The sequence below is a fragment of the Dioscorea cayenensis genome, chromosome 15 (assembly GCF_009730915.1).
Source record: "Dioscorea cayenensis subsp. rotundata cultivar TDr96_F1 chromosome 15, TDr96_F1_v2_PseudoChromosome.rev07_lg8_w22 25.fasta, whole genome shotgun sequence".
NCBI classification, from domain to species: Eukaryota; Viridiplantae; Streptophyta; class Magnoliopsida; order Dioscoreales; family Dioscoreaceae; genus Dioscorea; species Dioscorea cayenensis.
In genome coordinates, this window is record NC_052485.1 from 15,704,396 (window position 1) to 15,776,484 (window position 72,089).

General features: G+C 41.8%; 1 protein-coding gene and 3 non-coding genes across 4 annotated transcripts; 3 read left to right on the forward strand and 1 right to left on the reverse strand.

Moving 5' to 3' along the window:
• The first annotated feature begins 20,709 nt into the window (after window positions 1-20,709).
• LOC120278276 lies at window positions 20,710-20,816 on the forward strand. Its single transcript, XR_005541615.1, has one exon. It is a non-coding gene; the product is annotated as a small nucleolar RNA R71 (small nucleolar RNA).
• A 4,067-nt stretch (window positions 20,817-24,883) lies between these two features.
• Window positions 24,884-24,990, forward strand: LOC120278259. Its single transcript, XR_005541600.1, has one exon. It is a non-coding gene; the product is annotated as a small nucleolar RNA R71 (small nucleolar RNA).
• Window positions 24,991-31,814: 6,824 nt separating this feature from the next.
• Window positions 31,815-32,729, forward strand: LOC120277728. Its single transcript, XM_039284579.1, has one exon. It carries the CDS (start codon window positions 31,815-31,817, stop codon window positions 32,727-32,729), a length of 915 nt encoding a protein of 304 aa, XP_039140513.1.
• On the reverse strand, window positions 32,073-32,179 carry LOC120278337. Its single transcript, XR_005541673.1, has one exon. It is a non-coding gene; the product is annotated as a small nucleolar RNA R71 (small nucleolar RNA).
• Window positions 32,730-72,089: the final 39,360 nt, after the last annotated feature.

A 72,089-nucleotide genomic window follows, 5' to 3' on the forward strand; every position in this document is an offset into this window, starting at 1 on the left:
CACAGGCACCTTTTGATTATCCAGCAGTAGTAGAACTAGAGCGTGACACCGACGCTTGATGCGTCATTCTTTATTTCTTTCTTTTTATCTTATTTTATATTGTTGTTAGACTTGCACTACTTAGAAAAGATTTTGCTTCTGAGTATGTCTTTTATTTTCATTTTGTTGTCTGGAGTTGTATTTATTGCTCTATCTTTTATATACTCGAGTTGTTTTTGTTTTCTTGAGCTTCACTGAACCCCCTTATGTATGAGTGCAGATGGTCTTGTTAGTATGGGAATCGAGAACTAGTCATGGACACGACCAAGGTGTTTTGGAACTTAGCCGTGTGTGCTTCACAACCGTTGGAACATCACTCCCAAGGATTTAGCTCTATCACATGCAATACTAGGAGTCAGGGCAGTATTGTTTCGATTGCTTCTCCCATATATATTCTTGATTGATATACATTATTAGTGAGCTTGCATGTGTACATTGGGGAAAATGTACAACTTAAGTGTGGGGGAGAGTTCACGTTGCACATGTGTTTTATATAAGTTTTGATAGACATACATGCTCATATACCCAATGGACGTTCACCTTAGTTGCAATGATTGTATTCTTGAGTTTAGGAGATTTTTTAACATTGAATGTTCTCATGCTCTATTTTTTGCTTGAATTTCTTGGAATGTTTTCCAGAATGACACTTGTTGCACTACTCGCTCTTTAAACTCTTTTGGAATTTCAAGTTTAATGTTAAAGGGGCTATTTAGTGTTACGTCTTTTGTTAATTCTACTAAAAAAAAAAGAAAAATACTTGTTGTTTGTGCATTAGTGGTGGAAAGAGCGACCACCTATGTTGTATGTAGCTACACTCATAAGTTGGATACTAGTTATGCCCTAATGAGAGAAAGAGCTATCTCATGGGATGAGTGAAAGCTACCACCTCAAAAGTGTGAAAGCCACCTTAGCGGCCGCTTCGGAAAGGGCTACCTTAGAGGATGTGTCAAGCTACTACCATCTTTTTATTTTATTATGTTTTGTAGATAAATAAGTCCTCTATACTTAGGACTTTGAGGAGTATACTTTGGATTAAATTGATTGAGTTTACACACACTTACACGATTTCCGGTTTGTTATCCTTTTTTATTTGAGTTTTTGGCTATAGCATTGATTTTCATATTTGGTGTTGAAATTTCCCTTACCGGAAGAATGCTCTCCTTGCATGTTTTGGTGAACCTAAGGCCGAGCACTTTCAATATTTCTTTCTTCTATGTTTCAATATGTATTTCTTTGCTTGAGGACAAACAAAAGCTTAAGTGTGGGGGAGTTTGATAAGTGCTTGTGTGATAAGAATGCGAAGTGTTCTTTCCTTATGATGAGCATTACTGTTAGTAGGTTTAATCGCTAATACATGTGTATTTGTGTTCTTTTGCGCATGTAGGGTTGTGAAGCTAAGTATTGAGAAAAGAAGCCAAAAGTAGATCATAAGCACATTATTTGGTGGAATCTTAGAAGGAACAAACACAAGACACAAGTGGGACTCCACGATACATTAATTTGTGCCAACCTCCATGAATTCAAGTCATTACAATTAGTTGGAGAGGCACAAAGGCAATCACATTTGCGTATCCAGACTTGTACATTGATAATAAGATCTTCACAATTGAAGCCTTTGATTAAAGAAGAGTTGTGATCTATGGCATAAACATGTGCCCGTTTATGTTGCCTCGATGAAAAGTGTGGAATTGGGAGTGTTTTGGATGAGTATTGTAGCAGGGCACTGTAGCGAAATACTATAGCAAGTACTGTAGCTATTACTATTCACAGCCGGGCGAAAACAGGATTTCCAGAGAATCTACACGGGCGTGTGGAAATCCACCATGCCCGTGTGGAAATTTCACTGGCCCGTGTGGCAGATCCACAAGGGCATGTGGACGCACGATTCTAGCCCTATTTAAGCCGAGATTCAAGCCCGATTTCGGAAATTTTTTTGCCTTATTCTCACAAACTTTTCTCCATCATCTGGGAAGCCGTCGGCAAGGGTTTGGAGAGGCTTTAATCAAGTCTTTGGAGTGGTTTGAGGGATTCAACACCAAGATTCGCTTGGAAGGAGGTTATTGGGGGAGCTTTCATAGGCATAGATACGGTGAGGTGTGCCATGGGCTAGACAAGGGGACCTTTGGAGAAGAATTGCTAATAAGTGCTTGAGAAAATTACTGTTCACGCGCCCGCTTGGAAATTCCTGCAGCCCACGCGGGTGTGATAAATGTCTGAAAGTACATATTTTGCATGTATTTGTTTTATATTATTCTTTATATTTATTTGTTGAATCGATGCCCTTTTGGTTTAAATTGTGTTATGTTTACATTTCAGGCCCATTAGAAGCCTTGGGGGCTTGGCGACGCGATTGGGGATGAATTCGGCAACAAAATGGCATTTCTGTTCCGGAGACTGTAGCACAATACTGTAGCAGCATTACTGTAGCAGTCACTCTAGCTCATCACGGGCTTCTCAGCAGAAAACTGAAATTCCCGAGGGGTCGGCATACGGCCGGTATACTGACCCGTTTACCGATCGGGATCTGGGCATATATAAGGCTTGTTAGGGCATCAATTAAGGGACTTTTTGCCACCACTCTCCACCATCTTCCTCTAGAGCTTCAAGGCTGCGAGAGAAGGCAGATCTGAGTGGAAAATCGAAGGGAGAAGAAGGTTACACTCAAGGAAAACAATCTAGGAGCTCGCCGGCGCGGATCCGACGAGTTCTCATCACCACCTTCTAGTCTTCATCTTAGGGGAGTTTGTTATGAACTTTTCTTCTCTTATCTTCTACACTTGGTCCTTTGTTGATGACGAACTAGACTCCCAAGGTCACCGGGCATCCGGTGAACCTTGGGATGAACTTGCTTGTATAGATGCTTTGATTTACATTTATAGCATTTGTGTGGTTTGTGATCCTTGCTTGGTGTTCTTTGATGTGTTGTTTTGCATGAGAACTTTGTGATTCAACTTCTAGGTTGTATTTGGTGCGTGACCATCGCCCTTATACTAGCCACACCTTGCTTGGAAGGGATACATATATGAATACACCATGACCATTAGGTATTTCATACCCCTCCAACCATTAGGGCTGCACCTAGGTTGAGTTTCTGCCCTAATTTGAGATTCCCCTAATTGTAATGCGATCATAGGAGGATTTTGTCGGATGAGATTTCGAGCCAATACTCTTATTGGATTAGGGATTACCGCCGTGACCATCGGGGTGATCTATTTTTGGATGTCTCTTGGTCCAACCACCGTTGCCTTTGTAATTCTTGCATCCATCTAGCTTTAGTAGTCCCGAGGGGATCCTAGCTCGAAGACCTCGCACTTTCATTGTTACTTGCTTCCTTAGTATGCTTGTGTGGTGACCCTTAGTCCATGTGTTTATAGTTTCTTTTCTTTTGTTATTTTCCTCATCTTGTTTTAATCCTATATTTGGTAGACTAGACAGTGCCGTCTAGGGGAGAGTAATAGCAGTTCTTAGGACCCTAGGGAATACGACCCCTGTGTCACGCACAGGGCATTACTTGACGACCCGTGCGCTTGTGGACTTCATCAAGTTTTTGGCGCCGTTGCCGGGGAACGCTTTCGTGTTTTCTGTGATAGCTTATTTTTGTTAGTTTTATCTATTTACACAGGGCCATGGACTTTGAAAGAAAACTGCTTGGCGCTAAAATGTATGCACTTGAGAGAGAAATGGAAGAATTAGATGCCAAGAGATCATACCAAAGTTATCCAGCCCAGGATTTTCAAGGAACATTATTGGGTGCTAAAATGTATGCACTTGAGAGAGAGATGGAAGAATTCGATGCGAAGAGGGCATACCAAAATGATACGGCCCTGGATTTTCAAGAAAAACTCTTGGCCGCGAAACTCTATGCACTTGAGCAACGAATACGCACGTACACCGCGAATACCTATGCACTTGAAGAAAGGTTGGAAAAATTTTTGGCCATCAGAACAACAACCTATCCACAACAATTAAGTCCATATCAACCCCAAGTTTTTCAATTTCAGCCATAACAATAACCAAAAACAAATTTAAACACTGAAGATATTCTAGCAAGGTTTATGATTGGCACAAAGCTACGTTTTACGCATAATGAAAAGAAACTTGATGAGCTTGTAACAGTACTAAGGAGTGTTCAAGCGTCGATCCAAGCACTTGAGAACCAAGTCGGGCAACTTGTTAGGGCAAATTCCGAGCCTTCTTCAAGTAGCCCATTGAGCAATATCGAAAATAGGCCAAGTGAAACCTTGAAGGTTGTTAATTTTAGTGGTGAGAAACAAGTAGTGTTGGTGGCTAAAGAAAGCCTGAGTGTCATGGAAGATCGGGTAAAGCAAGACAATGTGGATAGCTTCATGGACGTGGAAACATGTGAGGAAGTGGAAGAAGCTCAATCGGCCACAATTGAAGAACCACATGCCTCAATATTGATCTTTCCATCAATTTACCCATTTTGGTCAAGTGCAAAAACAAAATTCTGGGAATTGTATTTGAAGATGTGGGAAGGAAGCTAAGATCATCATTAAACCCACCAATGCCCGGCTTGGACAATTCCCAACCAAAGATTTTTCCTTGGCGGCCCAAGCAAATGTTATGGGCAATTGATGTTCATCACACTATGGTTGAGAAAAATATTGTGGATAGGATGATAAAGCCAACAATTGATCCACCTATGCAAACCTTGACAAGTTCTCAACCAAACTTGTTCCCTTGGAGACCCAAACAACATTTATGGGTAGTTCAAGGTATTTTAAATTGGGTTGAGGAAGCAAATACGGGTAGGAGATTGAAACCTTCCACGGACCTGCCAATGCCGAGCTTAAACAACTCCCAGCCCAAGCTTTTTCCGTGGAGGCCAAAAGCTTACTCATGCTTGACCTCCACATTTGCATCATCCGGGAGGGTAAGTTTCATATTTCTTGGTAGTTCTTATGCAACCTCAAGCCGGGATGAACACACTATTTTCAAGCCTCCCTAGGTAAGAAAGAGGTACGTCGAGCTAATGACGTTAAACAAGCGCTTCTTGGGAGGCAACCCAAGATCCTTACATTTCTTGTAGTCTTTTTCTCATTTGTGTTGTTTTGCTTAACTTGTGTTTTTAGTGTGGTTTGGCTATAGTTGTGTTTTCATCATTTTTCTTAGTTCATTAGCCTTTGTATTATTTTGTTTTCCATGTGATCTTTGAGTAATTCTTGTTCTTGATGCATTCTTGTTGATGTTTTAAGTGTTTATTTGATGTTTCCGGCTTTGATTTTCAAGGTTTGATCCATAAGCGAAGTGTGCGAAATGTGCAAAGTGTGGAGAAACGTTGTTGTGTGTCAGGAAAATCCCGAGGACCATCCTTGCGGCCGCAAGGATGCCCCTCGGGATTCATCCAGAGAGTCTTGAGGACCATCCTTGCGGCCACAAGGATGTCCCTCAAGACTACCCGAGTGAGGGCATTATATGTGGGGTTTTGAGACTACTACTATTCATTCTTCTTCCCCATTCTTCTAACCGTTTCTCCCTTATTTCTCCACCATTTTTCATCATTTTTTTTGCTCTAGTTTGCTCTTCTCGTCCTCTTTTCCATTTTAGTAACAAAAATTTAGAGTTTGAGCAAGTGTTTGGCCGGATCCAACCATTAATCCACCCATCTTACTCTAGGGCAAGGGTTTGACCTCTCACTCAACTCTTGAGTTCTTCTTGTTCTTGTGGATGAAATCTCTTCGATTTTTGTTGGTTTCTGAATTCTTAATGATTATCAATGTGTTTTTCTTGATTTGTAAAATTTTTGGCTACTTTTACAAGCAAAGTTCTTGCAAAATTTTTCCAAAATCACTGTAGCACTGGCCATTTTCTTGATTTTCTTCATTCTTTTGATGCCCACTTTGCTTGTAACTTGGTTAGATGGGTTAGATGATCTCCACTTGCATCACATGGACATTATTTTTTGTTTTGTTTTCTTTTACTTCTATGTTTTGATTGCTTTTTGTGTTGCTAGTTGTTTATCGTGTTTGTTTTGATGGGTGTGTGATTAGATGCCTCAAGGTGATGTTCTTTTCTACCTTGTAGGGTGGAATTAGGGCATCAAGCACACTTTCTTCCTCTATCATCTACCAGGATCTTTGGTGGTCACCTCGATCTCATGGACTTCAAGACTCACGCTTTGAGACTCGGCGAAGTTCACGAAACCCTCTAACTATGTCTTTATTGTCTATCTTGTTGCATTCTACTGATTAGGCACATTGAGGGCAATGTGCATCTTTAAGTGGGGGGTGGAGTTCTGTGAACTTTGAAAATGTTTGCATTTGCATGCCTGATTACCTATGGTAGCTATGATTTTATTGTTAAGGACTTCCTAGCTTAGTAGAATGATAGTTGTGAGTTGTACTTTATTTGGCTTGAATGTAGTTCTGTATCATCTCTACTGCACCTATATACATGTTCATGAGCACTTCTACCTTTTACACTCCAACCTACCCATTATTTTGACTTGGGCATTAATTTGTTAAATTCTATCTTCAATGCACTTTTAAGAGCTTTTGTGTTCCTTTATTGTTTCTCTACCTTAAAGTGCACTATTGTACCAAGTCTTTACAAGGGACATGAGATACAGTTTGTACATGTGATAAAAATTGAGTCTATGGCAGTATTCCTCTGCTAGTATAGCATGAATGCGTCTATGTAGACTGTTTTCGAGTATGTTGGGTGGCTCTTGTGCCAAATCAGCATGTGCATCCTTCAGAAAGATTGTTAATTGTGCGTCTACGTTAGTCGGACTCGAAAAAGTGTGTATGCTTGTATATATGTGTGAAAGAAATAAAGTATCTCTTTTGTTCCCTTGAAGCTTGTCTGCATAGTCATTTTGAAAGTTAGAGTTTTATCTAGGAACCAAAGGACTCTTAATTGAGTATTGAGGGTGCCTTTAGCATCTTAATGCCATTATCATTATGTGTGGGGCGAATAGGCATCCTCGGGTAATCCAGGGTGTAGAGGTCAAGGTGGGGGTTATCACAGACTCACAGGAGCACTTTAGATGAGATAGAACTATTATTACTTCACTATTCATTGATTAGCTCACTCCTTGATTTCGGTCCAGTCATGCTTGTGGAGTCCTTTACTTTGAGCTTGAGGTCGCACTTTTAGCCGTTTATCTTCTTTCCCTTAGTTCTTCATGTTTGTTTGCTTGGGGACAAGCAAACGCTTAGGTGTGGGGATGTATGATAAATGTCTAAAAGTACGTATTTTGCATGTATTTGTTTTGTATTATTCTTTATATTTATTTGTTGAATCGATGCCCTTTTGGTTTAAATTGTGCTATTTTTACATTTCAGGCGCATTAGAAGCCCTGGGGGCTCGGCGACGCGATTGGGGATGAATTCGGCAACAAAATGGCATTTCCGGTCCGGATCACTGTAGCACAACAATGTATCGATGTTACTGTAGCAGTTCACTGTAGCAGTCACTCTAGCTCATCACGGGCTTCTCAGCAGAAAACTGAAATTCCCGAGGGGTCGGCATACGGCCAGTATACTGACCCGTTTACCTATCGGGATCTGGGCATATATAAGGCTTGTTAGGGCATCAATTAAGGGACTTTTGGCCACCACTCTCCATCATCTTCCTCTAGAGCTTCAAGGCTACGAGAGAAGGCAGATCTGAGGGGCAAATCGAAGGGAGAAGAAGGTTACACTCAAGGAAAACAATCTAGGAGCTTGCCGGCGCGGATCCGACAAGTTCTCATCACCACCTTCTAGTCTTCATCTTAGGGGAGTTTGTTATGAACTTTTCTTTGTATCTCTTATCTCCTACACTTGGTCCTTTGTTGATGACGAACTAGACTCCCAAGGTCACCGGGCATCCGGTGAACCTTTGGATGAACTTGCTTGTATAGATGCTTTGATTTACATTTATAGCATTTGTGTGGTTTGTGATCCTTGCTTGGTGTTCTTTGATGTGTTGTTTTGCATGAGAACTTTGTGATTCAACTTCTAGGTTGTATTTGGTGCGTGACCATCGCCCTCATACTAGACACACCTTGCTTGGAAGGGATACATATATGAATACACCATGACCATTAGGTATTTCATACCCCTCCAACCATTAGGGCTGCACCTAGGTTGAGTTTCGGCCCTAATTTGAGATTCCCCTAATTGTAATGTGATCATAGGAGGATTTCGTCGGATGAGATTTCGAGCCAATACTCTTATTGGATTAGGGATTACCGCCATGACCATCGAGGTGATCTATTTTTGGATGTCTCTTGGTCCAACCACCGTTGCCTTTGTAATTCTTGCATCCATCTAGCTTTAGTAGTCCCGAGGGGATCCTAGCTCGGAGACCTCGCACTTTCATTGTTACTTGCTTCCTTAGTATGCTTGTGTGGTAACCCTTAGTCCATGTGTTTATAGTTTCTTTTCTTTTGTTATTTTCCTTATCTTGTTTTAATCCTATATTTGGTAGACTAGACAGTGCCGTCTAGGGGAGAGTAATAGCAGTTCTTGGGACCCCAGGGAATATGACCCCTATGTTACGCACATGCTATTACTTGATGACCCGTGCGCTTGCGGACTTCATCAGGGTGCGTGGAAAATCCACATGGGCTCGTCTGGGCACGTGACAGACGTGGTCTAAGACCTATAAATAGCCGTTTTGCCCTATTCTTTCTCATGTTTTGTGCGGCTCTTGAGGTGTAAAACAGCTTGGGTTTGGAGAGGAGGTTTTTGCCGATTTAGATGGTGTTGTTCACCAACTTTGATAGTTTCCTTCACCGTCATAGCATTTGGGCAGCCACCGGCGACCTAGCTTCGGAAAGGAATCCTTCAAGTTGTTGAACTACCCATCAAGGCCAATCATCATGAATTCAAGGGGGTTTTCTCGATGGTTTTTGTTGCTTTTCATTGTATTAATCATTGTTTTGTAACTTGCCCCATGGAGGGCTAAACCCTAGTAGGTATTTGGGCATGTGAACCCTAGGATCTATTCTTTTGTATTGATTTGCTTTATGTTTCTAGTTAATCTGAGTTGATTTGAGTTTTAATCTTGTGTTCCCATTGCTTGCATGTTTAATTGATCCTTGTGGTTGATTGTATATGCATGATTTGTTACTTTGATGAGAGAGAGGTCTCCATTAGAGTTAGAACTTCAAGGTTAAAGAGGGTTGAGAGGATGAGTCATGAGATAGTGGAGCGTCCCCTTTCCCTTCCGATTGAGTGTTTCCTATCTCCGTATTCCCTAGACTCTATGCAACCATATTTGGTGTGAGGCGTGAGATTGAGAGAGATTTCTCCACCGGGACCTTGTAGGGGGTTAGGGATCCTTCGCTGGGAATTAGGGTTGGATCTATCTTTAGGAATCGGTTTCACTCTTAGGTGTCCCTAGAGCGTATTGCGGTCATATAGGGTGTGAGGTGCTGAGATTGAGCAATTTCTCCACCGGGACCTTGTAGGAGACTAGTACCGGTGGCTTGGAGGCAAAGACCGATTGTTTTTAGATTGCCTCGACTCATTAGACTCAGCTTAGAAGCATTTAGCGAATCTTGAACTTCATGTTAGATCTTAGGGAGAGCATTGCCCGGGTACCTCATCTCTATTGATTGAGATTCTCCCTCCATTTCACCCTTGCATATTCATCTCCAGTAATCATTTCTTCGCACATTAGATCACCACACCTTTCCATTTATCATTAGGCTAGAAAGCAGAGAAGAAGTTAGTACTAGTAGCCCTTTCTAGAAAGCATATTCGTCTCCAGTTTTGTTCCCTGTGGATTCGACTACCAGACTCACCGGGTATTTTATTACTTTGACACCCGTGCACTTGTGGTTTACACTCATATTCGGACGTGTCACTTGGTTACTCCACAAGACCATCAACATGACTATCGAGTGGGTTTTCTTATGGAACACTTCTTTTTACTTTCGATTTTATTGTTGATTGTATTATGCTCCATGGAGAGCTAAACCCCCTAGTGGGTACTTGATAAGTTCTTGTGTGATAAGAATGCGAAGTATTCTATCCTTATGATGAGCATTACTTTTTTCAGGTTTTAGCGCTAATATGTGTGCATTTATGTTACTTTCATACGTATAGGTTTGTGAAACTGAATGTTAAAGAAAAACGCCATTGTAGGTCGTGAATACACTATTTGAAGTAAATCTTGAGAGGGTTCAAACGCAACGTCGTAAGTCGTGTTCAAGATGCAAGAATGTTTGCCAACCTCCTTGTATTTAAGTTAGCACAATGATTTGGAGGGGCACAAAGACAGTCACATTCGAGTATCCCGGCTTGTGCATTGATAGCAAGATCTTCACTAATTAAGCCATTTATTGAAGAAGAAAGGTGATCTACGATGTAAACGTGTGCCCGTTTACATTACCTCGATGAAAACATGGATTTGGGAGTGTTTCAGGTCTCTACTATAGCAGTTCTATTCACAACCGGCCGAAAAAGTGATGTTCAGAGAATACACATGGGCGTGTGGACATTATCCACACCCATGTGGAATTTCCACAGGCCCGTGTGGAGAATCCACAGGGGCTTGTGGATGCCCGATTCCAGCCTTATTTAAGGCCGATTTCAGAAGTCTTTTATCCATCTTTTCCCCAACACGAGAGAGGGCGGCGGCTAGGGTTTTGAGAGGTATTCGCAAGGGATTTGGAGAGGTTCTATGGCTTCGACATTACACTCCATTTGGAAGAAGGTTAGTGGGAGAGCTTTCGTCGGCATCGATCCGGTGAGGTGTATCCTAGGCTGGACAAAGGGACTTTTAGAAGAGTCAAGGCTTTTCCACAAGACCATCATCATGAATATCGAGGTAGTTTTCTATGGATTACTTAATTTTGCATTCGATTTCATTGTTGATTGTAACTAGCTCCTTGGAAAGTTAAACCCCCTAGTGGGTACTTGGATTTGTGAACTCTAGGATGTATTTGTATCATTAAACCTTTTATTATGTTTTCATTAATTGATGATTTAATTGAGTTCCAATCTTGAATGTTTGATTGAATGAATACTCCCTTAGAGTGACACTAGGGCTGAGAGTTCTTATGGGTAACCCTTGTGAGTGACTGACGCACCACAAGAGTTAGACAAAACTAGATTGGAGAGGGTTGAGAGGCTGAGTGAAGAGGTAGCAGAGCGTCCCCTTTCCACTCCGGTGTGATTTATCCTACCTCCATTTCCTCGAGTTTTTTGCCTCTATAGTAGAGTGAACGGGCTAAGAGATGACCTTCCACTGGGGCTTAGTTGTAGAGACAACAGAGTGAAGAGTTGAAGTGATTTTAGCACCTAGGGCTTAATTTTAACTAGGGACCTTCCACTTGGACCAAAAGATTAGGTCTACATCTAGGAAGAGGATTTATCACTTGGAATCCCTAGAACTTATTGCGATTCTATACGAGTGTGAGGTGTTAAGATTGTTCGATTTCTCCTCCGGGACATGTATAAAGTCAGGCATGGTTGACCTTAGATGTGGAACCATGTATTGAAGATCTAGACGACTCATTAATGCATTATTTAGGAAACATAATAGAGGGTTTTGCACTTGAACCGATCATCCTAGGCGGAATAATATTCGAGTATCCCATTTATATCGATTGCCTTACCTCCCATTTACTTGGGATTCTCTTTCTTGTCTCTTTTATTCATGTTTACATTACATCTTGTTAACAAAAACCATTATTCATCTTTCACTTGGTTAAGAAATAGTTTAAGTATTTTTATTCCTTACTCCCTGTGGATACGATATCCACTCACCTGGGATTTTATTACTCGACAAACCCGTGCACTTGCGGGGCATACGCAAGTGGCGTTGTTAGTACTTGTATTTTGTAAACACTAGGATGTTATTATTTCATTGATCTTTTATTATGATTTCCTTAATTGATGTTTCAATTTAGTTTCAATCTTGAGTGCTTATGCAATGATTTCTTTCGTAGACTAACACTAGGGTTGAGAGTTCATCTTGGTAACCATTGTGAATGAGTGACACACTATGAGGGTGAGTCGAGAGATATAGCCTAGCGTTCCCTTTCCCCTCCGGTGTGATTTATCCTACCTCCATTTCCTTGAGTTCTTGGCGGTCCCAATAGAGTGAAGTTCTCGAGAATGAACTCCGCTGGGGCTTAGTTGCGTGAGCAACAGAGTGAAGCTTTGAAGGGACTCTAGTGTTTGGGGTTAGATGTGACTAGGGGCATTTTGCCTGGACCAAAGGGTTAGGTCTATACATAGGAAGAGGGTTTATCACTTGAATTTCCTAGAGCTCCATGCAACTTTACATAGTGTGAGGTGTTGAGAGTGAGCGATTTCTCCGCCGGTACAAAGTGTAGAGATAGTCACGGTTGACCTTAGATTTGCGACTATGTGCTTAAGGTTGATTAGGAAGTATAATAGTTGGTCTTGTACTTGAAACATTAATCCTAGCGGAGCATTGCCCGAGTACCCCACTTCTATCGATTACATTACCTCTCACTTACTTCTGCCTTTCAATCTTGTTTCTTTTTATCTTTGATTTCATTACATTTTATCAACACTATCATTGTTCAGTTTCACATGGTTAAGTAGCCATTTAAGTATTTTTACTCCCTACTCCCTATGGAAACGATACCCCACTCACCTGGGGGTTATTACTCGACAAAGCCATGCACTTATAGGTCGCACACAAGGGGCCTTGTCAGGGTCTTTCACTAGGACCAAAGGGTCAGATCTACACATAGGAATAGGGTTTATCACATGGAATCCCTAGAACTCCATGCAACTTTGTATAGTGTGAGGTGTTGAGAATGAGCGATTTCTCCGTCAAGATATAGTGTAGAGTTAGTCACAGTTGACCGTAGGTTTGGGACAGTGTATTTTAGGATTTCCATGACTCATTTAGCATTAGTTAGGAAGCATAATAGTACGTCTTGCACTTGAAATATTAGTCCTAGGGTGAGCATTGTCCGAGTACCCCACTTCTATTGATTATCTTTCCTCTCACTTAGTTGGGCCTCTTGTTCTTCTTACGTAGCAATTTTAGTATTTTTATTCCCTAATCTCTGTTGATATGATACCCCACTCACTTGGGATTTATTACTTTGACAATCCAGTACACTTGTGGGTCACACGCAAGGGGTGTTGTCAAAGAGTATGATCAAGGTTGAGAGAATGTCGCATGGTGACAAGGTCCCCTTCCGTATATCCCGCAAGTGCACGGGTTTGTCGAAGTAATAATACTGGATGAGAGGGTATCGAATCCACAGGGAGTAGGGAATAAAAACACTTAATCTGCTTCTTAGCTATGTGAAAGATCAATAGTGATAAGTGTGACAATGATTCAATTCTCAAAAGTAAAAGCAACAAGTAAGAGAGCATGAGTAAAGAAGGAGGTAAGGCAATCGATAAAGATGGGGTACTCGGATAATGCTCCGCCTAGGATAATTGTTTCAAGTGCAAGAACCCTCTATTATGCTTCCTAATCGATGCAATGGTGAGTCGTGCAAATCCTTAATTATATAGTCCCAAATCTAAGGTCAACTATGCCTAACTCTATACATGTCCCGGAGGAGAGATTAGATAACCTCTCAACCTCGCACTCGAATAGAGTTGCATAGAGCTCTAGGGATTCCAAGTGATAAATCTCTTCCTAATTATAGACCTAACCCTTTGGTCCAGGTGGAAGGTCCCTAACCACGATTAAGCCCTAGATACTAAGATCACCTCAACGCTTCACTCCGTTGCACGCGTAACTAAGCCCCAGCTAAGGATCATCCCTTAGACCACTCACTCTATTATAGCCGTGAAGAACATGTGGAATAGAGGAAGAATCTATCACATCGGAGGGAAAAGGGGACGCTCCTGTACCTCTCGACTCACCCTTTCAACCCTCTCTAACCTAGCTTTGTCTAACGCTTGTGGTGTGTCACTCACTCACAAGGTTACCAACAAGAACTCTTAACCCTAGTGTCACTCTAGGGGAAATGTTCATACAATCAACCATTCAAGGTTGGAACTCACAATAAACATCAATTAATTGAAAGCAAAATAAAGAGATTCAATGACACGAAAACATCCTAGGGTTCACAAATATCCAAGTACCCACTAGGGTTTAGCTCTCCGTGGAGCTAAGTACAATCAAAGGAATAGAATGTAAAAAAAATGAACCCATAGAGAAACCTCCTCGATGGTCGTGTCGATGGTCTTGTGGAAAGTTCTCTACTCGTCGTCCAAGGATTCCCTAGTCCGGTATAGGATACGCCTCGACGGAAGCTCCCCTACCAATCTTCTTCCTAAGGAATGACGATGTCAGAGTCATAGAACCTCTCCAAAACCTTAGCCAATAGCTCTCAAAACCCTAGCCGAAGCCCTCTCTCAAGTTGGGGAAAAGATGAAGAAAAGAATGCTGAAATCGGGGCTGAATCGGCTTTAAATAGGTCTAGAATCGGGTGACCACACGGGCCTGTGAATTTTTCACACGCCCATGAGGAATTTCTACACGGCCGTGTATAATTTCCACATGCCCGTGTGGATTCTCTGAATTCCTGTTTTCTCGGGCGGCTGTGAACAGTGCTGCTACAGTACTTGTTACAATGTCCTGCTACAGTATCCGTCCTGAATAGCTTCCCGAATCCATGCTTTCATCGCGGTTATGCAAACGGGCACACGTTCACGTCGTGGATTACTTGCTTCTTTAATGACAGACAAATTGGTGGAGATCTTGTTCTATGTGCATAAGTCAGAATGCTTGAGTGTGATTTCCCTTGTGCCCCTCCAAATGGTTGTGCTAACTCAATTACGAGGAGGTTGGCACACACTCTAGTATCTCGCACCCGACCTATGTCTTCTCGTTTGAACCTTAGCAAGATTTCCTCCAAAATCGGTGCATGATGATCCACATTGGCTTCTTTCCTTCATACTCGGCCTCACAACCTTAACTGCACAAAAGTAACATAAAAACACACATATTAGTGTAAAACCCGAGAAGAGTAATGCTCAACATAAGGAAAGAATGCTTCGCATTAATATCACACAAGCACTTATCAAACTCCCCCACACTTAAACTTTTGCTTGTCCTCAAGCAAAAATTAAACATTCTGTGCATAGATGAAGGAAATAGTAGAAGTGCTTGGCTTTAGGTTAACCAAAGTGTATAGAGATATCATTCTACTAGTAAAGGAAATTTCAACATTAAATACAAAAAAATCAAAGCTCTAGCTAAAAACTTGAATAAAAAAGGACAACAAACCCGAAATCGTGTACGTGTGTGAACTCACTCAAAACAACCCAAATTATACTCCTCAAAGTTCTAAGTACAAGGGACTTATTTATCTACAAAAGTGACAACAATTTCAAAGATGGTACTAGCTTCACACATCCTCTAAGGTAGCCCTTTCCAAAGCGGCCGCTAAGGTGGCTTTCACACTTTCGAGGTGGTAGCTCATTCTACCGGAGTGGTAGTTTTCACTCATCCTATAAGATAGCTCTTTCTCTCATTAGGGCATAGCTAGTATCCAACTTATGAGAGTAGCTTCATACTTCATATGTGGTAGCTCTTTCCACCCACAAGCACAACTAAACAATAAAACTATTTTGTTCTTTCTTTTCATTTTCAATTTTTTTTTTTAAGAATTTAACACAAGAAACAACTATAACTAGTTCCTTTAACATCAAACATGAGTTTCCAATAGAGTTTAAAGAGTGAGTAGTGCACTGAGTGTAAATCGGGTAAAAATTCCTAGAAATTCAAGCAAGAACTAGAGCATGAAAACATTCAATGTTAAAATTTCTCCTAAACTCAAGAATACAATCATTGTAACTAAGGTGAACCGCCAATGGCTATGTGAGCATGTATATCAATTAAAAACAATAAAAAGGATGTGTGCACTATGAAACTCCGCCCCACACTTAAGTTGTACATTGTTCTCAATGTACATATTCAAGCTCACTCAAAAATATATATATATATATATATATATATATTAATGAAGAATATATATGGGAGAAGCAATCAAAACAATATTCCCCTAACTCCTAGTGTCACGTTTGATGGAGCTAAGTCCTTGGGAGTAATGTTCCAACGGGTTGTGAAGTTCACACGAGCAAGTATTGAAGCATCTTGGCCGTGCCCATGACAAAGTCTCAATTCCGAAGATGACAAGACTATCTGCACGCATACATGAGGGGGTTCAGTGAAGCTCAATAAAAACAAAATCAACCCGAGTATATAAAAGATAAAGCAAGGAATACAATTCGAGATGCAAAATGAAAATAAACTCAGAAGAAGAATCATTTATGAGTGAACAAGTCTAAAAATAAAGTGCATAAAGGTAAAATAAAGTAAAGTCAAGTGTCGGTGTCGCCCTTAGGCTCCACTGCTACTGCTGTTGGTGGTGCTAAATCGGAGAGTATTGGCGGAAGTGGTGAGGGAGATGTCAGAGGAGGTGGTGGGGGAACCAGTGGCCTGCCCATCAGTAGCCGCTGTATCATGTCGAAACGGTCTAATATTTCAGCGTACTGCACTGCCTGGATAGCTCAGAGTTCCATTATCTCGGTCCGAATCTCACCACATTGCTCTCAAGCCCTCTCAATACAGTCATAAGCTCGAGGACCCTATGCTGTGAGTGGTCTGAGAATCTGTTGGGAATCCTCCGCAGTATCTCCTCCGCTCCTGTCGGCCTCTGGGGTAGCTGTAGCAAAAATATAGACCCCTGGCCCACATCTCCATACCAACCCCATCATCCTGATCGTCTCAAACACAAGAGGGGTAGGCACAAATGTCTTCTCAGCACCATGTAAAGCATCCCCCAAACCCATTCCCAAGATGAGCCTGGTGATGTAAGGGCCAGGAAATAATAAACCCAATCTCGCAGACTGACCCTGGTACCTCAGAATATCCTCTAATATGCATCCCAAGGGAATTGGCACATTGCGGGCCATGGAGTATAAAAAGAGCAAATCCTACCTGGTCAGAGCAGCTGTGTTATCGGCTCGACCTGACATAGACCTGCTGATAACCGTGTGTAAATACCTGTAGCTCAACCGGGATAGGCTAGTGCCCTTCGACATCCCCGGTTCATACTCCCCATGTCCACACAGAATCCTATACACATGATGTGGAGTCACTGATACTGGAAAATCCGCAGGTAAACGTCCATACTCCACTGTACCTGTATATGCAACATCGTATAGGCCCATCCAAATCGAAAACTCAGTGACACTCATGGAAAATGGATGTCCGAATGCCCGAAACTATATAGCCTCTATAGTGTCAAATCTCCCATGTATCAGATGAAACTCAAAAGACGCTAAACCTCAAGTGTCAATGCACAGTAAGCTGGCTCACTGATCGTCAGTAGCCTCCTCCAGCTTCCTACAGCTAGCATCTCATCAATCTCATCAGCTAGCTCATCACCATGCTGAATACCCCTTAGCACTTGCAAATCCACAAAACGAGTCTGACCAAAACCAAGTGCTGAAAGTTTCTCAAATCAAGTCTGATGCTCGGGATTTGAGAATTCCATGTGTATTGGCTCGGGTAGGGTGACTCTGAGACACTTAACTTCGTTCTTCCTCACTCGTGGTACCATACCTATAATACAAAAAGAGGAGAACAATCAAAGAAGCTCAAGAGCGGTGTACTGCAGAATTCCACACAGGCCTGTGGAAATTACCCACGCCCGTGTGGATCTCCAAGGAAATAAAAAAAACCGCACGGGTGCACAATAATTCTCAAAAATTCAACTTTAAAAATGCTTCTAGATGCTTTCTAAACATGCACCATGCATTGTTAAATGAAAATTCGTGCTCATGAAGATATTTAATCCATGAAAAACAAGAGTTGGCGAAGAAAAAGGGTTACCGATGAAATAAATGTGAAAACTCTGAAATCGGAACGATATGTGAAGAAGAATCCTCCAAAACAACGGTGATCGGTCGAGAAAATGATCCGAAGTAATTTTCAGGCCACTATAGATTAGAAATGAGATGGTTCACAAGGTTTTTAAGGAAAAAATCGCGTCTCTTGGAATTCTGTGCATCCCCATGGCCGTGTGGAAATTACCCACGCCCGTGTGCCTCATCAAGAGAACTCCATAGGGGCCGATGCACGCCCCTGCGCGCTCAGAGGAGAAACTCGCACTGTCTCTGAATGCACATCCACGGGCGTGGGGAAATTACCCACGCCCGTGCACCCGACCCATAGGGGCAGCCGCACACCCCTGTGGCTTCCCTAGATATCTGAGAAAAATACCAAGTGTTCTACACGCCCGTGCTGAAATTCCGCACGGGCATGGACATTCACATGCCCAACTCACAGGGCCAGCCACAAGCCCCTGTGTTTTCTCAGGATGTAGAGAACTCTTCTGGAGAATTTCGCACGGGCATGTGGAAATTAACCACGCCCGTGTGTGGTTCACAAAGTCGCCCACAGGGGCGAGTCCACGCCCCTGTGTGCTCTCGGGATAATCCGCCCAACTCTGCAGGAATTCACACGCCCGTGCAGAAATTACCAACGGGCGTGTGACAGTCGCATGGTCGTTCACAGGGGCAGCAGCACGCCCTTGTGCCTTCTCTAGATGAGCTTGCAATACAAATCCATGGGCGTGCGGAAATTCCACACACCCGTGCGTCTTCACTAGATGCCTTGTAAAAACCTGCAGGCTCTGCAAAAAGTTTCTGAACATGTTTACACACTCAGAGCCTGCCCTAGTATCCGAGTTTTACTAGCAAAAAACATGGAATAAAGCTCAAATGACATAACTTCTCCAATTCCACATGAAAACACACGATTAATATTCAAAGTTCACAAGGAAATCTCGGCACAAGCATCTAAAAATCAAGACACCAATACTTAACAATTTATTCATGTAAACAAACTAAACTAGAAGATAAGAAACAGTAAACACTTGGGTTCCCTCCCAAGAAGCACTTGTTTAACGTCACTAAGCTTGACGTACCTTGTCTTACCTCATGGGGGTTCAAGAATGAAAGTTGCCCTCTTACCCATGGCTTGAAAGCATGATGTGCAAAGTCTCTTGAGGATAGAAGGTGAATTATCGGGCTTCGGACCACCTAACAATGATTCATCCAACTTCTTCGGTGCACGTACGTCTCCAACAGACTTGGAGTGTTTCTGGTGGAGTCTCCTAGCCCTCTTCATTTTTTGGAGCACCTTCTTCAAGATCCCCGGGGTACATGGTACTTCTTCCGTCGCACATAGCATCATTACTTCTTCATAATCCTCCTCTTTGTCAATTAAACCTTTATACGGATCCGGATTGAACATTTCCTACATGTATTCATCAACAATATCATCAGTAATGTCTAGAAAGTATATAGTGTTATCGAAATCAAGAGAATGCCGCATGGCTTCAGCAAGGCGGTATGTGAGCTTATCATCTCCAACTCTCAATGTGAGCTCTCCGCCGTCAATGTCAATCAATGCCTTGGAAGTCCGCAAGAACGGTCTCCCAAGTATCAAAGGTACATCCGCATCCTCATCGACGTCTAGCACTACAAAGTCAACCGAAAAAAATGTACTTGTCCACCTTGACAAGAACGTCTTCAATGATGCCTCTCGGATGTCGCACTGTTCAGTCCGCTAGTTGCAAAGTCATCTGAGTAGGCCTAGGCTAGCCCAATACTAGCTTTTGAAAGAAAGTGTATGCCATGATGTTGATACTAGCCCCTGAGCCCCCCAATGCCATTTCCTCACCTAGATTGCCAATATTACACGGAATGATGAAGCATCTAAAATCACTGAAGCACTTTCCTCCAATTTTCTCTTGTTAGTCAACAAATCTTTCAAGAACTTCGCATACTTAGGCATTTGGGCCAATGCCTCAACAAAAGGAATATTGATGTGGAGTTACTTGAACAAACTCAGGAACTTCTTGTACTTTTTTATTATTTTGGCTTCTCACTCGGAAGCCTACCTTCAACCTCACGACCACTTCTCAAAGTGATCACCTTCACATGCTCTCTAGGGTTGGTCTCTGTATTGCTCGACAAGCTTCCATGTGGCCTTTCAGAAAGAGACTTCGCAATTTGCCCAACCTGATTTTCAAGGTTATGCAAAGAGGCGGTGTGGTTTCAAAGTGTAGCCTCGACTGATTCAAACCTTGTATTTGCATATTGCACAAATCTAGTCAAGTGCTTCTCTAAGTCATTCATTCGGGTTTCCAAACCTGAGACTCTGTTTTCCACCTGAGGTGTTTGTTGTTGTTGTTGGAGACCCGGTGGCCCCATGTCCTTTTGTGGACCCTGATTACTCCATGAGAAATTGGGATGATTCTTCTAACCCGAATTGTAGGTATTGCTATATGGGTTTCCTTGAGGTCTCATGCCATTACCTACAAAATCAACATTCTCCACTGAAGAAACATCACCGATAAAGATCGAGCAATCGGAGGGAGCATGTCCTCCACCACACCCGGTGCAATTAGTCACGGCCGCCACTATATTTGAAATTAGAAGATCTAACTTCTTACTCAAATTTTCCACTTGAGCCGCCAATGAAGTTACCACATCTACTTCATTGAGACCGGCCACCTTTTTCTTCTCCCTAGCATTCCATTGGTAGTTGTTTAGTCCCATTTCTTCAATTAACTGACGGGCCTCATCTGGGGTCTTGCTACCTAAGGTACCTCCTACTGCCGCATTTAAGAGTTGCCTTGTACTTATATTCAAACTGTTGTAAAAGGTCTGAACAATCATCCACTCCGGAAATCCGTGTTACGGGCACTTTCTCAGGAGTTCCTTGAACCTTTCCCATGTCTCGAATAGAGACTCCAATTCCAACTGAACAAAGGATGAGATCTCATTCCTAAGCTTTGAAGATTTTCCGGGAGGGAAATAACGGGCAAGGAAAGCTTCTACCATCTGCTCCCATGTGGTAATCGATGCTCTAGGTAATGAGTGTAGCCACTACTTCGCTCTCCCCTTTAGGGAAAATAGGGAGGCTCTCAACTTGATGGCATCATCCGTCACTCCGTCTATCTTCAGCATATCACACACCCGAGAAAACTCTCTATATGACTATTTGGATCCTCATCGGCAAAACCATTGAGCTGTGCGGATTGCTGCAACATGTGGATAAATGCTGGCTTCAACTCAAAGTTCTGAGCTGTAATCGGGGGACGCACAATGCTCGATTGTGTCCCCAACACTGAAGGTCTGGCATAATCTGATAATGTCCGCTGTTGCTCGCTCTGTTCTGCCATGTTTTCAAATCCTTCCACTTCCAAATCAGCTAAATTAGACTGTCCTTGTACAGGCTTTTTCTCTTTTCATCTAAGTGTACGTTCAAGCTCAGGATCTCCTTCAATGAATATTAAGGGATTCCCTCAGGTCATAACCTGGAGTTACACCCAAAAAGAAAGAAAAACAAATCAGAACATGGATAGAATAAGAAGATATGTTTATATGAAATAGAATGTATGGTGAAATAGCTAAGAAAACAAAGTGCAAAGTATCTCTAAATGCCTACTCCCCGGTAACGGCGCCAAAAACTTGACAAGGTCCCCCCTTGCGTATATCCCGCAAGTGCACGGGTTTGTCGAAGTAATAATCCCAGATGAGCGGATATCGAATCCACAGGGAGTAGGGAATAAAAACACTTAATCTGCTTCTCAGCTATGTGAAAGATCAGTAGTGATAAGTGTGACAATGATTCAATTCTCAAAAGTAAAAGCAACAAGTAAGAGAGCATGAGTAAAGGAGGAGGTAAGGCAATTGATAAAGATGGGGTACTCGGATAATGCTCCGCCTAGGATAATTGTTTTAAGTGCAAGAACCCTCTATTATACTTCCTAATCGATGCAATGGTGAGTAATGGAAATCTTTAATTACATAGTCCCAAATCTAAGGTCAACTATGCCTAACTTTATACATGTCCCGGATTACATAACCTCTCAACCTTGCACTCAAATAGAGTTGTAGAAAGCTCTAGAAATTCCAAGTGATAAATCTCTTCCTAATTATAGACCTAACCCTTTGGTCCAGGTGGAAGGTCCCTAACCACGATTAAGCCCTAGATACTAAGATCACCTCAACGCTTCACTCCGTTGCACGCGCAACTAAGCCCTAGCGGAGGGTCATCCCTTAGACCATTCACTCTATTATGGCCGCAAAGAACTCGAGGAACGGAGGTAGAATATATCACGTCGGAGGGGAAAGGGGACGCTCTTGTACCTCTCGACTCACCCTCTCAACCCTCTCCAACCTAGCTTTGTCTAACGCTCGTGGTGTGTCACTCACTCACAAGGTTACCAACAAGTACTGTCAACCCTAGTGTCACTCTAGGGGAAATGTTCATACAATCAAGCATTCAAGGTTGGAACTCACAATAAACATCAATTAATTGAAAGCATAATAAAGAGATTCAATGAAACAAACACATCCTAGGGTTCACAAATATCCAAGTACCCACTAGGGTTTAGCTCTCCATGGAGCTAAGTACAATCAAAGAAATAGAATGTAAAAAATATGAACCCATAGAGAAACCTCCTCGATGATCGTGTCGATGGACTTGTGGAAAGTCCCTTACTCGTCGTCCAAGGATTCCCTCATCCGGTATAGGATACGCCTCGACTGAAGCTCCCTACCACTCTTCTTCCTAAGGAATGACGATATCAGAGCCGTAGAACCTCTCCAAAACCTTAGCCAATAGCTCTCAAAACCCTAGCCGAAGCCCTCTCTTAAGTTGGCGAAAAGATGGAGAAAAGAATGCTGAAATCAGGGCTGAATCGGCTTTAAATAGGGCTCGAATCGGGCGACCACACGGGCCTGTAAATTTTTCACACGCCCATGTGGAATTTCCACATGGCCGTGTATAATTTCCACATGCCCGTGTGGATTCTCTGAATTCCTGTTTTCTCGGCCGGCTGTGAACAGTGCTGCTACAGTACTTTGCTACAATATTCTGCTATAGTATCCATCCTGAATAGCTTCCCGAATCCATGCTTTCATCGCGGTTACGCAAACGGGCACACGTTCACGTCGTGGATTACTTGCTTCTTTAATGACGGACAAATTGGTGGAGATCTTGTTCTATGTGTATAAGTCGGAATGCTAGAGTGTGATTTCCCTTGTGCCCCTCCAAATGGTTGTGCTAACTCAAATACGAGGAGGTTGGCACACACTCTATCATCTCGCACCCGACCTATGTCTTCGCGTTTGAACCTTAGCAAGATTTCCTCCAAAATAGGTGCATTATGATCCACATTGGCTTCTTTCCTTCATACTCGGCCTCACAACCATAACTGGACAAAAGTAACATAAAAACACACATATTACTGTAAAAACCCGAGAAGAGTAATGCTCAACATAAGGAAAGAATGCTTCGCATTAATATCACCCAAGCACTTATCACATGGCTTCAGCGAGGAGGTATGTCAACTTCTCATCGCTAACCCTCAATGTCAACTCTCCTCCGTCCATGTCGATAAGTACCTTGGAAGCACACAGGAAAGGCCTCCCAAATATCAAAGGAACATCTGCATCCTCATCGACATCCAATACTACAAAGTCTATGGGAAATATGTACGTGTCCACCTTGAGAAGCACATCTTTACTGATACCCTCGGATGTCTCACCATTTAGTCTGCCAATTGCAATATCGTCCGAGTAGGCCTAGGCTCTCCTAAGCCTAGCTTCCGAAAGAACGAGAATGGCATGATGTTAATACTAGCCTCTGAATGTGCCAATGCCATTTCTTCACCAAAATTGGCAATGTTGCACGGGATGATAAAGCTTCCGAGGTCTTTCTTCTTGTTCGGTATATTCTTTTGCAACACTACCGAACATGAGGCATCTAGGATCACCGATGCACTCTCTTCCAACTTCCTCCTGTTGGTCAAAAGAACTTTCAAGAACTTATCATACCGAAGTATTTGAGACAACGGCTCTACAAAAGGAATGTTGATGTGCAATTGCTTGAATAGACCCAAGAACTTCTTGTATTGCTCATCATTTTGGTCGTTCTTCAATCTTGAAGGGTAAGGGATTCTTGGTTTGTAGGGTGGGGGTGCCATCTCTTTCTCTTTGTTGGCTTTCTCGTAAACGTCCACGACCTAGGGTGCTTAACCATTGATTTTCTCACTTGGAAGCATACCCTCGACCTTATGATCACGTCTCAAAGTGATCACCTTCACATGTTCTCTTGGTTTAGTCTCGGTTTTATTCGGCAAGCTTCCTTATGGTCTCTCCAATAGAGACTTTGTAATTTGCCCCACTTGATTTTCTAGATTATGCAATGTAATGGTATGGTTGTGAAGTGTAGCCTTCACTGATTGGAACCGTGTATCTGATGATTGCACAAATCTAGTCAAGGCTTTCTCTAAGTCGGTCATCTAGGTTTCCAAGCCTGAACTATATTCTCCATGTTCGGGACTTGTTCTTGTTGAAAACCTGGTGGTGCTATGGCCTTTCGCTGCACTTGGTTACTCCATGAGAAATTGGGGCGGTTCCTCCACCTTTGGTTGTAGGTGTTGATATAAGGATTACTTTGTATCCTTCCTGAATTGCAAACAAAGTCTACTTTTTCAGTCAGGACTAAAGTAGCAATTGAAATAGGATAATCAGACGGCTTATGTGAACCCCCACAATCATCATTACTTGTGATCACGACCACGTTCGGTGAAGTCAATGTATCCAATTTCTTGCTCAATGCCTCTGCTTAGGCTGCTAAGGATGTAACCGCATCAATTTCATGGAGTCCGGCCACTTTCTTCTTTTCCCTTGCATTCCATAGGTAGCTATTCATGGTCATTTCCTCTACCAATTGTCGGGCTTCTTCAGGGGTCTTATTCCCCATTGTTCCTCTTGCGACGGCATCTAGAAGTTGTTTTGTACTTGGATTCAACCCGTTGTAAAAATTCTGAATGATCATCCATTCGGGGAAACCATGTTGTGGACACTTCCGCAAGAGGTCCTTGAATCGCTCCCATGTCTCAAATAAGGATTAAAGCTCCATCTGAACAAATGATGATAATTCATTATGAAGCTTTGCCGATTTCCTCGGAGGGAAGTACCTTGCAAGAAAAGCTTCGACCATTTCATTCTATGTCATGATGGATGCTCATGGTAAAGAATATAGCCACTGTTTTGCCCTTCCTTTTTGAGAGAATGGGAAAGCCCTTAATCTTATAGCATCATTCGTAACACTGTTAATCTTCAGCATGTCACAAACTTCCAAGAAGTTTTCAATATGGTGGTTTGGATCCTCATCTGCCAAACCATTGAACTGCACTAATTGTTGTATCATTTGGATGAATGCTAGCTTTAGCTCAAAGTTTAGAGCTGTCATCATGGCCACACAATGCTAGATTGTGTCCGCAATACTAACGGTCTTGCATAACCAAAAAGTGTTCTCTGTTGTTCATTCTGTTTTGCTATGTTTTCGGACCCTTCAACTTCTACTTCAGCTAGATTTGACGGTTCTTGTACAGGTTCTTTACACTTTCTTCTGAGTGTACATTCAAGTTTAGGGTCACCTTCAATTAACATTGAAGGGTTCCCTCGGGTCATAACCTGAGCTGTACCAAAAAAAAAAGCAAACAAATTAGAATGATATTAGAACAAGAAGATGTGAAGTAGAATGAATGATGAATGGCTCAGATAACAAAGTGAAAAGTATCTCTAAACACCTACTCCCCGGCAATAGCGCCAAAAACTTTACAACGCCCTTGCATGTGACCTGCAAGTGCATGAGTTTATCGAAGTAATAAATCACAAGTGAGTGGGGTATCGTATCCGTTGGGAGTACGGAATAAAAATACTAAAATTGCTACTTAACCAAGCAAAGATGAATAATGATTCTGTTGATAAAGTGTAATGTAAGCAGAAACAGAAGAAACAAGAATGAGAGGCCCAAGTAAGTGAGAGGAAAGGCAATCGATAGAAGTGGGGAACTCAGACAATGCTCACCCTAAAACTAATATTTCGAGTGCAAGACCTACTATTCTGCTTCCTAACTAATGCTTAATGAGTCGTGCAAATCCTAAAGCACATGGTCCCAAACCTAAGCTCAACCGTGACTAACTCTACACTATGTCCCAGTGGAGAAATCGCTCAGTCTCAACACCTCAAAGTATGCAAAGTTGCATAGAGTTCTAGGGATTCCAAGTGATAAACCCTATTCCTATGTGTAGATCTAACTCTTTGGTCCAGGAGAAAGACCACTAGTCACAATTAAGCCCCAGATACTAAAGTCACTTCAACGCTTTACTCTGTTGCTCGAGTAACTAAGCCCCTGCGGAGTTCGTCTTTTAGTTCTTTACTCTATTATAACTGCAAAGAACTCTAGGAATTAGAGGAAGGATAAATCACACCGGAGGGGAAAGGGAACGCTCTGCTACCTCTCGATTTACCCTCTCAACTCTCTCTAATCTAGCTCTGTCTAACCCTCATGGTGTGTCACCCATCCACAAAGGTTACCAAGATAAACTCTCAATCCTAGTGTCACTCTAAGGGAGAAATCATTCAACAAGCATTCTAGATTGAAACTCAATTAAAAACATCAATTAAGGAAGGTGTAATAAAAGGTCAAAGAAACAATAACATCCTAGGGTTTACAAAATACATGTACCCACTAGGGGGTTTAGCTCTCCATGGAACAAGATACAATCAATAATAAAATCAAAAGTAAAAACAAGTAATCTATATGAAAACCCCCTCAGTAGTTGTGTCAATGGTCTTGTGGAGTAGCTTCGTCTTCTCTAAAGGTCCCCTTGTCCGGCCCAGGGCACACCTCACCGGATCGGTGTCGACAAAAGCTAGCCCAATAACCTTCTTCCAAGCGAAGCAAGGTGTCGTATCCATAGAACTACTACAAGGACTTGCCAAAGCATCTCAAAATCCTGGCCGACGGCCACTCAAAAGATGGAGAAAAGTTGGAGATAAGGATGAAAGATTCCTCCCAAAATCGGTCTGAGTTCTGGTTTAAATAGTATTGGAATCGGGCATCCACATGCCCCTGTGGATTTTTCACACGGGCATGTGGAATTTCCACACGGGCGTGGGGAATTTCCACGCACCCGTGTGGATTCTTTGGAAACCTAATTTTCGGGCGGCTGTGAATAATAACTGCTACAGTGTATTTCTATAGTGATTTGCAACAGTAACTGCTATAGTGATTTGCTGCATTGTCTTGCTATAATGATTTGCTACAGTGTCTTCGAGTATGGAGGTTGGCACACATCCAACTCATTGTAATGACTTGAATACATGGAGGTTGGCACACATTCACGTATCTTAGAGCCTCACTTGTGTCTTCGAGTTTGTTCCTTCCAAAATTGCAACAAATAGTGCGTTCACGATCTACTTTTGGCTTTTTTTCTTAATACTTAGCTTTACAATCCTACATGCGCAAAAGAACACAAATACACATGTATTAGCGCTTAAACCTGATAAAAGTAATGCTTATCATAAGGAAAGAAAACTTTTCATTCTTAACAAACAAGAACTTTTCAACAGCACAGGTGTTTTGAGCTAGCAGGAGCCACTTTAATTATATTCCATGGTCGAGAGCGAGCCGATTCACCTTGGGCACATAGTGGCAGATTTCCTAAGGTACCAAGGCCAGTATGTGAGATTAGGAGTATTATTCGCAAGCCCTTATATCAATAGACTCATCCTGGGGATGAGCCTATTGGACGCCATCAGAGGTGCCAAAAAGATGATCGCTCTCTCCCCTCTTGGCCTGAACACGATGAGGATGATGGGGTTTGTGCATAGATATCGGCCTCGAGAATATATTCTGACTACTCCTACCTAAGACACCACCGAGGGTGGAGGAGACGTAGAGGTGATGGCGCGTCTCAGTACCATACAACAGTTATTAGAGGGAGACGCGTCCTCACCCTTCATCATGAGACTGAGGACCCCTCCAGTCTATCCAGCATCACCATCACCAGATCTACCAGCATCATTTGACTTAGCACCAACAGCAGCAGAGCCGACCGTCGATTACACCGGCATTTGACTCATCTTTTATCTCTTTTATTTCTCTTATTTTACTTTTGCATTTCATTCTGGACTTGTACACTGACAATGCCACTTGCGTGTGACCCGCAAGTACACCGGTTTATCGAGTAATAAATCCCACGTGAGTGGGGTGTCGTATCCATAGGAAGTAGGGAGTAAAAATACTTAAATTGCTACTTAACCACGTGAAAGTGAACAATGATAATGTCGATAAAATGTAATGAAAACAAAGATAAAAAGAAACAAGAATGAAAGGCAAAGGTAAGTGAGAGGTAAGGCAATCGATAGAAGTGGGGTACTCGGGCAATGCTCCCCCTAGGATTAATGTTTCAAGTCCATGACCAACTATTATACTTCTTAATCAATGCTCAATGAGTTGTGAAAATCCTTAAACACAAGGTACAAAATCTAAGGTCAACCGTGACTAACTCTACGTTATGTTCTAGTGGAGAAATCGCTCAGTCTCAACACCTCACACTGCGTAAAGTTGCATGGAGTTTTAGGGAATCCAAGTGATAAACTCTCTTCCTATGTAGAGACACAACCCTTTGGTCCCAGCCAAAAGCGCCTAGTCACAACTAAGCCCCAGACACTAGAGTCCCTTCAATGCTTCACTCTATTGGTCGTGCAACTAAGCCCCAGCGGAGTTCATCCTCTAGAACTTCACTCTATTGTGACGGCCAAGAATTCAAGGAAATGGAGTTAGGATAAATCATATCGGAGGAGAAGGGGGATGTTCCACTATCTCTTGACTCACCCTCTCAAACTTCTCCAATCAAGCAATGTCTAACCCTCGTAGTGTGTCACTCATCTATAATGGTTACAAAGATGAAATCTCAACCCTAGTGTCAGTCTAGGGGAGAAATCATTCCACAAGCACTCAAGATTGGAACTCAATTGAAACATCAACTAAGGAAAGCATAATAAAAGATCAATGAAACTGTGACATCCTAGGGTTTACAAAATCCAAGTATCCACTAGGGGATTTAGCTCTCCATGGAGCACAATACAATCAATAATGTAATCAAAAGTAAAAACAAGTGTTCCATAAGAAAACCCCCTCGGTAGTCATATCGATGGTCTTGTGGAGTAGCCAAGTCTTCTCCAAAGTTCATGATAACTGCTTGTGTGATAAGAATGCGAAGTATTCTTTCCTTTTGTGTAAAACAGCCCGTGTGTGTGGAAATTCACAGCCATGTTAAAATTCAAACAGCCCATGAGTAAAACAAGCAGGTACTGTTCACAGCCGGCCGAAGAAGGAGTAAAACAGAGAATCAACACGGCTGTGTGAAAATTCCGCACACCCGTGCGAAAAATCCACAGGGGCACCCACATTGGCGTGTGGATTCCTGATTCCAGCCATATTTAAGATCGATTTTAGCCATGATTTTAGTATTCTTTTCTTCATCTTTTCCCAAACATGAAAGAAGGCAGAGGCTAGGGTTTTGAGAGGTATTGGCTAGGGATTTGGAGAGATTCTATGGCTCTGACATCGTGCTCCGTTTGGAATAAGGTTAGTGGGAGGCTTTCATCGTCACCAATCTGGCGAGGTGTATCCTAGGCCGAACAAAGGGACCCTTGGACCATCGCCATGACTATCGAGGTGGTTTTCTATGGATTCTTTGTTTTTACATTTGATATCATTGATTGTAATTAGCACCATGGAGAGCTAAACCCCCTAGTAGGTACTTGGATATTTGTGAATCCTAGGATGTATTCGTTTTATTGAACCTTTTTATTATGCTTTCAATTAATTAATGCTTTATTTGAGTTCCAATCTTGTATGCTTGATTGTGTGAATACTCTATTAAAGTGACACTAGGGTTGAGAGTTCGTGTTGGTAACTCTTGTGAGTTAGTGACGCACCACGAGAGTTAGACAAAGCTAGATTGGAGAGGATTGAGAGGGTGAGTCAAGAGGTAGCAAAGCGTTGATAAACGTCTAAAAGTATGTATTTTGCATGTATTTGTTCTGTATTATTCTTTTATATTTATTTGTTGAATCGATGCCTTTTTTTGTCTAATTGTAGTCTATTTGCATTTCAGGCCCTTTAGATGCCCTGGTAGCTCAGCGACGCGATTGCGGATGAATTCGGCATCAAAACGCCATTTCCGGGGGGGCGGGATTACTGTAGCACAATACTGTAGTGGTGTTACTGTAGCGGTCACTGTAGCTCATCGCGGGCTTCTCGGCAAAAAACTGAAATTCCCGAGGGGTCGGTATACCGCCGGTATACTGACCCGTTTACCGGTCGGGATCTGGGCACTTATAAGGTCTTGAAGGGCATTTTCTTCTTGATTTTTCTTCTTCTTTGGAAAAAAGGCCGGCTAGGGTTTGGAGAATACTTCCACATCACTTGAACCCAAGCTTTAGGAGGGCAAAAAGGGAGGAAATCCGAGCATTTTCTCGGCGGGGAGAGCAAGAACGAGGAGGATCTAGTTCTAGGGCATCATTGCTTGGAGGTTGAAGATAACGGGAAGCCACCCCTTCAAGTGGCGTCTTCGGAAGGCTTTCTCCAGTGATTCTTGCGTCATTCGACCTTCATCATTTGAGGGAGTGTTCCTCATGTTTACTTTAGTTGTTTGTATGGATTATTTGGTTTTCTTGTTGAACATGAACAACTAAACTCCTAGGTCACCGGATGTAGGTGAACCTAGGGGGCGAACTTGTGATGTTTTGGATTGTTTGAGTAGTTTATGCATGTTTGGCTTGTTGTGATCCTTGTTTGGTGTTCTTGCTTGTTTTGGTACATTTGATTGAGTGATGTATCAAATTCTTGGTAGCACTTTGTAGCATGACCATTTCCTTAGTGCTAGACTCCACCAAACTAGGAAGGGTTCATTGTATAAATATGCCGTAACCATCGGGTATTTGTACCCCTCCAATCCTAAGGTTGAAAACTACTTGTGTTTCCACCCTAACTTGTGAAAACCGACATTCTCCTTGCAACCGTGTGGGAAGTTGGGCGGAAGAGATTCCGCGCTCAACAATTGCACTGTGTTAGGGGTCAATTGCCGTGACCATCGGGTTGACCTAGGTCTTGGTTTTCTCGGTCCAACTAACCACATGCTTTATTACTCAATTTCCTACTCACTATAGTAGTCCCCTTGGGAATCCGCATCCATGATCGTTTTCTAACCTTGGGCATCTCCCGTATTTTACTTGTTTGGTACTTCTTAAGATTTCATTTCGCTTTTCGTTTTGCTTTCTTTTCTTCTTATCTCTTATTTTGGAATCAGTGAGCTAAACAACAGGTAAGAAGTGAGTAGGGTAGCTCCTCATGCCCCTTGGGAGTACGACCCATTCGCGCATGGGCAAGTGGTTTATTACTTGATGACCCCATGCGCTTGCGGGTGTACACACTTCGTGTCGATCAAGTTTTTGGCACCGTTGCCGGGGACCAATCACAGAGGAATATTTGGAAAGCTTTACACTTGTTGATTTAGCATTTTCTTTTTCATTTGTTTTTGCACTTTTGTTTTGTTTGTCTTTTGTGTTTCTGGTTGATGATCTTTTGTAATTACCCATCTTTGTGTTCTTACTATTAAATAACATCTTGATTCCTCAATTCGTGTAGGTACACATCTTATGACACGAGCGAGTCAAGCAAACTTGACTGAACCCGATAACGAGATAGAAAGAACTTTGTATCAAAGATTGAGAGAAGCAGCAGAAAGTTCTAGACAACAAGAGGTTCGGGTTGAGTCAAGTGAACCGTCAGTCTTGGAGGAGCCTAGGAAGACCCTATCGGAATATGAAAGGCCACAGTTCACCGGAGAATAATTTAGTGTCCAAGTACCAACCGTTCCAGCTAATAACTTTGAAATCAAGGCGAGTACCATAGGGATGATTCAGAATTCAGTACAGTTTGATGGTCTAGCGGATGAGGATCCCCATGCCCATCTTGCTCGGTTCCTTCAAATCTGCTCCACTTTCAAGATCAATTCAGTGTCAGATGATGCCATCAGACTGAGGTTGTTCCCGTTCAGCTTGAGAGGTGCAGTATACAGATGGCTCACATCCTTAGCTCCGGGGTCCATCACCACTTGGAAGGAAATGGTCGAGAAGTTCCTAGCCCGATATTTTCCTCTAAGCAAGGCTGCAAGATTGAGACAAGAGATATCGTCTTTCAGGCAAGGTGATAGTGAGACACTATTTGAAGCCGATGAACAATTTAAGGACCTTCTTCGTAAGTGTCCTCATCATGGCTTCCCTGCATGGATGAGAGTACAGATGTTGTGTAACGGGCTGAACTATGCTACTAGGAAGCTTATTGATGCAACGACAGGTGGTTCTTTAAGCAACAAGCTTCCTGAAAAGGCCGAGGAATTAATTGAGAATATGTCCAGCAACGAGTGTCATTGGAGCACTAGACAGAAGCCTCCAAGGGCTACAGGGCTGTATGAGGTGAATGAATCCACAGCATTGGCTGCGAAGATTGATGCCTTGACGAAGCATATCACTGAGCAGAATTTGAAGCATGATGCCCTAGCACAAATAGTTAACCAGCTCAGGTTGGGGTCCAGTTCGAGTTCCAAGGCCGTTTTGTCATGTGACACTTGTGGGGTTGGGCATGCAACATCACAATGTCCTATTTTTGTTGCCCCATCACCTCCTGTAGAAACAGTTGATTATGTTGGGGGTGGACCACGAGGACCAGGGAACCAATTTGTTAACACTTACAATTATGGTTGGAGAGGCTCGTCAAATCCCTCTTGGAATCAAGGCCAATCTCAGTACAAGCCTCCACCATTTCAGTGAAATCAATACCATGCCCCTCCTCCACAAGAGAAAAAACTCTCCACGGAGGATATATTGGCAAGATTCATGCTTGGCACGGAGGCACGTTTTGCGCAGAATGAAAATAAACTTGATGAATTTAGTGCAGTGGGACAGCTTGCTCGTGGACAAGCTGAACGATCCTCAGGGAGTTTGCCGAGCAACACCGAATGCAACCCAAGGGAACAATTACATGTTGTTACTTTGAGAAGTAGGAGGCAGTTGGAAGCAAGGGAAAAAGAGATCCCAAGTGCTCCCAATGATGGGGTAACCGTCCGGGAAGACCCTAATTTAGATGAACATGCAAGCAAGGACAACGGGAGGAAACTTGTTGAAGACTCCTCCAATCCTAACATTTCAAGGGGGTACGAATACAAGTCAGTGATACGGTACCCCTCGAGACTCAAACAAGATAAGGATGAGGCCCAATTCAAGAAATTCCTCAATATCTTCAAACAACTTCACATAAATATTCCAATCATTGAGGCACTAGCTCAAATGCCAAAGTATGCCAAGTTTTTGAAGGAGCTGCTCACTAATAAGAGAAAGTTAGAGGATCAGGGCATAGTTGCACTTACTGGGAACTACTCAGCTATTCTAGAGAAAAAGCTGCCACAAAAGTTAAAGGATCCGGGTAGTTTTGTAATTCCTTGTGTACTTGGTGAAGGAATGATGGAGCATGCTCTAGCCGATTCTGGGGCTAGCATAAATGTAATGCCATACAACTTGTTCTTGAAACTAGGATTAGAAGACCTAAGGCCTACAAGAATGACATTACAGCTTGCTAATAGATCAGTGCGAAGACCTCGAGGGGTAGTCGAAGATGTCCTTGTTAGAGTTGACAAACTCATCATTCCTGTAGATTTCGTGATTCTAGATGTGGATGATGATGTTGAGGTTCCCCTGATCCTTGGACGTCCATTCCTTAACACTTCAATTGCTCTAATTGATGTTAAAGAGGGCAAGATGACCTTGAGGGTCAGAGACGAGCAAGTGGTCTTCACCCTCCCTGAAGCAATGAAGCACACACTTGATCATGATGACAAACTGTACTTCACTGATACTACTGATGAGATTATTTCTGATTGTGTGCAGGAGGTGCTTGCCTTAAACCCTTTGGATGAGTACTTGGATGAGTTCCCATGCCAAGATGCCGAGGAAGAACTTCCCCCTCCACCAACAAAACAAATTAATCAAGTGGAGGGTAATTCACCACTCAATGGCAAGAAAATTAAGGGTGTTAAGAAGATTTGGAGAAAATTGAAGGAGAAACAAAAGGTGGAGAAAACATTGTCCACATTACACCTGAATGAAGTTGATCATTTATTCTTTGGAAACCAGGGTAAATTTAAAGTTTTCTCATGCCGTTCATTGAATTTTCCAAGTGGCAACACCACTCCAAGGGCTCGAGGTAACTTCCATCCATTTGTTCTACCATAATCGTTTAAGGTAATGCACGTCAAGCTAACGACGTTAAACAAGCGCTTCTTAGGAGGCAACCCATGTTCATTTCATTCCTCGTATTATTTTTCTCATTTGTGTTTGTGTGTTTAACTTGTACTTTTAGTGTGGTTTGGTTGTATTTGTGTTTTCATCGTTTTTCTTAGCTAATTAGCCGTCATATTCTCTTATTTGTCATGTGGTCTTTGAGTAATTCTTGTTTTTTATGCAATCTTGATGATGTTTTGAGTGTTTTGTCGATGTTTCCGGCTTTATTTTTCATGGTTTTAATCATAAACGAAGTGTGCAACTCGTGGAGAATCGACGTGCGTCAGGAAAATCACGAGGACCATCCTTGCGGCCGCAAGGATGCCCCTCGGGACTCATCCAGTGAGTCTTGAGAACCATCCTTTTGGCCACAAGAATGCCCCTCAAGACTCATCTTGAGGGTCTTGAGGACCATCCTTGCGGCCGCAAGGATGGTCGGCAAGACCACCGTAGTGAAGGGTATACTTAAGGACTTAGGGCAGCACACTATTCATTCATCTTCTCCATTCTTCTACCCTTTTCTCCCTCATTTCGCCACCGTTTTCCTTCACTTTTTTTGCTCTAGTTTGATCTTCTCCCCCTCTTCTCCATTTTAGTGACATAAAATTGGAGTTTGAGCAAGCTTTTGGCCGGATCCAACAATTATATTTGCTCATCTTACTCTTGGTTGAAGGTTTGTGAAGGGGCACTATTCTTCATCTTCCATTTTAAAGAACTCTTTCATCTTCCATTTTTTTCACTCCTATAAACTCAAGTTTTGATCTCTAAAACCATTTGTTTTCAATTCCTTGGGGGATTAGAAGTGATTTGCCAGAGTTTGCACCGATTTGTCTTCTCCAATTTGCTCCGTTGGCCTTGAGAGTGATGTTGTTGATGTTTTAGTCATAGACACGATCATGTGCTTTATTCCATGGTCGTGTGAGCTTCACAACCGTTACAATGCGCCCTTGAGATAGACTTCACCAAATGTCCATGAGGGATTCAGGAGAGTATTGTTTTAATTGCATTCCCGCACACATGTTGCTTTCATTGATACTATTTTATTGTGCTTACATGTGTACATTGAGGGCAATGTACATCTTAAGTGTGGGGGAGGGTTCACTTTATACATGACTTATACTTGTGTTTTTCATGAGCATGCTCTTGTTGCTAATGAAGGTTCACCTTAGGGTTAAGAGTTTAATTCTTAGTTTTTTTGGAGGTTGTGAACATTAGATTTTTATCATGCTTTAGTTTTTCATCCAATTTTTCTTGCATATTTTTTTGTCCGATTGCTCTTTGTGCACTTTTTCTCGCTCATTAGACCTATGAAGACTCTAGTTCATTATGTTTGGGACTTTAGTGTGCTAGTTTTAGTAAAAAGAAATGGAGATTGTTTGTTGTTTGTACATAGGGTGTGGAAAAAGCTACCACCCATGATATATGTAGCTACTCTCATAAGTCGGATACTTGTTATGCCCTAATGAGAGAAAGAGCTATCTCATGGGATGTGTGAAAGCTACCATCCTTAGTAGAAAGAGCTACCACCTCGAAAGTGTGAAAGCCACTCGGGAGGCATCTTGGGGAAAGGGCTACCTTAGAGGATTGTGTGAAGCTACTACTTTTTTTCTTTTTTTGTTCATAAATAAGTCCCGTTTTTCATAAAAAAACTTAGTAGTGGACATAGTGTTGACATGAGTTGAGCTTTTCACACACACACGCATTCGGATTTTATCATATTCATTTTTTTTATTGGATTGTTTGCTAGGGCATTGATTGTTTTTGTCTAGTGTTTTATTTTCTCCATGACTTTAGAATTTCATTCTTGTAACCTCTTGGTGAACCTAAGGCCAATCACTTCTCTTTTCTTTCCATGAGTTTAATGTTTAATTTTGCTTGAGGGCAAGCAAAGGCTTAAGTGTGGGGGAGTTTGATAAGTGCTTGAGTGAACATGTTTTTATGCACGTTTTACATACATTGAGCATCATATTTTATACGGTTTATGTCTCATTTCGTGTATTGGGTGTTCTTTTATGCATATAGGTTGTGAACGCATTGGGATTTCAAAAGGGAGCGAAGATAGGCTATCATGGCATAATATTGGGAGTTCTTGTACAAATCAAGTTGGAAGACACAAGAGGAGTTCGTGTATGAGGAGATGTGTGCCAACTTCCATAGTTTTTGCAAGCCAAGTTATTAATGGAAGGGCACAAAGGCAGCCATGTCTCCACATTCCTCCTCTTTGTAAAGATTTCAAGACCTTTCAAGACGCATTGATGAAGGAAAAGCCGTATAGCCTACCATATGATCGTGTGGCCTTAAGAGGAGAATGTTTATCGTCGTGTAGCAGAATTACTGTAGCCGAATTACTGTTCACGCGCCCGCGCGGAAATTCCTCGCGACCGCGTGGAAATTCCTGCAGCCCACGCGGGCGGGTGGGGGCACGTGACAGACGCGTTGTGAGGCTATAAATACACCTTTTGGCCGATTCTAAAGGGACTTTTTGCGGAGCTTTGAGCATAGACATTGAGAGAGAGGCGGCTAGGGTTTGAGGAGAAGGTCTTCGCCGATTGATAGGGAGTTCTTCACCAACTTTGATAGATTCCTTCGACGTCATAGCATTTTGGGGAGCCATTGGCAACCTAGCTTCGGAGAGGAATCCTTCAAGACGTAGAACTACAAATCAAGGCCAATCCGCGCGAATTCGAGGGGTTTTCTCTATGGGTTTTATTGCTTTTCATTGTATTCATTATTGGTTTGTAATTAGGCCCATGGAGGGCTAAACCCTAGTAGGTATTTGGGCATGTGAACCCTAAGATTTATATTTTTGGATTGATTCTCTTAATGTTTCTAGTTAATCCGAGTTGTCTTGAGTTTTAATCTTGTGATTTAATTGCTTGCTAGTGTTGTTAATCCTTGTGGTTGATTTACATTGCATGATTTAATACTTTAATGTGTGAGGTCTCCATTAGAGTTAGATTTCCAAGATTAAAGAGGGTTGAGAGGGTGAGCCTTGAGATGGAGGAGTGTCCCCTTTCCCTTTCGATTGAGTGTTTCCTATCTCCGTATTCCATATTCTCTTTGCAACCATATTTGGTGTGAGGCGTGAGATTGCTCGATTTCTCCGCCGGGACCTTGTAGGGGGTTAGGATCCTTCGCCGGGGAATTAGGGGTTGGATCTACATTTAGGAATCGGTTTCACTCTTAGGTTTCCTTAGAGCATATTGCGGTCATATGGGGTGTGAAGTGTTGAGATTGGTCGATTTCTCCACCGGGACCTTGTAGGGGACTAGTGACTTTTGCTTGGAGACAAGGATTGGTTATCGTTGGACTACCTCGACTCATTAGACTCGATTCTAGAGCATTTAGTGAATCTTGAGCTTTAAAGAAGATCTTAGGGGGATCATTGCCCGAATACCTCATCCTTAGTGATTGAGACTCTTCTACTTTATTTCTTGCATACTTGTTTGCTTTGCTTGCAATTAGTTCACTTCATTATATTCACTGATTCCGACTAGATAATTGAGAAGTGGTTATTACTAGTACTTCCGTTCCCTGTGGATTCGACTACCCGACTCACCGGGTAATTATTACTTCGACAGCCGTACACTTGCGGTTTACGCACGCATATTCGGACGTGTCATTCTTTCACTCAAAACTTTGAGCTTTTCATGCTTTTGTGGGTGAAGTTTCTTGGATTTTTGTTGTTGAATGAATGCTTAATGATTATCAAGAATTTTTCCTTAATTTGTAGAATTTTTGGCTACTTTTACAAGCAAAGTTATTGAAAAATTCTTTCGAATGTACTGTAGCACTGGCATTGTCTTGAATTTTTTTCATTCTTTTGATGCTTTCTTTGCTTGTAAGTTGGTTGAATGATCTCCACTTTGCTTGTGCAGGATGCCCATCAAGATATTTGCTTCCAAGAGGGCTAGGAGGAAACCTACTCCTCCCGTGCAAGAACCAAGGTTTTCTAAAGAAGAACACAAAACACGTTATGCACTCTTATCACGCAAGGTGTTCGGCACGGTGAGAAAAATCGATTGGGAAGCTTTGAGCACTTTGGGTTTAGATGGCAAGGTGTTGGAGCTCATTTCACATGATGGTTGGGATAAATTATTTTCCATTGAGGATTTCCTCCGGCTTCATAGACCCATGACATACTTTTGTGTATTTTGTATTCGTTCTTCTGTTCTATCTTTGTTTGTTGTGTGTTGTTCAGACTTGTACTTTTGAGCTAGCTAGGGCCCCTATTATGCTCCTATTTTGTTTCTGTTGGCGCTCTCTCTCTCGTATTTTATTTCCATTTCCCCCTTTAAAAAAAAAAATTGTGAATGATGATAGGCTTCTTGTTCTTTTCAGGATCATTAATTTTGCGAAGCTTGTACTTATCGCCCTCATTATGTGGTATGCCCCTGATCCATGTGGAGCAATTTGGAATCACACCAGGGAATCAAGGAAATTTCTTTACTCCATTTTTGTGCTTATTGTTTTTCATTCCCCATTTTTCTCTGCTGACTTAGGTACATTGAGGGCAATGTACGACTTTAGGAGTGGGGATGTTTTTTTTACTTGGAGTATTTTATCCTTTTGCATGCTTAATACCTATGATGGCTATGATTGTTTAGTTAGGGACTTCCTGGCTTGGTAGAATGATAGGTGTGAGCTGTACATTGCATGTGCTTGAATGTAGCTCTGTTTCATCTTTAGTGCACATGTATACATGTTCACGATCACTTCCACCTTGTACGCTCTAACCAACCCATCATGACGACATTGGCATTAATTTGTTAAATTCAGTCTTCAATTCACTTTTAAAAGCTTCTGAGTTCCTCCACTGAACTTGTTTGTAGCAGGCTGTTTGTCAAGGATTATGAGAGGTTAAAAAAAAAACAAAAAAAATGTCTATGTCAGTATTCCTCTGCTTTATAAGTTTATAAGAATGAATGCGTCTATGTAAACTGTAATTGAGTAAGTGGGTGACTCTTGTGCCTAACCAGCATGTGCATTCATCTGAAAGATTATTTTCTGTGAAGTCTATGTTAGGCGGACCCAAGAAAAAGAGAAAGTGTGTATAAGTGTGTGGGAAGAAAATAAAGCATCTCTTGTGATCTTTTGGAACCTGTTACATAATCACTTAACGGTTAAAATCCTGTTGGGGAACCAGAGGACTTTTACCTGAGTATTAAAGAAGCCTTTGGCACTTTAATGTCATCTTCATTATGTGTGAGGTGAAAGGGCATCCTGGGATAATCCAGGGTGTGGAGGTCAAGGTGGGAGGTTGCACACACTCATTGGGGCATTCTAGATGAGACAAAGCTAATATCACTTAACTATTCATTAACCAGCTCACTGCTTGATTTCTGTCCATTCGTGCTTGTGGAGTTCTTTACTTTTGAGATTGAGGTTATATTTTTAGCCGTTTATCTTATTTCCCTTAGTTCTTCATGTTTGTTTGCTTGGGGACAAGCAAACGCTTAGGTGTGGGGATGTTTGATAAACGTCTAAAAGTATGTATTTTGCATGTATTTGTTCTGTATTATTCTTTATATTTATTTGTTGAATCGATGCCTTTTTGGTCTAAATTGTAGTATTTTTGCATTTCAGGACCTTTAGAAGCCCTGGTAGCTCAGCGACGCCATTGGGGATGAATTCGGCATCAAAACGGCATTTCCGGGGGCCGGGGATACTGTAGCACAGTAATGTAGTGGTGTTACTGTAGTAGTTTCACTATAGCTCATCGCGGGCTTCTCGGCAGAAAACTGAAATTCCCGAGGTGTTGGTATATGGCCGGTATACTGACCCCTTTACCGGTCGGGATCTGGGCACTTATAAGGTCTTGAAGGGCATTTTTTGGGCATCTTCTTCTTGATTTTTCTTCTTCTTTGGGAAAAAGGCCAGCTAGGGTTTGGAGAACTCTTCCACATCACTTGAACCCAAGCTTTAGGAGGGAAAAAAGGGAGGAACTCCGAGCATTTTCTCAGCGGGGAGAGCAAGAACGAGGAGGATCTAGTTCTAGGGCATCATTACTTGGAGGTTGAAGAGAACGGGAAGCCACCCCTTCGAGTGGCGTATTCGAATGGCTTTCTCCGGGGATTCTTGCATCATTCGACCTTCATCATTTGAGGGAGTGTTCCTCATGTTTACTTTAGATTTTTGTATGGATTATTTGGTTTTCTTGTTGAACATGAACAACTAAACCCCTAGGTCACCGGATGTAGGTGAACCTAGGGGGCAAACTTGTGATGTTTTGGATTGTTTGCGTAGTTTATGCATGTTTGGCTTGTTGTGATCCTTGTTTGGTGTTCTTGCTTTTTTTGGTACATTTGATTGAGTGATGTATCAAATTCTTGGTAGCACTTTGTAGCATGACTATTGCCTTAGTGCTAGACTCCACCAAACTAGGAAGGGTTCATTGTATAAATATGCCGTGACCATCGGGTATTTGTACCCCTCCAATCCTAGGGTTGAAAACTACTTGTGTTTCCACCCTAACATTTGAAAACCGACATTCTCCTTGCAACCGTGTGGGAAGTTGGGCGGAAGAGATTCCGCGCTCAACACTTGTACTGGGTTAGGGGTCAATTGCCGTGACCATCGGGTTGACCTAGGTCTTGGTTTTCTCAGTCCAACTAGCCACGTGCTTTATTACTCAATTTCCTACTCACTATAGTAGCCCCCTTGGGAATCCGCATCCGTGACCGTTTTCCAACCTTGGGCATCTCCCGTATTTTACTTGTTTCTTACTTCTTAAGATTTCATTTTGCTTTTCGTTTTGCTTTCTTTTCTTCTTATCTCTTATCTTGGAATCGGTGAGCTAAACAACAGGTAAGAAGTGAGTAGGGTAGCTCCTCAGGCCCCTTGGGAGTACGACCCATTCGCGCGTGCGCGAGTGGTTTATTACTTGACGACCCCGTGCGCTTGCGGGTGTACACACTTCGTGTCGATCAAGCGTCTTGACGACCCCGTGCGCTTGCGGGTGTACACACTTCGTGTCGATCAAGCGTCCCCTTTCCCCTCTGGTGTGATTTATTCTACCTCCATTTTCTCGAGTTCTTTGCAGTTATAGTAGAGTGAATGGGCTAAGGGATGACCTTCCGCTGGGGCTTAGTTGTAGGAGCAACGGAGTGAAGTGTTGATGTGATTTTAGCACCTAGTACTTAATTGTGGCTTGGGACCTTCCATCTTGACCAAAGGTTTAGGTCTACATCTAGGAAGAGGATTTATCACTTGGATTTCCTAGAACTCATTGTGATTCTATACGAGTGCGAGGTTGAGAGGATATTAAATCTCTCCTCTGGGACATGTATAGAGTTAGGCATGGTTGACCTTAGATTTGGGACCATGTATTTAAATATCTCCACGACTCATTAATGAACTAGTTAGAAAGCATAATAGATGTTTTTTGCACTTGAAACGATTGTCCTAGGCAGAACAATATCCGGGTACCCCACTTATAACAATTGCCTTATCTTCCCTTTACTTGCACTTTTTCTCTTGTTTCTTTTACTTTTGTTATATCATATTTTCTTACACAAATCACTATTCACTTTTCGTTTAGTTAAGAAACAATTTAAGTGTTTTTATTCTCTACTCTATATGGATACGATACCTACTCATCTGAGATTTATTACTTCGACAAAGCCGTGCACTTGCGAGACATACGCAAGGGGCGTTGTCAAGTCCCCTTGTCCGGCTTAAGGCACATCTCGCCCTATCTATGCCAACATAAGCACCCCCGATAACCTTCTTCCAAAAGAATCATGGTGTCGAATCCCTCAAACTACTCCAAAGACATGCTAAAAGCCTCTCCAAACCCTAGATGATGGCTTCCCAAATGATGGAGAAAAGTGGAAGAAAAGATGGGAAAAAGTTGCTGAAATCGGGCTGAAAAACGGTTTTAAATAGGTTGGAATCGGCCATCCATACGGGCATGTGGATGTTCCACACGTCCCTGTGGAATTTCCACATGCCCGTGTGGATTTTCTGGAATTCTAATTTTCTGCTGGCTGTGAACAGTAACTACTATAGTACTTTGCTACAGTGATTTGCTATATTACCCTACTACAGTGTCTCGACCAAAAACACCCCCAAGTCCACTTCTAATCGAGGTAACATAAACGGGCACACATTTATGCTGTAGATTGCATCGCTTCTTCAATAAATGGGTTCATTGGTGAAGATCTTGTTATCATTGCACAAGTTGGGATACGCAAATGTGACTATCTTCGTGCACCTCTGACTCATTGTAATGAACTGAATACATGGAGGTTGGCACACATTCAGATATCTTAGAGCCCTACTTGTGTCTTCATGTTTGTTGCTTCCAAGATTCCACCAAATAGTGTGTTCAAGATCTACTTTTGGCTTATTTTCTTAATACTTACCTTCACAACCCTACATGCTCTAAAGAACACAAATACACATGTATTAGCTCTTAAACCTGCTAAAAGTAATGCTCATCATAAGGAAAGAACACTTCGCATTCTTATCAAACAGCCACTTATCAAACTCCCCCACACTTAAGTTTTTGCTTGTCCTCAAGAAAAGAAATAAACATTGAAACATAGAAGAAGGAAATATTGAAAGTGCTCGGCCTTTGGTTCACCAAAACATGCAAGGAGAGAATTCTACAAGTAAGGGAAATTTCAACACTAAATACAAAAAATCAATGCTCTAGCCAAAAACTCGAATCAAAAAGAACAACAAACCAGGGTGGTAGCTCTAGCCAAAAACCGATAAGATGGCTTTTCACACTTTCGAGGTGGTAGCTCTTTCAACAAGGGTGGTGCTTTCACTCGTCACATGAGATAGCTCTTTCTCTCATTAGGGCATGACTAGTATACGACTTATGAGAGTGGATTCATACTTCATAGGTGGTCGCTCTTTCCACCCCCAATGCACAACTAGACAATCTATTTTTCATCTTTTTGCAAAATAACACAAAGGCTAAAGCCCAGATAACAACAGCCGATGTAGATATGACAAATAATTTTGAAATAACTTATACGCTCCTAGGATGTTAAGTAACACTAGATACATTATATGAAAATATTAAACTATTAATAAAATCTAAAGGATATAATATGACTAATACAAAACCTAATTTATTACTTACAAAAATTTTTATTAGGCAAATATCAAATAATAGTGAAATAAGATATACTGTTAGTAATGATAAAATTATGAAAATCTTAGGGTCACAAGGAATTAAAGCATACCTAGCTAAAATGTATAGTTCATAAAGTTTTGTAGGGAAGGAATGAAAATTAACTAATATATCAACACATGCATTAGCAGAACCAACAGATATAAAATATTATGAATATGAAAATGGGTCAGTTAGTTTAAAACACAAACTTATAATAAAAATATTAAAATTGAATAGATTATTGATAAAGAAGATGATCAATTAAATCTTCACTAATGGAAAGCTTAAAAGAACAGTTATATCCAAATTATGATTGGAAGGAAGATTTGTTATAAATACCAACAAATATAGATGATGTGCATTTCCTAATAAAATGTAAATATAAATATGATGAGTATCCTAAAAAAGAAAAATAGAAGAATATCTTTTAGCAGAGAAAGAAGAAATTGCTAGGTAACTAAAGGATATAGATATTGATGAATTAATAAACAAAATATGCAGGGATAGTAGATAACTATGATGAAATTCATATGAATGTACAAAGTGTAGGAAGTAATAATCAAGCAAAGTTTTAGTAATAATCAAACAAGTACCAATTCATCTAGCCCAGCAAGATTAATAACTATTGAAAGTGTCTCAACAACATACAACCCGTTAGATGACAAAGTAATTATGAGTTTTTCAATTATTTAGAACAATCTTATAGAACTTTTAGTAGAAGAGGAAGACTAGATCCCTTAGAAGTAATAAGAAACATGCCACAACAAAATTATCATGGTAGTATGCTAATAATAAGTACATTACATCCTCAGAAATGGCCTGAATTATTAGATAGATGAGAATCTGATGCTATTAATGTATTAGAAAGGTTACCACATGCATTAGATAATGTAGGAATAGTAAATTTTATAGAAAATCTATTAGGAACAACTGCTCAAAATATGATGAATAGTTGGAAAATAAACTTTTCTCATGATTACCAACATTTAATAGACGTGGTTGATAATCCATATAATATTACAACTCAAGTTAGACAAATTATATCCGGAACAGATCTCTCTAGGGGAGAAACACTATTACAAGACATAGCCGCAGGAGATTTACAAAGATTGAATTTAGATAGTTTTAATGATATTATAAAATTTAGCCAAAGCTATATAACTTTAGCTGCAAATACATGAAGAGCATTCCCAGGAATAGAATTAACTAAAAAATTGTTTAGCAAGTTATTAAAACCATTAGGAGATTGACAACATCCCTTGCGTATGTCCCACCAGTGCACTGGTTGTCGAGTAATAAATTCCCAGGTTAGTAGGTATCATATCCACAGTGAATAGGGAATAAAAATACTTAAGTTGTTTCTTAACTAAGTGGAATATAAATAGTGATTTGTATGGTAAGAAGTACTGCAAAAAAAAGTAAAAGAGATAAGAGAGAGAGAGCACAAGTAAAGGAGAGGTAAGGCAATCGATATAAATGGGGTACTCGGATATTGATCCGCCTAGGACAATTCTTTCAATTGCAAAAACCCTCTATTATGCTTCGTACCTAATGCATTAATGAGTCGTGGAGATCCTTTAATACATGGTCCCAAATCTAAGGTCAACCATGCCTAACCCTATACTTGTCCCGGAGGAGAAATTGAATAATCTTTAAACCTCGTACTCGTATAGAATTGCAATGAGTTGTTCGGATTCCAAGTGATAAATCCACTTCCTATATATAGACCTAACCCTTTGGTCCAGGCGGAAGGTCCCTAGCCACAATTAAGCCCTAGATGCTAAAATCACTTCAACACTTCACTCCATTGCACTCGTAACTAAGCCCCAACGGAAGGTCATCCCTTAGCCCATTCACTCTATTAACACCGCAAAGAACTTGAGGAATTATAGGTAGAATAAATCACACCGGAGGGGAATGGGATGCTCCGCTACCTCTCGACTCACCCTCTCAACCCTTTCCAATCTAGCTATGTCTAACTCTTGTGGTGTGCCAGTCACTCACAAGGGTTACCAATAAGAACTCTCAACCCTAGTGTCACTCTAAGGGAGTATTCATACAATCAATGCATTCAACATTGTTACTCAATAAAAACATCAATTAATGAAAGCATTAATACAAGGTTCAATAAAACAAATATATCCTAGGGTTCACAAATATCCAAGTACCCACTAGGCGCTTTAGCTCTCCATGGAGCTAATTACAATCAATGATATCAAATGTAAAAGCAAAGAATCCATAGAAAACCCCCTCGATAGTCGTGGCGATGGGCTTGTGGAGAGTCCTCTACTCGTCCAAGTGTCCCTTTGTCCGGCCTAGGATACAGCTCGCCAGATCGGTGCCGATGAAAGCTATCCCACTAACCTTCTTCCAAACGGAGCACGATGTCAGAGCCACAGAACCTCTCCAAATCCCTGGCCAATACCTCTCAAAACCCTAGCCGTAGCCCTCTCTTAAGTTGGGGAAAAGATGGAGAAAAATCTTGAAATCGGGGCTGAAATTGATCTTAAATAGGACTGGAATCGGGAATCCACATGCCCATGTGAATATTTCGCACAGCTCGTGTGGAATTAACGCACGAGCATGTGAAATTTCCACACGCCCGTGTGGCTTCTCTACATAACCCTTTCTTTGACCGGCCGTGAACAGTACCTGCTACAGTATTTTCGGTGTTGCTGTATTGCCCTGCTATAGTACCGGTCCGAAACACTCTTGAAACCATGCTTTCATCGAGGTAACGTAAGTGGGCACACGTTTACATCATAAATCACTTTGCTTGTTTAATAAACGACCGCGTTGGTGGAGATCTTGCCACACATGCACAAGCCGGAATACTTAGAATTTGACTGCCACTGTGTCCCTCCAAATCATTGTGCTAGCTTGAATACAAGGAGGTTGACACACATTCTGGCATCTTGAACCCGAATTATGTCTTCGCGTTTGAACCTTCTCAAGATTTCCTCCAAATGGTGCACACCGATCTACATTGGCTTCTTTCTATAACATTCGGCTTCACAACACTTAAGTGAGCATGTATAACAATTAACACTAATATAAAAGAGATGTGTGCACTATGAAACTCCCCCACACTTAAGTTATACATTGGCCCCAATGTACACATGTAAGCTTACTCACGATGTCTATAAATCAAGAATAAATGTGGGAGAAGCAATGAAAACAATACTCCCCTGACTCCTAGTGTTGCATTAGATGGAGCTAATTCATTGGGAGTGGTGTTCCAATGGGTTGTGAAGCACACATGGCCAAGTACCTGAGCACCTTGCCCATGTCTATGACAAGTTCTCAATTCCCATGATGACAAGACCATCTATACGCATACACGAGAGGGTTCAGTGAATCTCAATAAAGGAAAAATAGCTCAAATATATAAAAGATAGAGAAATGAATACAACTTGAGACAACAAAACGAAAATAAACTCAGAAGGAAAGTCCTTTCTTAGTATACAAGTCCAAAATGAAATGTAAAAAGTAAATAAATGAAAGAAAATAAATCAAGTGTCGGTGCCGCGCTCTGGCTCCTCTCCTGCTGATGCTGGTGCTAGGTAAAAGGGTGCCGGTGGTGATGGTGATGGCGATGTTAGACGGGTCTAAGGGGTCCTTTGTCGCAAGACAAATGACGAGGAGACGTCTCGCTCTCGAATCTGCTGTAGCGTGTTGAAACGTGTCATGAACTCTATGTACTTTGTGGCCTGCGCAGCCCGAACCACAGCACTCTCTGCTCGGACCTCAGCGATCTCTATCCGTATTACCCCCGCAGCATTCTCGAGCCTCTCAAAGCGATCATGGGCTCGAGATGGTGAGAACATACGTACTTGGGGTGGGTCCTCTGCCATTGGAGGTGCATCGGTCTCCGTCTCTGGAGCTAGTAGAACCAAGGTATAAACTGCCGTCTGAACCATACGGACCATACCCATCAATCACATCATCTCCAGGCTCAAGGGAGCAGATATAATCATCTTTTCAGCCCCGCAAATCGCGTCCAAGAGACCCATACCCAAAACTAGTCTCGTAATGTAGGGGCCTAAGATGATCGCTCCCAATATGGTATACTGCCTCTGATGTCGAATGTACTCTGTGACGAATATGCCCCAAATGTATCAGTATGCACTGAACCATCGAATACAAATACAGAAGCTCCTGCCGGCGCAGGATACTAGTGCTATCACTATGGCCATTCACCGACCTGCTCAGAATGGCATGCAAATTTTGATATGCAGGTTGGGAAAGCACGTGGCCTTGGACACACCCGGCTCATACTGACCCTGACCACACAATGCTCTATACACTTTCTGCGGGGTCAAAGCTCCCGGGTAATTTGTCAGTAACTAGGAATACTCCTCATTGTCTGTAAATGCCTCCTCATATAAGCCAAGCCCAACTAAAAACTAAGTAATGCTCATGCCATGGTGATGTCCAAATGCTCTGAACTGAATCACATCCAAACTATCGAATCTCGCATAAGATCTATCAAACTCAAAGGACGATAAGACCTCAAGTGTAAGCTCAGGAATGACTGGCTCTATAGTTGACAATAACTGCCTCCAACCTCCCACTGAAACGAAATAATCGATCTCATCTGTGAACTCATCTCCCTGCTGTAGATCTCTCAATATCCTCGTGTCCAGGAATCGAGTTTGTCTGAAATGAAGTCTTGACAAATGCTCAAAACATGCCTGGTGCTCAGGCATGGCAAATCTCATATCCTCGGACTCGGGAGATGACTTACACGGCCGTTTCTCGGCTTGCTTCTTAGACTGAGGTGCCATAAGCTGCAAGATTTGAAAGAAAATCGATTAAACCAGTTAATTAAGCAATGCTACAGAAATCCACACGGTCGTGTGGAATTTTTACACGCCCATGTGGATCCACGGGGTGTGAAAAACACACGACCGTGCCTCAAAAATCCAAAAATACATCATTAGATTGCTTCTAACTTCATTCTAAACATGCACAATCATTCTAATTGCAAAGATGAAATATTATTCACCAGTTTCATCGATTAAAATTAAGAATTGATGAAGAAAACAAAAGATAAGGTTTACAGACTATGTGAAATGAGAAAAACTTGAATCGGCCGGAAAACCAAACAAAAATCCCTCCAAATTGGCACTACGAGGCCTGGAAAAGGTGTGAGAGTGTTCTTGGATGATTGGAGAATGTGAGGATGAAAAGAAACAATGATCCTTTTAAAAGGACTCGCGCCTCTTGGCATTCTATACATCCACACGGGCATGCAGAAATTTCCCATGCCCGTGCGCCTCCACAGGAAAGCATCACAGGGGCAGGTACATGCCATGTGGGCTCTCGAGAAAACCCTCAACCTCTCTGAACGCAACCGCACGGGCATGCGGAAATTACCCACGCTCGTGCGCCCGACCCACATGGGTAGCCGCATGCCCCTATGGCTTCTCTGTCTAACCGAGAAGAATAGCTAAGTGTTTCGACGCCAGTACAAAAATTCCACACGGACGTGGACAGTCACAAGCCCGACTCACAGGGACAGCCGCACGCCGCTTTGTCTTCTCGGGATGGAGAGAGCTCATCTGCAAAGATTTGTACGGGCGTGAAGAAAATGTGCATGCCCGTGCGTTTTTCACAAGGTCACTCACAGGGGTGAGTACACGACCTTGTGTGCTCTCGGAATAATTAGCCAAGTCTCTGGAGGAAGGCGCACGCCCGTGCGGAAATTACCCACGGGCGTGGACCATCATAAGGTCGCTCACAAAAACCCACGCCTGTGCGGTAATTCCACACGACCGTGTGTTGTCTTTGGACACTTAGAAAACTTTGCAAGCCCTGCAAAAAATTTCTGAACATAACTATACACTTAGATCTTGCTTTATAATGTAACTTTTACCAGAGAAAACACAAAAATAAGCTCAACGTCCTAAACTTTGCCAAATCCACATGAAACCCCACGATGACATTAAAAATCCACAATAAAACACAGCAAAAGCATCTAAAAATCAAGACACCAACATTCAACACTTTATTCACACAAAAACTAAACTACTAACTAAGAAAATAGTAAACACTTGGGTTGCCTCCCAAGAAGCGCTTGTTTTCCGTCACTAAACTTGACGTACCTCTTCCTTACCACACGGGGGCTCATAGAGGGGGAGTTATCGAGCTTGGGACCACCTAGTAATGGTTCATCCAACTTGTTCTGTTCATGCACATCTCCAATAGCCTTGGAGTGTATCCGGTGGCGTTTCCTCGCCCTTTTCATCTTCCGAAGCACCTTCTTCAGAATCCCTTGAGTAGATGGCACTTCTTTCGTCGAGCCAAGCATCATTATTTCTTCATTTTCCTCCTCTTGGTCAAACAGGCCCTCATACTGGTGCGGACTGAACATTTCCTGGATATATTCATCAACAATCTCATCAGTAGTGTCTAGAAAATACAAAGTATCATCGAAATCAAGAGAATGCAGCATGGCTTCAGCAAGGCGGTATGTGAGCTTGTCATCTTCAACACTCAAAGTTAGCTCCCCGCCGTCCATGTCAATCAATGCCTTGGAAGTCCGCAAGAATGGCCTGCCAAGTATCAAGGGTACATCCGCATCCTCATCGACGTCTATCACCACAAAATCCACAGGAAATATGTACTTGTCCACCTTCACAAGCACATCTTCGACAATACCGCTAGGATGTCTCACCGTTTGGTCGGCGAATTGCAAAGTCATCCGAGTGGGCCTAGGCTCGGCCAAGCCTAGCTTCTGAAAGAAGGTGTATGGCATGACGTTAATACTGGCCCCTGAGTCTACCAATGCCATTTCTTCACCTAAATTGCCAATATTACACAGAATGATGAAGCTTCCCGGGTCTTTCATCTTGTTCGGCATGTTCTTTTACAAAATCGATGAGCAAGAAGCATCTAAGATCACTAAAGCACTCTTCTCTAACTTCCTCTTGTTAGTCAACAAGTCCTTTAAGAATTTTCCATACTTAGGCATTTGAGACAATGCCTCAACAAAAGGAATATTGATATGGAGTTGCTTGAACACACTCAGGAACTTCTTGTACTATTCATCCGCCTGGTCATTCTTCAACCTAGAGGGATAAGGGATTCTTGGCCTGAAAGGTGGGGGTGCCACCTCCTTCTCTTTGCTTCTTCCCTCTTCAACCTCTATGACCTCAGGTGCATGTTCATTGGGCTTCTCACTCGGAAACCTGGCTTCAACCTCACGACCACTTCTCAAAGTGATCGCCTTCACATGCTCTCTAGGATTGGTCTCGGTATTGCTTGGTGAGCTTCCTTGTGGTCTCTCCGATAGGGACTTCGCAATTTGCCCCACTTGATTCTCAAGGTTGTGCAAAGAAGCTGTGTGGTTGCGAAGTGTAGCCTCAACTAATTGAAACCTTATATCCGATGATTGCACGAATCTAGTGAAAGCCTTCTCCAAATCAGTCATCTGGGTCTCCAAACTGGAAACTTGATTCTCCATGTTTGGGGCTTGTTGTTGGAAACCCGGTGGCCCCATGGCCTTTTGTTGAACTTGGTTACTCCACAAGAAATTGGGATGATTCTTCCAACCCAGATTGTAGGTAGTGCTATATGGATTCCCTTGATTCCTCATCGTATTACCCACAAAATAAATATTCTCAACCTAAGATGCATCACCAATGGAGATCAAGCAATCGGAGGAAGCATGTGCTCCATCACACCCAGTGCAAGTAGTCATGGCCGCCACTCTATTCAAAGTTAGAACATCTAACTTCTTACTCAATGATTCCACTTGAGCCGCCAATGAAGTTACTACATCTATCTCATGGAGCCCGGCCACCTTCTTCTTCTCCCTAGCATTCCATTGGTACCTATTTAACCCCATTTCTTCAATTAATTGACGGGCCTCACCAGGGGTCTTGCTACCTAAGGTACTTCCTGTCGCCGCATCTAAAAGTTACCTTGTACTTGGATTCAACCCATTGTAAAAGGTATGAACAATCATCCACTCTGGGAATCAGTGTTGCAGGGACTTTCTCAGTAGCTCCTTGAACCTTTCCCACATCTTAAATAGAGACTCCAATTCCAACTGTACAAATGATGAGATCTCAGTCTTGAGCTTTGCAAATTTTCCGGGAGAGAAATATCATGTAAGAAAAGCGTCTACCATCTCCTCCCATGTGGTAATTGATGCTCTAGGTAATGAGTGTAGCCACTGCTTCACTCTTCCTTTTAAGAAAAATGGGAAGGCTCTCAACTTGATGGCATCATCCGTCACCCCGTTTATCTTGAGCATGTCACACACCTTGAGAAACTTCTCTATATAATTGTTTGGATCCTCATCGGCCAAACCATTGAACTGTGTGGATTGCTGCAATATATGGATGAATGCCGGCTTCAACTCGAAGTTGTGAGCTCTAATCGAGGGACGCACAATACTCAATTGTGTCCCCAATACTAAAGGTCTGGCAGAATCTGATAATGTCCTCTGTTGCTCATTTTGTTCCGCCATATTACCCGACCCTTCAATGTCCAAATCAACTAGATCAGACTGTTCTTGTATAGGTTCTTTCCCTTTTCTTCTAAGTGTACGTTTGAGCTAAGGGTCTCCTTCAATTAATATCGAAGGGTTCCCTCGGGTCATGAACCTGGAGCTTCACAAAAAAAAAAAGAAAAAAAACAGAACGATGATAGAATAGAAGATGTGAAATAGAATGAATAAATGAATAGCTAAGAAAATAAAGTGCAAAGTATCTCTAAAGCCTATTCCCCAGCAACGGTTCGAAAAACTTGACAACGTCCCTTGCGTATGTTCCGCAAGTGCACGGGTTTATCGAGTAATAAAATCCCAGGTGAGTGGGTATCGTATCAACAGGGAATAGGGAATAAAAATACTTCAGTTGTTTCTTAACTAAGAGGAATATAAATAGTGATTTGTATGGTAAGAAGTACTTTAAACAAAAGTAAAATAGACAAGAGAGAGAGCACAAGTAAATGAGAGGTAAGGCAATCGATATAAATGGGGTACTCTAATATTAATCCGCCTAGGACAATCGTTTCAAGTGCAAAAACCCTCTATTATTCTTCCTAACTAATGCATTAATGAGTCGTAGAGATCCTTTAATACATGGTCCCAAATCTAAGGTCAACCATACCTAACCCTATACATGTCCCGGAGGAGAAATTGAAAAATCTCTCAACCACGCACTCGTATAGAATTGCAATGAGTTCTAGGGATTCCAACTAATAAATCTTCTTCCTATATGTAGACCTAACCCTTTAGTCCAGGCGGTAGGTCCCTAGCCACAATTAAGCCCTAGATGCTAAAATCACTTCAACGCTTCACTCCATTGCACTCGTAACTAAGCCCCAGCGGAAGGTCATCCCTTAGTCCATTCACTCTATTATGACCGCAAAAAATTCGAGGAATTGGAGGTAGAATAAATCACACCAGAGGGAAAGGGGACGCTCTTCTACCTCTCGACTCACCCTCTCAACCCTCTCCAAGCTAGCTTTGTCTAACTCTTGTGTTGTGTCACTCACTTACAAGGGTTACCAATAAGAACTCTCAACCCTAGTGTCACTCTAAGGGAGTATTCATACAATCAATGCATTCAAGACTGGAACTCAATAAAAGCATCAGTTAATGAAAGCATAAATGCAAGGTTCAATGAAACGAATACATCCTAGGGTTCACAATCCAAGTACCCACTAGGGTGTTTAGCTATCCATGGAGCTAATTACAATCAATGAAATCAAATGTAAAAGCAATGAATCCATAGAAAACCACCTCGATAGTCATGACAATGGTCTTGTGGAGAGTCCTCTACTCGTCCAAAGGTCCTTTTGTCCGGCTTAGGATACACCTCGCCGGATCGGTGCTGATGAAACCTCTCCCACTAACCTTCTTCCAAATGGAGCACGATGTTGGAGCTATAGAACCTCTACTAATCCATACCCGATACCTCTCAAAACCCTAGCCGCAGCCCTCTCTCAAGTTGGCGAAAAGATGGAGAAAAGAATCCAGAATTCGGGTCTGAAATCGACCTTAAATAGGACTGGAATCAGGAATCCACACGCCCATGTGAATATTTAACACGTCCCTTGTGGAATTAACGCACGGGCGTGTGGAATTTCCACGCGCCCGTGAGGCTTCTCTGGATAACCCCTTCTTCGGCCGACCGTAAACAGTACATACTATAGTGTTTTGCTATAGTGTTTCTACATTGCCCTGCTACAATACCGGTCCAAAACACTCCCGAAACCTTGCTTTCATCGAGATAACATAAACGGCCATATTTTACATCGTAAATCGCTTTGCTTCTTCAATGAACGGCCGTGTTGGTGGAGATCTTGTTACACGTGCACAAACCAGAATACATAGAATGTAACTGCCTCTATGCCCCTCCAAATCATTGTGCTAGCTTGAATACAAGGAGGTTGGCACTCATTCTAGCATCTTGAACTCGACTTATGTCTTCTCGTTTGAACCTTCTCAAGATTTCCTCCAAATGGTGCACTCACGATCTTCATTGGCTTGTTTCTATAAGATTCAGCTTCACAACCCTATATGCATGACAGTAACATAAATACACAAATATTAGCGTTAAAACCCGATAAAAATAATGCTCATCATAAGGAAAGAACACTTCGTATTCTTATCACGCAAGCACTTATCAGAGATTTAATTTATAAAGCATGGAGAGACCAAAGTAATGAAAATGTCACAGGAATATGACCAGCTATTTTATTTACTTTTAATTACTTAAAAGATAAATGCTTATGAAAGGAGGCAAATAGACAAATAGCAAGTTATAGTTATTGTAATAAAATATATGTACCAGTAGTACATAGACAAACAAACCTAGAAAAAGACTTTAACATAGCACATATTATATAAAAGAAAAGACTCAGAGAAAATCATATAAAGAAATTAAAAATTCATAAACCATCTATATAATGTAAGTGTTTTATATGTGCAGATGTAGGAGATTATGCAAGACATTATACTAAAGATAAAGTTAAAAAGGAAAGATTAAATATGTATCAACAGTTAAAATTACCAGATGAAGTAGACATAGTAAGCGTGGCAAGTAATGATACTTCTAAAGACAGTGATATATGTAGTATATTTAGAGGAGTAGAAAATAATTTTACTAAAGAAATTAATCTTTTAGAATTTAATCAAGTTTTTGGTGACATAGAACCAATGTATAACGAATGGCTTACAGCTTAGATAAGAATCCTAAGTTCCTTTTACAAATATATAAGCAGAAATTATATAATAGTTGTACACATGAATTTATATATCATAAACTAAAGTTTAAACAAGAATGAGATATTTGTTATAGATTCCATATCACTAAATATAGAACAACATGTAATAGGTTTGAATTATCTCTATGCAATTTATGAGCCAAAGAATGGTATAATCATATAATTAGTCTAATAACTATTGACCTACTAATTGCTCTGACACAATTAAATGATAAGAAGGTAATAGATCAATTAATAAAAAGAATTGAACAATTAGAAAGAGACAATAAAAGAATAGAAATATTAGAAAAAGAAAATACTAAGTTAAAAGGAAAATTATATTATATTGAAACTAAAGGAAAAGGAGTTATAATTACATAAGCAATTGAAGAAGAAATAGAAAGTTATGAAGAACTAGTAGAAAAAAAGAAGGACATAGCTTTATCTCAAAATACTTATGGAAATAACAATCTTTTAAATTTAGATTGTATCATTGGATTTAAAGATGGTTTTAGAAAAGAAAAGAGAAGGTAGTAGCTTCACACATCCTCTAAGGTAGCCCTTTGTTAAGCGGCCCCTAAGCTGGCTTTCACACCTTCAAGGTGGTAGCTCTTTCTACCAGGGTTGTAGCTTCCAGTCATCCCATAAGATAGCTCTTTCTCTCATTAGGGCATAACTAATATCCGACTTATGAGAGAAGCTTCATACTTCATGGGTGGTGGCTTTTTCCACCCCCAATGCATAAACAAGACAAACATAAATTTTTTTTCAACCATTATAACAATAGAAAGAAACAACCTAAAAATAATCCCTTAAACTTCGAGCTTTAGTTTCCACAAGGTTTAATGATCGAGTAGTGCAACAAGTGTCAATCGGGAAAAAATTCCTAAAAATTCAAGTAAAATTAGAGCATGAAAACATTCAATATTAAAAATTCTCCTAAACTTAAGAATACAACCATTGAAACTAAGGGTGAACCGCCATTGGCTACATGAGCATGAACAATGAAAGCATAAGTATAGGTATAGAACATGTGTAATGTGAACTCTCTCTCCCCCTCCCACACCAACACTTAAGATCTACATTGCCCTCAATGTATAACAATCAAAAACATGAGTGGAGATGGCCAATTGAAACAATACTCCCCTGAACTCCTAATGGCACATTTGATGGAGCTAATTTTATTGAGAGTTAAGTTCCAATGGGTTGTGGAGCAAACACGGCCATGTGAATGTCACATCGACCGTGCCGATGACTATTCCTCAATTTCCAAACTCACAGGACCATCTGCATGAATACACAAGGGGGTTCAGTAAAACTCAACAAAAACAAAATAACTCGAGCATATAAAGATATGAAAATGAAATACAACTCAAAACAACTGAAAATAAAAGATAAAATCAGAAGGAAGATCTTTTCTGAGTAATATAAGTCCAAAATGAAATGCAGAAATAAAATACGAAAACAAGTAAAGTAAAAGATTCCTCGAGCGTCAGTATCTCTGCTGCTGTTTGATAAGTGTCTAAATGTAGGTGTTTTCATATATGTATCGTATGCACTTTGCATGTATTTTGTGAGGTTTGATGCCCGTTTCGCGCTTAATCGTCTATTATTTGCTTTGTAGGGCATATGGAAGCCATGGAGAACAAGAAGATATCATTTTGGCAATAAGAGAAGAAAACAGGAATTTCATACTACCCCCATACTACCCAGTATGGGGGCTGTATGCACTGTAGCAGCGGATTGAGTTGGTGTTCTGTCCAGATTTCCATACTACCCAGTATACGGGGCCGTATGGAGGCCGTATGCACCCCGTCTGGAACGCGAATCTAGGGTTTCTGTGTGCTATACGACCCCCATACGACCCCTATACGGCCCGTATGCCTCGGGGGGTATATATACTCACTTTTAGGGCTGATTAAAGAACTTTTTGTTGGCCGACTTTTGGGAGATCATTGGGGAGATTTTGGGCGACCTTGGGGAGGAGAAGAAGGGCGAGAAAGCTAGAAGATCATTCAAGCCCAAGGTCCAAAGCTCTCAAGGCAAGAAAGCAACATCATTCAAGGGGAGACCTATCACGACTTGAAGGAAAGAGACCCACGGCTAGAGGAAGCGTCATTCGGCATTCCTTTGGCGGGGGGAAGCGTCATTCGGCACATTCTTGCCTCTTCCTTCATCATTTCATCTAGGGAGTGTCTTACTATGCTTGTATTTCATGATTTGCTTGATTGTATGGTTTGTTATGAGATGATGACACACTAGACCCCCAAGGCCACCGGGTGTTGGTGAACCTTGGGGGGGGGGGTTTACCATGTATTTTGGATGATTACTTGTTAATTCTATGCTTGGGTAATTTTGAGATCTAATCCATTGTTTTCATGCTAAGTGTTACACCAAGGAGAAATCCGTAGCTCTTTTATGAATGATGCATGTAGATGTGACTTGCTCGCATGTATTAGGTCATGAATGGATTAGAAGGGGGATACTTGTATCATCACGCCGAGAAATTGGGTGTTTGGTAGCCTTCCATGTAGGTTTAATCCGAAGAAGAGTAGGTTTATTCCTAAGCGAGATTTCCTTGTACTTAATGCAATCGTAGGGAATGTAGATTTGGAAGAAATTCCTATCTATGTTCAGTATGGGATTAGGGTTCAATCACGAGAAATTGGGGTTGTTCTAATCTTGGAATCTCATGGTCCAATTTACCCTTGCATCTTTAAATCATCATCCATGTTGCATGATAACCCCTCAAGGGGATCCACATCCATAGGCCTTTGCACTTCATTGATTCTCTTGCTTGCTTATTGCTTGTTCTCTCTAATTTGCTAGCAAACCTTGTGTTTAGTTTTTATTTGTATTTAGTAGAGTAAATCCATCACTTAAGACCTTAGGGCTAGATAATAGCTCGAGAAGGAGTAATAGGAGATCCTTAGCCCGTGGAATACGATCCTCGTGTCTTTGCACGAGGTATTACTTGGCGATCCCGATACACTTGCGGGGAAGCGATCAAGTTTTTTTGGCGCCGTTGCCGGGGACTCTTAAGGAATTCTAGGAAACTTTTAGATTATTACTCTAGCCATTTCATTCTTTACTCATTTGTTGTTTTTTTCTTTTCCCTTGATCTTAACTCTCTATCATTTTTTTCTTGGTTGTGCAAGGTACTCGTGCATGACACGGTCAGATCCAGTCGCCTTTTGATTACTCCGGATAGTGAAATTGAAAGAACTTTTGCGTCGGAGATTGAGAGAAGTTGGTGAAGGGTCGGGTACACGTAACATCGAAATTGAGGATAGAGTGTCTACAATCATGGCCGAAGAACGACGTACTTTTATCCGAATATGAGAGACCCCAATTCACGGGTGATGAGTTCGAGTGTTCAAGCACCGTCGCTGGCATCCAACAACTTTGAAATTAAAAGCAAGTACAATCAGCATGATCCAAAAATTCAGTCCAATTCAATGGTCTTGCCCATGAGGATGTGCATGACCACCTTTCCCGGTTCCTCCAAATTTGCTCTACATTCAAGATCAATGGGGTGTCGGACTGATGCTATCCGCTTTGAGACTATTTCCATTCAGTTTGAGAGATGGAGCTTATCGTTGGCTTACCCTCATTGTCTCCGGGATCTATTAAAACATGGAAGGACATGGTGGAGAAGTTCCTTGAAGATATTTTCCGCCAAGCAAAGCGGCGAGTTGAGGCAAGAAATTTCAGCCTTTAAACAAGGGGAGTCCGAAACATTGTTTGAAGCTTATGAGATATTCAAGGATCTCCTTAGAAGGTGCCCCCACCATGGTTTTTCTTCATGGATGCGAGTACAAATCATTTACAATGGGCTAAATTATGCTACTCGCCAACTCATTGATGCTACTGGCGGGCGGTTCCCTTTAGCAACAAGTACCCCGATGAGGCCGAGCAATTACTTGAGTCAATGGCAAGCAATGAATCACATTGGGCCTCAAGGGGATCTTCACAAAAGACTACTGGGCTTTATGAAGTAAGTAGTGATAATGCCTTAGCCGCAAAGGTTGACGTGTTGACTCGAAAGATTGATCTTCTTATGGGCGTAGTTCAAGGCCCGAATCGGTGCTAAGTTGTAGTACTTTGCGGTGGTGGGCACGGTGCAGCCCAATGTCCGATTGCTAGCTCGTCCCTGCTGCATCCGTTGAGAATGTGGACTACATTGGGGGGCAACGCAATCAAGGGAACCCATATAGTTCAACTTACAATCCGGGTTGGAAGAACCACCCAAATTTTTCATGGAACCAAGGCCAACAACAACAAAGATGTGCACCACCTCAAGGATCTCAATTTCAACAACCGCCGTTGAGAGGAAGTTTTTCCACTCAAGAGATCCTTGCCAAGTTCATGCTCAGTACTCAATGACAGGGTTCAATAATCTAACTAGTAGCATGGATGCACAATTTGGCAAGGGTGAATGCTCAACTCACTCAAGACGCCGACAGCTTTAGTGAGATAGGTTCTATTTTTGAGAAACCTCCAAGCTTCGGGTGAAGTCACTTGAGTATCGAGTTGGGGGAACTCACGAAGGCAAATTCGAACGTCCCCTAGGGTGTCTTCCGAGTAACACGGAAGAAAAATCCAAGGGAGCACTTGAAGGCCATTGCTCTTAGAAGTGGGAAGCAAGTGGAGACAAGGGTCGAAGTTGACCCAAGTGTCAAGAAAAGTGGGGTAGCCTCCGGGGAAGACCCCAAGCTAGTTGAAGAAAACAGTGAAGACAAAAATCTGGGTATAAATGACAAGTTCCAACACCAAGGACCAACAAAATCATCCGAGTATAAGCCTCCAATCCCTTATCCAACCAGATTGACGCATGAGAAGGAGGATGTTCACTTTAGAAAAATTCATGAGCATCTTCAAACAACTCCATTTGAACATCCCGATAGTTGAAGCGTTGACCCAAATGCCAAAAATATGCCAAGTTTTTTTAAAAAGAGCTCCTCACGTAACAAGAGAAAGTTGGAGGAAGAGGGCACAGCTTGCACTTACGGGGAATTGCTCGGCCATTCTCGAAAAGAAGCTTCCACAAAAGTTGAAAGATCCGGGAAGCTTCATTATCCCGTGCTTGCTTGAAGGTGGAATCCAAGAAAATGCTCTAGCGGACTCGGGGGCTAGCATAAACATCATGCCCCTACACCATGTATTTGAAACTTGGCTTGGATGAATTAAGACCCACGAGGATGACCTTACAGCTTGGCGGGATCGATCAACACGAAAACCTCGTGGGATTGTCGAAGATGTGATTGTGCGAGTGGATAAATTTGTTTTTTTCCGTGGACTTTGTCATCATGGACATAGATGAAGATGTGGAGATACCACTAATTCTTGGCCGACCATTCCTCAAAGCACCTCGGGTGCCTTAATTGACTTGAAAGGAGGGAAGTTGACGTTAAGAGTCGGAGAAGAGGAAGTGGTGTACACTTTTGCCACACTGCGATGAAACATTCTTTAGATCATGATGACACACTTTATTTCGTTGATGAAACCGATAGATTGATTTCGATTGTGCGGGTGAAGTGCTCTCTTTAAATCCTTTGGATGAATATTTGGGGGAGTTGGAGAACGAAGAAGAAGAAGAACCTCATCATCATCCTCCAATTCACAATTTGAAGCCACCAAAAGTGAGGGTATCCTGTACTAATGCTAAAGAAAAAGTCAAAAAAGAATCATTTATGAAGAGAATGTGGAGGGAGATCCATGGGAGAAAAAAGAAAGGTAACAAGCTTCATCCTCCCACATCTCATGGAGGAAAGGTAAATTTTTCACCCCTCTCCACTCATAAACAATTTGAGGTATTTTCAATGTTGTCATTCAATCTACCGGGAAGAAACAACACTACAAGGGAAACCGGGAGTGGTTTCAAATTGTTTGAACCCCCATGAGGTAAGGAACAAGGTACGTCAGGCTCGTGACGTTAAACAAGCGCTTCTTGGGAGGCAACCCAAGTGTTCGGTGGTCTTTGCTTGCATTTTTCGTATTTTAGTTCTTAGTTCATTTCAATTCTCATATTTCTTAGACTTGTTTGTTTTTTGAATAAGTTCATGCTCATACACTTGGCACATTGCTCTCATCATTTTAATTGTGGTATATTTGTGCAACTTCTTGAGAAACTCATTTTTAGGTGTTAATTCATGCACTAGATCGTCGTTTTATTCATTTTAGTCGTTTTTGGAGAAGTCGCTAGCTTTTCTTTTTTTCATTTTTTACAACATTTGAGGCAGGTTTTCATGGATTTGATTGGCATTTAAAGGTTTACGGCCATACTGGGTCGTATGGAGGCCGTCTGAGCTGACCACAGAGCCGATCCGGATGGCTCTGTGCTCACTCAGACGGCCCCCATACGGCCCCGTATGTGGGCCGTCCGAGTCGGCTGGATGTTTCGGCCGAGGGGAGCTCCCCACTCAGACGGCCCCCATACGGCCCAGTATGGGGGCCGTATGGTGGCGGGACTCCCCCCCTTAAAGGCCTCTCATTCTCTCTCTCTCTTCCACCTCTCATTTCTCTTCAACTCCACCGAAATTTTCTCTCCTTTCTCTCTCGATTCTTGGCCGAATCTCTTCATTTTTTTCTTCCAAAAAACTTCTTCCAATCCATTGGAGACTTCGATCTAGTGATCTTACCCGAGTTTAAAAGCTTGTTTTCTCAAGGTTTCGTCGGTATGGTTTTTTTCAATGCCCTAGTTTTTATTCTTTTTCCATTTTTTTGGGCATTCTTGAGACTTTTTGCATGGAATTTCTTTTAGCAATTTGCTTGGTTTGGTTGATGTGAATGTTGTGAATGAATTTTCATTCAAATTTATGTACAAATTTTTCGATTCCATGATATAGGGGAGACTCTTGCCGTGTGAATAGTGGCCATACGGCCCCCATACGGCCGTATGGTCCCATAAAACCAATTTTTCATTAGTCTCCTCTATCTCTACCATGTTATTTTGAGTTATCTTGTCTCCCTTTGAGCTTGATCAAAGTTTTTCTTCATTGTAGGGATGCCTAACACTAAAAGACTCGCCTCCAAGCGCCCAAGAACTACCGAGCCATCCTCTACACCCGATGAACCCGTCTTCAAATTGTCCCACCATCGAGAGAGATATGATAGATTGAAGTCAAAACCATTCGGGACTTTGTGCTATCTTGATTGGGAACTTGTGGACAACCTTGGATTTGCAAGTCAAGTACGGGATTGGCTCTCACACAATTGTTGGGATAAACTCTTTGCCATTAACGAGCCAACCTTCCGTCAATTAACCTTGGAGGTCTTGAGTACATTTGAGGCACGACAAGATGGGCAATCCGTGCGGAATAAGAAACTTATCACCATCCGTTTTCAAGCTTTTGGAAGGAAGCGCACTATGCATCATTTGGACTTTGCCAAGTACTTGGGGTTATATGATGATGATTTTATCAAATCCATGCCCGGCAAACGTCTTAAGCTTGATTTCCCGAGTGAGGTGGGTAGGAGCAACTATTGGGCAACTTTGGCGGGTGAAGATACGACCCAAAAGGCCTCACGCATGATCGACCCGGCACATAGATTCATTCATGCCTTGATTGCCCGTTCTCTTTGGGGCCGGACCGATAGCAAGGGGTGGTCACCCAATCCGATCTCTTTACGATGTATGGCATCTTTGAGAGGCACCCTACTCACCTTGGCTACATTGTCGCTGATGCATTCCTTCACCGGGCTCGTGATACTCGATTGGGAGCTATCTTTATTGGGCCCTATGTGACCAGATTGATCCGTGGCATGGGTCCTGCTTTGAGCGCACGCGAGGTATGACTGCTGTAGGAGGTACTGGCACCCCTCGGGAAGGCACACATATGGGCGATTGGCTTGGTGGTTGCTCGAGCGCATGAGGGGCAGGCCCCACAAGCACCAAGCCACCGGTGAGTCCAAATCACAGCGACATGAGCACACAGAGTCAGAGCCTGAGGACGCACCTATTCCTACCCCCGGTACTACTTCATTACCTGACTTTGACATGAGACTGAGGGGGATTGAGGGAGAGGTTCAGGGCGTGCGTCAGGAGCAGCGCGAGATCCGTGACCAGCTTCACCAGGTCCTTGAGGGACAGCATCGACTCGAGGCAGACTTTCACCGTTTCATTACCTCATACTATGGTTCCCGCCTCAGATACTCCCTCGCCACCATGCCACCACCACCAAACGACCGGATTGTGATGAGTAGCGGCTCGCTTTGAGCATGGACACTTTTTTTATCTACTTTACTTTTATTGTGTTATGTTTTATGTTTGTGTTTTGTTGAGTTGGCATGGATCTCTTCCTCCCAACTCTTGGTGTTGAACTTTATTGTGTTTTCATCTATGTATTTTGTTGACTTTTCCCTAGTCTCTCCCTTGTGTTTGTATTTGTGAATTTTTGTGGAATGATGATGTCCCCTTTTTGCCTCGCAGGGCATTGAGGGAATTTGGTGAGCTTTCCTAGTTTTAAATGGAGGTCGGACAAGACATGTATTGCTCACCACACCTTTTGTCGAGTCGCACCTCACGACGAACACAAGATAAACCGGGGAAGTTTTGTTTTTCACCCTCCTCAATTATTTGCATTGGCCCTTCTTGCATGTTTTTCATGATTAGTGTACATTGAGGGCAATGTACAACACTAAGTGTGGGGATGGGTGTATTTCATGTATTAGGAACATTGTTTACATGCTAGTGTTACCAATGATGGCTTTGTTCATTCTTGTAAGATTCTTTTAGCTTGGACTAATGATTGATGTGAGGTACTTGTTTTTATGCTTTATTGAATCCTGTTTCACCCATAGTATTGTCTTGTGCACTGAATTTTTGATCAATGCCCTCGGAATAGCCAATGTGACTACTCTAACTCTCTTGTATGCTTAACACACTACTTTGAGTACTTGGCCTTAGAACACTAAGTTCTATTCTTCAATGTTTTCTTAAGAACTTCTAAGTCCTGTTGAGCTAATCCTAGTTTTGTGGCATGTAGAGTAATCTGAAGATGTGATCTAGGGTGAAAGTAAAAAAATATATATATATATATATATATATATAAAAAAATAAAAAAAGAAAAAGAAAAAGAAAAAAATGAGTCTATGTCAAGTATTCCTCCGCTATTGAAGCATGAATGCGTCTATGTAGACTGTGAATCGAGTAGTTGGGTGGCTCTTGTGCCTAACCAAAGCATGTGCATCCTCCGAAAAGATTTTAAAAATGATTTTGATGCAGTCTACGTTAGTCGGACTCGAAAAAAAAAAATAAATAAATAAATAAAATATATATATATGTTGAATAATGAGTTGAAAATAAAAACCCTAGTGATCTTTTTGAGTACCTACCAAAAAGTTTTGAGAAGAAAAATGGATTTAGTTTCAAACTATAGAATTAGAAGGATCTTACTTGGCCATTGAAGTAGCACTTAGTAGTTTAAGACTTAGTATTCTTTGTATGTGGAGTGATTAGCATCTAGAGTCGATCTGATTGAAGTCCTTGAGCTAGACCGGATCAGGGGCAAATGAGATAAAGGATTCACTTACACGCACATACATATTAGGGGTGAGACAGGATATTTTTTTATTATGCTTAATGACTATAACTCAACATCTATGTTTCATTGTCCTTTGCTTTTTGGAATCTTATATTTGCTTGAGCCGAGGTATTGCATTTAGCCACTTCTCGGTCTCTTTGTTTTTTTCATGAGTTGTTTGCTTTGGGGACAAGCAACGCTTAAGTGTGGGGATGTTTGATAAGTGTCTAAATGTAGGGTGTTTTTCATATATGTATCGTATCCACTTTGCATGTATTTTGTGAGGTTTGATGCCCGTTTCGCGCTTAATCGTCTATTATTTGCTTTGTAGGGCATATGGAAGCCATGGAGAACAAGAAGATATCATTTTGGCAATAAGAGAAGAAAACAGGAATTTCATACTACCCCCATACTACCCAGTATGGGGGCCGTATGCACTGTAGCAGCGGATTGAGTTGGTGTTCTGTCCAGATTTCCATACTACCCAGTATACGGGGCCGTATGGGGTATGCACCCCGTCTGGAACGCGAATCTAGGGTTTCTGTGTGCTATATGACCCCCATACGACCCCTATACGGCCCGTATGCCTCGGGGGGTATATATACTCACTTTTAGGGCTGATTAAAGAACTTTTTGTTGGCCGACTTTTGGGAGATCATTGGGGAGATTTTGGGCGACCTTGGGGAGGAGAAGAAGGGCGAGAAAGCTAGAAGATCATTCAAGCCCAAGGTCCAAAGCTCTCAAGGCAAGAAAGCAACATCATTCAAGGGGAGACCTATCACGACTTGAAGGAAAGAGACCCACGGCTAGAGGAAGCGTCATTCGGCATTCCTTTAGGGCGGGAAGCGTCATTCGGCACATTCTTGCCTCTTCCTTCATCATTTCATCTAGGGAGTGTCTTACTATGCTTGTATTTCATGATTTGCTTGATTGTATGGTTTGTTATGAGATGATGACACACTAGACCCCCAAGGCCACCGGGTGTTGGTGAACCTTGGGGGGGGGGGTTTACCATGTATTTTGGATGATTACTTGTTAATTCTATGCTTGGGTAATTTTGAGATCTAATCCATTGTTTTTCATGCTAAGTGTTACACCAAGGAGAAATCCGTAGCTCTTTTATGAATGATGCATGTAGATGTGACTTGCTCGCATGTATTAGGGTCATGAATGGATTAGAAGGGGGATACTTGTATCATCACGCCGAGAAATTGGGTGTTTGGTAGCCCTCCATGTAGGTTTAATCCGAAGAAGAGTAGGTTTATTCCTAAGCGAGATTTCCTTGTACTTAATGCAATCGTAGGAATGTAGATTTGGAAGAAATTCCTATCTATGTTCGTATGGGATTAGGGTTCAATCGCCGAGAAATTGGGGTTGTTCTAATCTTGGAATCTCATGGTCCAATTTACCCTTGCATCTTTAAATCATCATCCATGTTGCATGATAACCCCTCAAGGGGATCCACATCCATAGGCCTTTGCACTTCATTGATTCTCTTGCTTGCTTATTGCTTGTTCTCTCTAATTTGCTAGCAAACCTTGTGTTTAGTTTTATTTGTATTTAGTAGAGTAAATCCATCACTTAAGACCTTAGGCTAGATAATAGCTCGAGAAGGAGTAATAGGAGATCCTTAGCCCCGTGGAATACGATCCTCGTGTCTTTGCACGAGGTATTACTTGGCGATCCCGTACACTTGCGGGGAAGCGATCACTGTTGCCAATGATGCTGGTGCTGGTGATGCTATCGGTTATGTTCAAGGACTCGGACGAGCTTGGGGTCTCATGACAAAGGGCGAGATCGCGTCTCACTCGAGTAACTACTATAAAATGTCAAGGCGCGCCATAACCTCTGTGTTGTTCACCGCCTGTATAGCGCAAACCTCAGCTAAGTCAGTCTGGAACACTCCCACAACACTCTTAAGCCTCTCAAACCAATCATGGGCTCGAGATGGAGATAGAACATGCACTAGAGGTAGTTCCTATACTAGGAAGATACCTCTGTCTCCATTGGCTCCTTCTATGGCTAGGACCCCTCTGCTACATTTGTCTTGGCCTCGACTGGCTCTGGTGGGGGCATGCTTATCACATATACCCTGTCTCTATACCTCCTGATCATACCCATCTAACTCATCATCTCGAGACCGAGGGGAGTTGCTATTATAATCTTCTCGGCCCCTCGAATGGTGTCCAGAAGACCCATCCCTGTGATAAGTCTTGTGATGTATATGCCAAAGAATATCACCCCCACTCTTGCATACTGCCCAAAATACCTAAACTACTCCACCAAGTTATGTCCCAAGTAACTCGGCTCACTTTGCACCATAGAGTACAAATATAACAGCTCTTGTCTGCTCAGAACTCCAGTGCTGTCACCGCGCCCATTCTCTGATCTTCTCAGGATGGCGTGAATGTATCTATAACTTGGTCGGGAGAGGCATGTAGCCTTTGATACTCCTGGCTCATACTGGCTCTAGCTACATAATATCATGTATGCACTCTAAGGAGTCAAACTACCAAGATAGTCAGTCTGTAATCGATCATACTCCTCAGTAACTGTAAAAGCCTCATCGTATAATCCTAGCCTAACTGAGAACTGAGTTCTACTCATGCTGTGTTACTTACTGACCGCATGAAACTGGATAGCATCTATACTATCAAAACTATTGTACCTTCGGTCAAACTCAAACGATGCAAAACCTCTAGTGTCAGCATGCGAATGGCAAGCTGACGGATAAGCAACAAATGGCGCCAACTACCCACAGCAAGTAACTGCTCAACCTCATCTGCCATGTCGTCTGCAAGCTCGATCTCTCTCACAGCATTCAAATTTAGGAAATAGGATTGGCTAAACTTGAGCTTCGCCAATGTCTGAAAACAAGCCTGATGCTCTGGAATCGCAAACTCCATATGTTCAGGCTTAAATGAGGGCTCTAGTGGATGCTTGCGGGCCACTTTCTTGGTCCTAGGTTCCATATCTAAAAAATTGGTGAGAAAATGATCAAATTAATTTAAGAAATAAATACTACAGAACTCGTCACGGTCATGTGAAAATTCCACATGCCTGTGTGGATCTACGGGGCGTGAAAGTCGCACGTCCTAGACCTTCAATAGACACAAAATACATGATAAGCTTTTCTAAAATCTTCTAAAAACATCCATCCACAGTTTCAACATGTATATCATAAAAAATTGAGCACAACAAGCAAAAGAAATGAAGATTGCCGAAAATAGACGGTGAGGAGTCGGGAGACTAAAAAGAGGCAACGTTTGAGTGTTTGGGAGTGAAAAGATGAAGAGGTGCGAGTGATTTTTAAAGAAAAATCGCGCCTCTTCACGTTCGGTGCATCCACACGGGCGTATGGAAATTACTGACACCCATATTACTCCCACAAGACTGCTCACAGGGGCGGACACACACCCCTGTCTACTCTCGGGAGAGCCTCTGACTATCTTTGAACGCATCCACACGGGCGTGTGGAAATTACCCACGCCCATGTGCCCGACCCATAGGGACACCCACATCCCCCTGTATGCTCTCTGTCCTCCTGAGAATTTTGCTAAGTGTTCCACATGGACGTCTGGTGCTCACAATGGTACTCACACAGGCACTCACACGCCCTTGTGTCTTCTCGGGATGGACGAGAACTTTCTACAAAGTTTCAAATGAGTGTATGAAAATTACCCACGCCCGTGTGTACTTCACAAGGTCATCCATAGGGGCACTCACACGCTCCTGTGTCTTCTCAGGATAGAGTCTAAAAACTCTACAGAGAAACACACACCCATATGAAAATTACCCATGGCCATGTGACCGTCACAAGGCCATTCACAATGGTATTCACAAGCCCCTGTGTCCTTTCGGGATGAGCTCTGAATAGAAACATACGCCCGTGTGAAATTTCCACACGGCCATGTGTCTTATATGGATGACTTAGAAAATTATAGACTCAGCAGACCAATTTCTGCACACTCATACAAACACAGAGATTGCATAAACCATGAAGAACTGACTAGAGAATCATGGAAAAATATGCTCAAACGACCTATAAACTTCACAAATCACAATTAACCACACTAAAACACCAACAATCCATGAGTAAAACACAGTAATAACATGTAAAGATCAAGACACCAACACTAAAGCTCTTATTCATGCAAGACTAGAACTAAGACCTAGAAAAAATTGGTAAAGACTCGGGTTACCTCCCAAAAAGCGCTTGTTTAGCATCACTAAGCTTGACGTACCTCTTCTTACCTCATGAGGGCTCATGGAGAAAGAATACCTCGTTATCATCATTACTGACCTCTACACCAAAGTATGGTTTTAGCCTGTGTTTGTTCACCTTAAATGTACCCTTATCCTGATGAGTAATTTCAATAGCACCATTAGGTGACACTTCAGTTACCGTATATGGCCCAAACCATATAGACTTGAGCTTCTTCAAAAATAGTCATAGGCAAGAATTGAACAATAAAACCTGATCACCGATTTTGAACTCCTTCGGATTCTTGATATACTTGTCATGCCACTTCCGAATTCTTTCCTTGTAAATCCGAGCATTCTTATATGCTTTCAACCTCCATTCATCCAACTCATTGAGATGAAGCATTCTTTGTTCCCCCACTTTGCTTAAGTCAAAGTTCATTGCCTTGATGACCCAATAGGCTTTATGCTCAAGTTCCATGGGCAAATGACATGATTTACCATAAACCAAGTTGTAGCGAGTGATCCCTATCGGAGTCTTATATACTGTTCTATGAGCCCAAAGTGTGTCATCTAGACGCTCTGACCAATCTCGCTTTCCTTGTTCCACTAACTTTATCAAGATTCTCTCAAGCTCTCTATTCGTAACTCCCACTTGACCGCTCATTTGTGGATGGTAGAAGGTAGCAAGGTGATGATGTACTCCATAACGCTTCAACACTTTTTCAAGTTGAGTGATGCAAAAATGAGTTCCTCAATCACTGATGATAATTCGTGGGGCTCCTTATCGAGTGAACAACCTTTTCAAAAATTTAACCCCGGTCCGAACATCATTAGTAGGCAAAGCTTGAGCCTCCATCCATTTGCAAACATAATCAACAGCCACCAAAATATATTGATTAACGTTGGATTTCGAAAATGGTCCCATGAAATCAATACCCCACACATCAAACACCTCACAAAATTTTATCAGATTCTGAGGCATTTCATACCGTCACAAAAGATTTCCTGTTCTCTGACAATTGTATCATCAACGAACAAATTAATGTGCATTCTGAAACAAAGTCTCCTAATAAAATCCGGTAGCCAAGGCTTTTTCAGCAGTTCTCATTGAAGCATAATGCCCCCTAACTGGTCCTAAATGACAATGTGCATGTATGCCCTAACTTTCTTCCCTTGATACATATCTTCGGACCATATGATCTGCACAAATGTCAAACAAGAATGGGTCATCCCAAAAATAATTTTTTAAATCACTGAAAAACTTCTTCTTTTGTTGGAAATGAGGCCTTACTTAAGAACTTTCCCCGATAAGTAATTTGCAAAATCCGCGAACCATGGAGTGTCACTTGATGTTGAACTCTGGCCTACATACAAATGCTCCTCATGGAAGAAATCGTTAATTTCCTTTGTTGATGGTTCTTGCCCTTCACATTCCTCTAATCAAGACAAATGGTCTGGAACCACATTTTCGGTCCCTTTCTTATCTTTTGTTTCCATATCAAACTCTTAAAACAGTAGAATCCATCAGATCAACCTTGGTTTAGCATCAGCCTTGTTAATAAGATAACGAAGTGCTGAGTGATCTGTAAATATCGTGACCCTAGATAAAATGATGTACGGTCTTAACTTATCAAAGGCAAACACCACTGCTAACAACTCTTTTTCTATAGTAGTGTAGTTCCCTTAAGCACTCATGAGACTCTTACTAGCATAATAGATCAATTGGAATTGTTTACTCTTCCTCTGCCCCAAAATTGCTCCAATAGCATAGACACTCGCGTCACACATGAGCTTGAATGATTCGTTCCAATCAGGTATGATTAAAATCGGTGCTTGCACTAATTTCTCTTTCCACAACTTGAAATCAACCAAGTAATCATCTCCAAAATCAAAGGGCGCATCTTTTTCAAGGAGTTTCATCAATGGTTGAGTGATTTTCGAAAAGTCTTTGATGAACTTCCTATAAAAATCCGCATGCCCCAAGAGACTAAGAACTCCTTTCACATTTATTGGTGGAGGAAGCTTGTCTATGACTTCAAGCTTTGCCTTATCCACTTCCATTCCCAATTGACAGATCTTGTGACCAAGGATAATGCCTTCATGGATAATAAAGTGACATTTTTCCCAATTAAGGACAAGGTTTGTTTCCTCACATCTCACCAACACTCTCTTTAAATTCTTTAAGAAATTGTCAAAGGAGTCTCTGAATACTAAGAAATCATCAATGAACACCTCCATGATTTCTTCCAAGAGATCATCAAAAATAGCGGTCATACAACATTGGAATGTTGCCGGCACATTGCACAACCCGAAAGGTATTCTTCTTTGTATAAGCAACGCTCTCGTAGAGGTAAGTAAATGTTGTCTTATCTTGGTCTTCTAGGGCAATGGGAATATGAAAGTATCCTGACCTACCATCAATTAAACAATAATACTGATGCCTGGCCAATCTCTCCAACATCTAATCAATAAACGGCAACGAAAAATGATCCTTCCAAGTTATGTCGTTTAACGTCCTATAATCAATGCATACACACCACCCTGTGACCGTTCTGGTTGGGATTAACTCAATCCTTTCATTTCTAATCATTGTCATTCCTCCTTTCTTTGGGACTAGTTGAGTAGGGTTCATATAAGCACTATCAGAAATGGGATATATAATTCCAGCATCCAACAGCTTCACCACCTCTGCTTTCACAACCTCTTTCTTTGGGTTCAATCTTCTCTATGGTTGAATCACAAACTTGTAATTGTCCTCCATCAAGATGTTATGAGTGCAAAATGAAGGAGTGTTGCCTTTTATATCAGAAATCTTCCAAGCAATGGAAGATTTATGCTTCTTCAACATGCTCACAAGCTTATCCTTCTGATTTGTAGAGAGGTTTGAAGCTGCAATAACCGGGAGTTTTGATCCTTCCATAAGGAAAGCATATTCCAAATGTGCCGACAAAGTTTTAAGCTCTAACTCAAGTGGTTCCTCAATGGATGATCATAACCTGCTCTTCTTCAATCTATTAATTTCCTCAACTGTGTTGAATCTTGTTCGATAACATTCTCCAAACCATCCACTTGTACATGTGCTTCTGAATGATCTTCAACAACATCCACATTCCCAATCTCACAAGTTTCTTGGACTGCCCTCGAGATACCCAATGAGAAAATTTCATGCTTTTGTTCTTCATGGAAAGAATCAAACTGAGCAAGAACCCTTTCCAAACTTCCTTCCCACTTGTAGCTCATAGATAACAGCGCTGACTTTTCAAACTGATCCAACAAACTATCTAGATCACAATTTGCATCCTGAATCTCATTAATGTGATCAACAATTGAATCTTTTGTTCTATGTCTTCAACCATTCCCTTGATTGTGTCAGATATTCCGGTTATGTTGATCATTTTCTTTGAAATTAAAAAAATGAAAAACAAATCAGAACGATGGAAGAATAAGAAATTGTGAAATAGAACAAGTGATGGATAGCTAAAATAGCAAAGTGCAAAATGCTTCCAAAACTCCTATTCCCCGGCAATGGCACAAAAAATTTGGCACACCCCTAAATTGTGTGTACCGTAAGTGCACAGGTTATCGAAGTAATAAAGTACCCGGGTGAGTGGGTAGTCGTATCCACAGGGAATAGTGCTCAGAAATACAAGAATTGCTATCTAACTATAGTGAAGATGGTTCAAGAGTGATGTGAACAACATCAATGCAAATAAAATAAAGGAAATAGAAAGAGATGCAATGAATAATAGGGGAAGCAATCGATAGAAGATG

What these genes read in the sequence shown, in the direction of transcription:
- LOC120277728 (XM_039284579.1), top strand. Translation starts at nt 31,815, where the DNA reads ATGATTCAGAATTCAGTACAGTTTGATGGTCTAGCGGATGAGGATCCC.